The following is a 68,290-nucleotide window of genomic DNA, read 5'->3' on the forward strand; positions in this document are numbered from 1 at the left end:
ATGAGCTAATTCAGTGCTTAACTTGGTCGTTTAGAGCTCACAAAAATCAACATTGTACTGTTTTTGGAACTTAGGAATTTTTCTGAGTCAAAGTGAGTTTACAGTTTCGATGTGCCTGACTTTGTGACGATGCAAATTGCTCACCTTTGTGAATTATACCTAGATCACTTAAGAAAAGTTGGAGCTGATATGTAGATCTACAACTTTTACTAATAGAGTTTTTGCTAACTCATCGTGGTTTAGGAGCTACGGATGGATGAACTTTGGGTTTCAGGCGTATTTTTTAGGTAGTATTGCGGCTCCTTCAGGCTTTTGAATCAGGTTCAGTGGCTGACCGTCGCTGAATGCTCGCGCCGCGTGGGAGCCATACACCGGCGCTGCCCCCACACGCCATAGTGCGTCGAAGTTATGAGCCGAGCCAGCATCGTCTCGCCCTCCATCTCCCTCAGTTCCTCACTCAGCCTCCCTCGTCCACCCCATTCCTAGTTCAAGCACAGGCGACCGCTGGGAGCACCACACCGAGAGCCGCCGCATCGCTGCTGCCGCTCCTCGCTCCAATCCACCTCACCAACAGCACCACCACAGCCCTAGCCACGTCCTCGACCTAGCTGCGACGCTGTTCGAACGAAGGTGAGGCCCCTAGAGCCGAGGCTACGGCCATGGCCACCATTGCCGCTGCCTAGCATGTGCTTAGTGTGGCCGTGCCACCTCGGGTCGTCTCTCTTCTTCCTTGTGCTTGCTCTGAGTGCGCATTAGGATGTCGAAGCTCCACCGATGCCTCATTGCGCCGTCGTGGCCAACTCCGGTGGGCTTGTCGCTACAGCTCGTCGCCACCGGCGCAGCCATCGCGGCTACAGCATGCGTGCGTGGCCGGGCCGCCTCCCAACCATCTGAGACAACCAGCAGGTGCGTGCGGGCCCCCTTGTGCTCCGCTGCCCTTCTCCGCCGCCGACGAGCACCCCCACGGTCGGCCCCAACTTCCTCTGCTCCAAAATCCCGCTAGGGACCTTGGGTTAAAATTCGAAGGAAAGGAGGGGCCCAAATGCACAACCCATGACTCATATGAATAGTGCTGTAAAAATCGTAGTAAATTGTAGAAAAATCCAAAAATAGCAAATGAGGACTTTTTAGAATCCTTGTGAACTTCTCTATGGACTAGATCTATAATATGGCATGATTTAGTTTAAATTTTGTGCTGTAAAAATCAATTTATGCAGTTAGGTTTTTAATACTAGTTGTGTCTTGTCTTTTTCATAACTGTAGTTCTTTTGCTCAAATAAATGTGAAATTTTTATGGAGTGCTCATCAGGTGATTGTTGTTGTCTGGTAAAAAATTCAGGAATTTAGGATTTTTATTTTAAGAGTTATAAAAATAACAAATCCCTGTATTGCTTTGCTTCTACTCTGAATAGTTCTGCATGTTTGAATTAATTGGCTCAGTTAAGTTATGAATCATGACTTGATGAAAATACATGAGTTGTACCAAAACGCTAAATATCATGATTTTTTGTTAAGTAGATCTTGAGTTATACTTGCTTAAATCTCTGTGGTTGTTTCTGCCCAAACCCAGAGAGGGTTTCCTTGTTCCTACTGTGGGACCTTCTTAATTGTAGAATTAGCTTTAGGTGTTTACAACAAAGTTGTTTAGAATTTGCTAAGCTTTCTAAAAAGTCTAGAACCACATTTATTGGACATGTATAACTCCATTTGTAGCCGTTTGAAGTGGCATATCAGTTTCTGTCCATGTTTTAGACATAGATTCATTCATTGGATTAATTGACCTTGCTAACTATAGAATCATCTTAATAGGAGAATAATAAAGTTGTAGATAGCTTTATAAGCTTTTCAAAAAGTTATGATTCGTGTTTGTTGGAGGTCTAGAACTCCAGTTATGCTTCTTTGAAGTTGCTATCAGTTTTCTATACCACTGCTGTTGGGCTGCATGTGTAGTTTTGCTTGTGCAATTATTTTCGTGGTGGAAATGATGGTTGCTGTGGTTGTAGTGAATACCAAAGTTGTAGCTAATTTCATAATATTGCTTGTGTTCAAATTTTATGACCATAGGCCTGATAATTTAGGAGCTATAGAGTTTGTAAGTTCATTGTCAGATTTTGCATGCTCTCTATATAGATCTGAATGATTGCATTGTGTGACTTAGCTAAGCTTTGAATCATGTCTTGGAGATAATAGAATAAGTGTAGTGCTTTTCATGAGCTTTCTAGATTGTTAAATATCACTCCTTTTGGTAGTTTAAATCTCCAGTTATAAGCTTGTGAAGTTGCATGGCAGAATCTGTCTAAGTCTGGACAGAGATGCCCAATTGTGTTTGATTGACCTTGTTAGTTGAGGAATCATCTTGTGATGATAATAAACATATTTTAGAAAATTTAATAAGCTTTCTATAAAGTCTAGGATCACCTTATTTGGATGTCTGGATTTCCAATTATGAATAAAACAAGTTACTGTTGTGCCGCTATCCAGATTTCTATACATGTGCTAAGTGATTGCTTTAGCTTGCTCTTGTTTAGCTAAACATGTTGGTTAGTCTTGATCGATGCATGTGTGCAATATCTGAACTTAAGTTCAATTGTGTGCCATACCTAATATGCTTACTATCCCTCTATAATAGGTTATGTGATGTTTAGTTAAATAACTCTAGGTGCCTATGTCTTGCATGATCTTATGGTTGCCTTGAATGCTATTATATGATGCATCTTATATTACCATTCTTCATATTCATGCACTTGCATCTTGCATCTCATCTAGGTATGCTAGATGAACCACGTGAAGGATGTGAGGTTGGAACCAAACCCAAAGACGGTGTATGGTGGACTTTTCTCGAAGATGGAAGGATCCCTGGAGTACATGTCTGAACAGGAGATGCTCACCAAGCGAGTGTCATCTAACAAGCACTGACCTAGTGTTGGATTCCAGGCAAGCCCCGGAGCATTCTAAATCTCCTAGTGTTTTACAAAATACTACTTGAGTCCTTTATGATTGATGCATTAGGTTATAAGAGTTGTCTAGAAACACTTGATGCATGAAACTACATTGTCCAGATATATACATCTTAACCCTGTGTAGGTCCAGGATCGAATATATGCTTAGCCATGCTTAGACCGGTAGAAGTCGAGTGATTTCCTGTCACCTGTGAGATATGGGTGGATACCGAAGCACGGTTGGCTATATTTGCTATCGTGGAAAAGAACCATAGGGTAATGTAAATCAAGGTCGGACAAAGTCTATGGTAGGTTGACTCATGTGATTCCGTCTGTGCCGATTAAGGACCGTACCGTTGTTGGCACTTCTGACAAGATTGAACGCATGCCTATCACTTAGCTGGCCGGATAACTCGTTCCGACCATGAAGCCGAGTAGCTCAACTCAGGCCAGGCCCCGCTCTGTAAGAGTGCGCACTCTAGATGGTAGTAAGGATGTGCGGGGAGCCAGACTGAGCCCAAGGGCAGGCTGGGCCTGAACGTCCTGGCATTTGGTGTCCCTGATTATGCGGCGCTGGGCGAACCCACGAAATATGTACTTGAGTTGTACCAAAGGTGACCTAAGGCTACCGTGGCCGGTAGACCTAGGTTTGTGTTAGGAATAAATTCCCAACTGGTTGAAATCGATTCGAATCGCCGTCTCTCCCGGATAGTGAGAAACTTGGCTAGCCCCAACATCGTAGTAATTGTACTATAGAATATGATGGTTCGGATAAACATGGAATTACTATACCTACTATGGTTACTATTAGATGCTCTAAAAAGATATACCACATGTTTGGCACAGGATAGTTGCTAATCTAGAGATGGATAGTTATAATTAACTTGATGATAGAATTATAATTGTATAATTGAGTTAATCACTTTTTATGCAAAATGTTGTCAAGTTACCTCCACTTATAAAGCCTTGCATACTCCTTGGAGTCAATTTTATTTCTGGTTTATGACGGGTAAGTCTAGCTGAGTACATTCGAGTACTCAGAGTTTATCCCACCATGTTGTAGGTGAGGTTTTGGCCTACTAAAGATGGTGGCTAACCGCCGGTGGGCTCGGTGACTCTATGTTATCTCTCATCTATATGCTTTTATTTGAGGATGTCACTTATGCTAGCAATGTATTTGGAACGTATATTAATGTAATCATTTGAAAGCTATGTTGTTTTCACTAATCGATTTTGAAATCCAAACTTGTACTATTATTTATGAACCTATTTGTAATATTATTTCCGTTGCAACTCTACGTATGTGATTTGTATTTGCTTAATCATGCGATCTTAGTTGTGATGTTGATTTACCGAGGTCCTTCGTGACACTCGGCGGACTATCGGGTTTATATAAGTGAAAGTAGATGCGTGTCAACGTGTTAGCGGGGACAGCCGTACTTGATCTTGTATAAATTGGGTGGTTTCTATCACAAACTTATCCTTGAGAATGTACAACTTAGCACTCTTCACCGCTGGTGTGCCCTCATATGTTTCCTTCAATCTTCTCCACACCTCATTTGCTCTTTCACAATCCTTGATTTGCTCAAATACCTTGGAATCAATGGCATTGTATATGGTGTTTAGAGCCATTGTATTGCATTGCTTGTTGGTCTTGTCTTGGTTGGTGGGATCATCGGGATCAATGATAGCATAGTCATTCTCGGTCACTTCCCATACTTGATCATTGATTGAACCAAGATACATCCTCATCTTTCTCTTCCAATAATCATAGCATGTGCCATCAAAGAATGGTGGTTTGCCCCTCATATGGTTGAACATAACTTGAGCTATAATTTGACACCAAGGTTGTTAAGCCTTCAATCAAACGGTGACCACGGCTCCGATACCACTTGAAAGGTCCTAATATGGCTAGAGGGGGGTGAATAGCCTATTTAAAAATCTATAAATCAACTAGAGCAATTTGATTAGTATGACAAATAGCAAAATGTAAACTTGCTCTAGCTCTACAAGGGTTGCAAGCCACCTATCCAACAATTCTAGTTACAATGATTACTAGACACACAACTTGCAATGTTACTACTCACTAAGAGCTCTCAATCTTGCTACTCTAAAGAGCTCCACTAGATGAACTTAAAATAACAAAGCAAGCTCTCAATTCTAATTACACTAAAGAGCTTGCCACAACTAGTTTGCAAGAATATAAAAGAGTGAGTAGGGTGATTATACCGCCATGTAGAGGAGTGAACCAATCACAAGATGAATACTAAATCAATCATCGGGAGAATACCAAAGGGCAAGAGACAACCAATTTTTCTCCCGAGGTTCACGTGCTTGCCGGCATGCTAGTCTCTGTTGTGTCGACCAACACTTGGTGGTTCAGTGGCTAAGAGGTGTTGCACGAACCTCGTCCACACAATTGGACACCGCAAGAACCTACCCACAAGTGAGGTAACTCAATGACACGAGCAATCCACTAGAGTTACCTTTTGGCTCTCCGCTGGGAAAGGCACAAGACCCCTCACAATCACCACGATCGGAGCCGGAGACAATCACCAACCTCCGCTCAACGATCCTCACTGCTCCAAGCCGTCTAGGTGGCGGCAACCACCAAGAGTAACAAGTGAATCCCATAGCGAAACATGAATGCCAAGTGCCACTAGATGCAATCACTCAAGCAATGCACTTGGATTATCTCCCAATCTTACAATGATGATGAAACAATGATGGAGATGAGTGGGAGGGCTTTGGCTACAAGGTTGCTATGTCAATGCAAATGGCCAAGAGAGTGAGCCTGAGTCGATCATGGGGCTTAAATAGAAGCCCCCACGAAATAGAGCCGTTGTACCCCTTCACTAGGCACGACTCGGGGTGACCGAACGCTCCGGTCAGTTCGACCGGACGTAGGACCCTAGCGTCCGGTCACCCGATGCTTGCCACGTGTCATCGGCTTCAAACGTCGATCGCCCGATCTCAACGGTCAAGTGATGATCGGACGCGTCAGTTAGAAAGTGACCGGACGTAGGGCCCCAGCGTCCGATCATTTCCAGTACGGTTCCAAACGCGAAATTTCACGACCGGACGCGTCCGGTCATGCTCGACCGGACACACCCAGCATCCAGTCACTCAACGTTTCCTCTGTGCGCCTCACGTCAGCGTACGTCAGCACTAACCGGACACCCTGCCAGCATCCGGTCACTCTTCACGCCAGCGTTCGGTCATAAGACCGAGACGCGTGCCACTGCTGCTACTGACCGGACTCAGGACCCCAGCATCCGGTCACTGCGCCACCAGCGTCCGGTCACTCTGTGAACCCCTGTCTTTTCTGTATAGGGCGCCGGTGGCACCGTCGGACTGTCCGCACTCTACGGACAGACACTACACCGGTGAAGTTTCTAACCCTTGCTCAAATGTGCCAACGACCAAGTGTATCACCTTGTGCACATGTGTTGGCATATTTTCATAAACATTTTCAAGGGTGTTAGCACTCTACTAGATCCTAAATGCATATGCAATGAGTTAGTGCATCTAGTGGCACTTTGATAACCACATTTCAATACGAGTTTCACCCCTCTTAATAGTATGGCTATCTAACCTAAATGTGATCACACTCGCTAAGTGTCTTGATCACCGAAACAAAATGGCTCCTACTATTTATACATTTGCCTTGAGCCTTTTGTTTTTCTCTTTCTTCTTTTCCAAGTTCAAGCATTTGATCATCACCATGCCATCACCATTGTCATGATCTTCACCATTACTTCATCACTTGGAGTAGTGCTACCTATCTCATAATCACTTTAATAAACTAGGTTAGCACTTAGGGTTTCATCAATTAACCAAAACCAAACTAGAGCTTTCAATAAGTAGCTCCCTTGTGTAACTAGTTTACTTTTGTAGTAAATTAGTTGCCTTGCTTAGTTTGTGTAGCTAAGTAAATTGAGCTCTCTAATTTGGCTTGTGTAGCCTTATTATTAAGCATTGCTAGTGAGCTTAAGAGATTTGTGCCTTTACTACTAGCATGTGTAGGAGCTCTCCGTTGCTTAAAGTACTAGTTGTATATGTTTGTGTGACCTTACTTCTAGAATTGGTTAGGTGAGCTCTAGCTAACCCGACATCTTAGTTGTTTAATTAGGATATTTTATAAGGTGCTTGAGGACTTAGATAGAGGGGTGTAGTCTTGTCTAGACCGTTAGTTTTAATTTCGTATTTATCTCGATTAGTCGACGCGATTAATTTTAGAAAGGGTAATTCACCTTCCTTTTAGTCCGTCATCTCGACCCTACAGGGATTGAGCCAAGACCCTTGCTGTGGGTAATGCAATCTTGTCTAATGCGGCATTGCATTTTTACTACAAAATTGAACAAATTTGAGTCTTTACCTTGCAGATGGCTTATCTATATGAAGTCGGGAGTGATTACTTTGGACTAAAGACAAAGTATCAAATATTAGGGATGGAAATCCTCGGGTCATGGGAAACGTCGAACTGTATAACATAATGAAAATTCTTTGTTTACAGTATAAGAATGTATAACATAATGAAAATTCTTGGTTTACGGTATGAGAAGGAGTATGATAGCACAGAAGGGTTCACATATGGACAAGGTTAAGATACGAACAACTTATGATATTGGCGGATCAAGTTCGTGAGAAATTCTAACGATGTTCCGCATTATTCATATTTTTTCTAATGTTATTCATTTATTTATTTGTTCATATTTCAGGGTGACAACGATGCTCACATTAAAGGTTTGCTGATAAATTGTATTCATTCCCCCGCATTATTCATATTTTTTTTGTAATATTATTCATTTATTTATTTGTTCATATTTCAGGGTGACGACGGTGATCATATTAAAGGGTGCTCATATTAAAGGTTTGCTGATAAATTGTATTCATTCTTATTGGCCATCACTTCTTAAGCTTCCTTTCTTGTTAGATTTTATCACTACAATTATAAAGGTAGGGTAGGAGATGCATCTTTTTTGGTATTATTAATGTTTATTCGTGATTTTATTCCTATTTTCAGTTTGAAGGAGTTATTATAATTTTCATATCCGTATTGTGTGAACTTGCTGGTTAGCCATACTGATAACGGAATTTACTGTCTAGGCAACGAATATTGAGGACAGAAGTGTGCTACCGTTTTACACCAAGGCAACATACGATGAATGGAAAGCAAGTATTGGAGAAGATTTAAGTGATTTGTGGTCTATAAAGGCAGCATACGATGAATGGAAATCAAGTATTGGAGAAGATTCAAGTGATTTGTGGTCTATAAAATACTATAAGGTTTTATTCTGATTTTTTCAGATCTTGCCTCAATTTCTATCTTTATGTAGTCATTAGCTGAGACGTCCATGGTTAGTTTTTTGGTTAATAGAATCGTGATCGGTAATAGGGGCTTGGAACAAGCATAGTCGAAGAAGGGAGCCAATATTTTAAATATATCAGCAAAAATAGGAGAAATTTTATATGGGTTGATGAGGAGTGTTACTAATCTTGGGGTCTAAGAAGATAAGCACCTCACTCCATTAGTGGAGAGAGATATATAGACATTCATATGGGCCATATGAACCAATAATAGATGGGCCTTTACTTAACCCCCTCTTCAAACTCAAGGCGGAAGTGGAGGGGTGGCCAGGTTGGCCGTTGCACGAGACGAAACAAACGAGCGCGGGCCAGGCATGGTACTGGGCTTCCGACCGACTCAGAGGCCCTATCTACGGGGTGGCCAGTGGCCTGCCAAGCCAATGCAATGCAGCAGCCCAGGAGTGGAGAAGGAGGGCGTGGCACTGGCACCTGATTCCGGGTAGGAAGGTACGGCGAGGTAAGCGAAGAAGCATCCAGACTCTCGATCGAGGGGCAGGGCAGGGCGGGCGGGTGGCAATCCGAATCCAATCGCCGGAGGGAGGAGAGAGGGCGGCGGCGGTAGAGGCGGAGGGATGACGCGCGGGAAGCAGAAGATCGACGCGCAGCGGCGTAACGCGGAGCGGAACCAGAAATCCAAGGGGTCCCAGCTCGAGGCCCGCGCCGTCGGCCTCAAGGTCGTCTGCCCCATCTGCAAGGTAAGCCGGAGCCCCTCTCCGATCGCTAGCCATCGCCTGGACCTACCGGGTTTGCCTTGGCAGCAGATCCGGCCAATGTGTCCAGCTTTGCCGTATCCCTGCTTGCCTTGCCCCTATTCAGGCGAAGGAAGGACTGCTCTGCAGAGTATCCATCCATCTAGCGCCTCACTTTATCTGGAAAATTTTGTGCCAGCAAATTGAAACGTTCCTTCTGCATACCATCAGTATTGCTCTAACCTCCTTTAATCAGCCAGTTTGTATGTAGGCCAATCGTTGACACATGTTGTTCCAGCATAATCATATTGTTGCCTGATTGGGACCGGTTAGTAGTGATACTAAGCATCGTGACTAGAATGAGAGATTGAGAGTACTCGAAGTGGTGTGTCTGACACTTTACCACACAACATAAAGCTAGTGCTACAAAGAAGTGGCCACATAACCTTCTCCTAGCATGATTTGATCTCACGAGTAAAAGACTTCCATCACCTTTTTTTTCCCCCAAAAGCGGAGTCAATACTTCAGAAAGAAATCCCTGTTGTGGAACCTTTTGTGGGTTCGTCTAAACATGTGTTTAGCTGTACTCTTTCATTACCCAGTACTTTCTTCATATGATAACTCAGAGGTTACTGTGGCATATTGGCTCTCGTCTTCTATATTTTCTGGATTCCTTTTAACTCGGGAGTAAAGCTGTTTACCTGGCTAGTTGCATTTGAGGAACATACCTGCTCACCCGGGCGGTTGCTATTTCGGTAGGTACAATTGGCAAATGAAAAACAGCTGACCGATCACTACGGGTCAAAGCATCCAAAGGAGAAACCTCCAAGCACATCGAACACGGAATAACCATTACTGGTTATGATGCAGATTGGCTGGTTTGAGGATCTTTTAAGTCTGATCCATGCCTGGACCTTAACGTCAGTTATACTCTATAGTGTGTTTTATTTCCTCTTGTTTCAGGCAACACCCTTGATACGAGTGTGCATTTCTGCTAGTATGTTGTGTTATTCGTACCGCCGATGTATCTCCAAACTGTATGTGATCGCCATGGAACTGGGATGATGCGAAAAATTTATGATCGTAACTATGTTCCAATGTTTGTGGCTTTTTACAACATGGTTTGTGCCAGTGCGTTCCCTACTCCGCCGGGTCCTAATGGCCGTGCCCCTGCTGCTTGATCGGCGCCGTGCGTCAGTTGGTATCTCCAAATGAATGAAATGGGGAAAATGAGCTCGTCGACCCCAAACAAGGAAGGCTTCTCTGACTCCGACGGAGCAGATGGATCATTCTTAAACGGCCAATGCCATTAGCAGCAGAATCAGTGAACTGGCATCGTGGCAAAGTCGCTATCACTATCGACAGGACAAGTGTATTTGCACGTCACCAACGCCACGATTAACTCATGCTGTAATATTTTGTGGAAATAAAACGTGCTTATATATTCTTCTTCTCGTGCTGTAACATTTTGAGGAAATAAAACTCATGTAACATTTTGAGGAAATAAAACGTGCTTATATATTCTTCCTCTTCTCATTTTTACAAAGTTCCTTTGTTTTGTACTTGACGAGTATAAAAAGGGTTAGGAGCATTAGGAGCAGCTGGGGACTCTGTTGAGGACAACATATAATTTCACTTGCAAGGACTATAGTTGGTAAATTCCCAGTTTACCACATGGCACGGTATCATTCTCCGATATAATTATTTGGTGATCGGTGAAGTACTACGAATGCTGCTTGTCTCCTTAATGACGGACGTTTTCTTTTGGAGAGGCCGCAGTCTTTTATCGGTAGTTGTTTGGTTACCGTTGGCATGCTAGCATTGATCTTGGTGTACCTCCCTAATAACGAAGAGAGGAGAGAGAAAGGTGCTCTCAAGCAGCAGCTGACTGCTCTTGGGCTTATTAACACAATCGAACACGCGTTGCAGCAAGCTACGACACTCGACGCCGGTGCACAAACTGATGAGCAGAAAACATGCAAACCAAAGGTACCACTGTTGACAGCTACACGACGCTGATGGAGAAGTGGAACGAGACGAGGTACAGGAAGATGTAAATCAAGATGCACTCCCGGTCCTGGATGTTCACCAGAAAGCAGGCGTCTCTGGTGGCTGGTGCAGCAGGATTGCCGACGTGAGCCTTCAAGTTCTGGCAGGCTGTGCAAAGAGCCGCTGAATTAGGGATTCAGAAAATTGTTCTGGCAACTGATGCGACTTCAGTAGTTCAAGCAGTGACCTCTACAATCGCTGATCGTAGCTCGGCTTGTGGTTTGATCTGGGAACTCAAGGATGCATTAACTTCTAATTTTGTGTCAAAAATTGTAGCACATAACTCTCTGTCATGTAATTCAGCAGCGCATGCTTTAGCGAGTTTAGGTGCTAGTCTTGATTCAGACATGAACTCGGTCAGGGATTCTATCCCGGCTTGTATCCAGGTGTTGGTTGCCAATGATTTGGCACCGGTTGATGAGTAATGGAGTCTGCTTCCATGTTAAAAAAAAAGTTCTGAATTGGCCTGCCCAACTCTCGAGGAATTTGATCAGAATATCAGATATTCCATTTGGAATTTATGTTTTTTTAAAAAAAATGGAATTTCAGACATCAATATTAGTCAGCTACCAATGGCCAAAAAAGAGCAATCGAGACGAACACAAAAGAGCCTCTCTCTCTTTTTTTCCCTTCTTGTTTACCAAGCGTTTGCTTGGGGCGTGGTCTCAACAGTATTTCACAATAACAAAAAAGGGGAGGCAACAAATGCAGATCAACAAGGCTGCTGAACTACATCGCAGTAAGGTTGGTCAAAATAAGAATCGGTGGCAGGTATTTACTCCGTGTTCACCTCGGAGTCCCTGACCTTACTTATCACAGTGGCTGTACCATTATAGAATGTGAAGGTCAACGTATGCAGTTAGGGTACCGGATTTTCGGATGCCCTGACCTTATCACCGTGGCTATACCATGATAGAATGAGATGTCCAAGGTCTGCAGTCAGGTACCAGAGGTTCGGATGTTTTTGGAGAACTTGGTACAGTCAAATGGTCCAACATCTTGTGCTTTCCGTTTAACCTGCAGTGATTTGCAATGAAAAGCTGTTACATTATACACTGAATGAATGGTTCGTAAGGAAGTCATTCATCGGTTGAGCTAATTTGGTTCTTGGTAAGGTGACCTTTGCATCTATCAATCTATTCAAATAGTTTCAGATTACTGTGAATACAAATTGTCGACTTTAACATTAGAATTTTTTGTTGGTATAAATGTACTGCACATGAAACATCATGGCTTACTGAACAATGAAGTTCCACTCCTGTGTTTTGAGAAACTATATTTCAAATTTGAAATTTTGCAAGAGCATTACCGGCGACCAAGGACTGGGTTCTGGAGCTGTTTTGTCAGGAGGAGAATTTTGCACAGCACCAGTCTTTTGTTCCAAAACTTCCTGACAAGAATGTATCACACTCAGCTCAGTGACAAAAAAAGGAATTTGCAAGCTGCTAAATGCTACCACTAGTATTCTATGCTCAGAAGGGCGGGCCTGGTGCAAGCGGTAGAGTCTTACCGCCTGTGACCGGAAGGTCCCGGGTTCGAGTCGCGGTCTCCTCGCATTGCACAGGCGAGGGTAAGGCTTGCCACTAACACTCTTCCCCAGACCCCGCACAGAGCGGGAGCTCTCTACACTGGGTACGTCATTTTTTAGTATTCTATGCTCAGCTAGTCAGTTGCTGGGAAAAATATAAGACTGAATGATCGGTACAGTTAGATTTATTGATTCAGTTACTTGTTCCTAAATATTATGGCTCATTGCCATGGACTTATAGTAACCATATAATGCAGCAAAACCCAGGAAATATGGAAAGCCTTTCCCTAGTACCAGGAGAATGGATTAGTGGCACGCAGCCAAATATAAAAAGCAAAGGCCAAAAACTGGAAAGCTGACTTGTGCTGCCTGTACTAAAGGATTGTAAAGAAATTAGCATGGTAGCAAGTTATGAAAATAAAGGGGAAAAAGAACCCATAGACTACACTTGTTAACAAGTAACAATAGCATGTACTTTACTACTTTTATTAGGTAGCTAGGTATGCAGACCTGCCCACGAGCCTCCATTACAGCAAGCCATTCTTCTGTAAATGGTACCAAGTTCTTCAGATGATCTTTAAGGATTGTATTTGCTGGTGATCTGTCTGGTGCCTTGTTCTTTCTGTAAAAGATGAGAATGAAACATTATAAATGCAGTTGCAAGTCAACTGAATGTATGCAGTCAAATATTAAACAGACATACTCTATATGTGGTGCATCCTGTATAGCTGACAATCTGTCTGTGTCAAGCACCATTTTTTCTTCAATATTTGGTTCTACTAATAAAGCATGCCGTCTTTCCACACAAGGTGTAGAAGCTTCCAATTTCATAGGAGAACAATCTGTGGTCCTATAATTGTGAATAAGCCCACACCCCACATCTAACAAAGGAGTTGCCTTTACATCTAATGTACTGTTTGTTTCAAGCTTCATTTCACCTTCAGTATTTGGTTCTTCTGACAAAGCTGGTTTAGCTTCATCACACAAAGAATCATTCAAATCTGAATGACTGTCAGCTAGGGTTGGCGTTTCATCTCTTAAACTGCCACAATGTGGCAACTGATCTGCACATATTGTAGATAATGATTCCATTAGCATAGGACATTCAATATTCTGGTGATCAAAGGAATAAAATCCTTGCAACAAATCAAGAGTTGGAGTGCAACTGCTACCTTTCAACAAAAAAGCTCCAAGTGCAGTCTCTCCAACATTAGAGTTTTCCAAGTCAATTGCTGCACTGGAATCACTGTCTGACTTGCCTTGACAACTAAGCTCACTAGAGGAGCATACTTCAGAAGAAATGCAAGAGGGTGACAATTTACTCCCTACAATAGGTTTGGTTGAGGAATAACTAGCTTGAAGAGGGAACGAATCCTCAACAGGTTCAATGGTTGAGGAACAAATAGCTTCAAGAGAGTAGGAATTATCAAGAGGTTCAATCTCTCTGATACTGCCCCTTCCTTCTATATGCGATGTCCCATTGTACACAACTGGCAGTGGCACACTATTTCCGGCATCATCATTCTTTTCTAAATTCATTGGCTGTGGAGTAGTAGTAGCTCCAGTTCCTGCCAATGAGAAATCAGCCTTTGGCCTTGCTTGATTATTTACATTTCCAGGTTTTTCTATGTATGTAGTAATAACTTTTGACAACGATTCCTTTTCTGGAATCACCAAAGATTTGAGATTGCTCTCTCTAGTCACAGATGGCACAAGATTGGAAGCAGCAGTGCAATTGGTTGACAGCTGCTTTGTTAGGTGGTCTGCTTTCCTCAGACTGCCTGTATCTGGGTGGTTTATCAAGCGCTGAAGTATTTGAAGAGAAGCACCTCCCCATGTTTCTTTTAGCTGCATCACCGTGTGACACAAGCACTTTTTCCTGAACAGATCAGTCAATCAATCATATTTGACAAATGAGCCCTCACAGGAAAATATAAAACAAAACACAAGTGCAAAACCAACAGACTCAAAGTTACAGAATAAGATATTACAAATAAAAAATACACCAAGAATAGTGCAAGAGTGAGCATGATAGGCCGTAGGGCGCATGGATTTACATATATTGATCCCCTAGGGACTCTGTTTCCTATAGTGATACAAGATTACAACAAATGAACAGATTGATATGAACTAATGAAAGAGTCCCAACAACTATATCTGGAAAGGGTAGAAAGGAAAGCAATCTTAGGTACCTAATAGGCTAATATACAATATGTTGACAAATACAAAACAGTTTTTCAGGTAACTTTCATATCATACTATGTGTTTGCACAATTAATCAACTATGCATAACTATGTAACATTCAATAATTAAATCTTCCAGATGTACCAGGCCTCATATTTTCCCATACATTTGATAAGAACTTAGCCCAGAATCACACATTTGTTTATTTCTCAAATTTGCTATCAAGCCAGCTTATCATTATATTGTTGAGAAAATAGGAAATGCACCAATGCATTACACCACAACAAATAAGGCAATGTTCTAAAAATGGAAGGACATAATAGACTACCTGATTGAAAAAACCAACTGAAGACGAAGGCATTCGAAGTGCTGATGGCTTAGCAAATTTTGACGCAGCGCTATCAAAGGGGCTGGATGGACTAATTTGTGGGTGTGCTGGAATTTTTTTGCATTTCACAGAAGCACTGGCTTCTTCACGTACTCCAGTAACAGCAGGCACCTGCAAAAGAAAACAGTTTGTTTAGGAACACTATTAAATATTGATTGACAAAAGATGCAGGCAGATTGGACAAGTGGGGTTGCAGACCATATCAGTTATGATGAATTGAATATATAACTCACCGCATCCTTCTCTATGCTAGGTCCAGAAGATACAGAATTGATCTTCAATCTAGTAGGCAATCCAGTTACTCTGTGAACTAGCTCAGCTTTAACTGAAAAAATAGCAGTATATTGCATCAGACAGCTAGTAACAACACATGAGTGCCAAGAGCTAAGTCAAATAAACATACTTTATCACTGGGAAATCCTGCATGGTCTGGTAAAATAGAATTCCAGAGTTCGCCAGAAACCCAGTTTCTTTAGGGCATATACAAAGATTACCTGGAGCTATTTTTTTGTGTGATTCCAAACTGTTTGTCGCAGATGAAGTACTTTTTGGGACCTTAGGAAGAGAAGGTCGTGATTGCTTTGGTATTCTTGACATCTGAGCTGTAGAAGCAGATGAGTTTGGTACTTTATTCTGTGTATATCTAAGTTAAGACTAACAACATTTGTAGTGATGAATGAATACTTAAACTTGTGGCAACATATGGACAAATAAGTCAACCCTACTGTTATCAAGGGAAAAACACTAAGGCCTGCTCAATCCTGCCTAAAACTTCGTTAGGATATATAGATCCTGCTGGTACTCTTGGTGAGCATATTTGGATGCTTCTTGCAGAGTTTCTGTTTTGTGTTCCCTGCAATTGGTTGGGCAGAAAACAGCAATGTTATTGGATGATTGTAAGTGCTACAACCATAACAAGTAAACAGTGTCTTTAAAAGAAACAAGTAAAGAATGTGTTGAGTGATGAACTGACAGCAGGTTCTTTCTGTTTGTCCCTCTGAGGAGTTTTTGCTGAAGAAAACAATTTCCTTCCCTGGCTTTCTGCCCTGTGATATCTTGCAGGCAATTTTCCATGTGAATTCTCTGCGGCTTCCTTCAGCACATATGTGTTACCATATCTCCCTGACTGACACGATGGGGACATTATACTACTGACCCCTGAGCCAAGGCTCCTATTTGCCATCGGTTGGGAGCCAGTAAGCACAGAAAGCTCCGAATTATCCAAAACACCTACAAAGTTCATTGATGTTACTATTAAACCAGATCCAGGACAAACCAAAGCGCAGAGTTGACGAAGAAGAACCATACCTTCTTCAGTGAAAAAAGCAGGGTTCCAGGCAATGCTTTTCCTCAAGTTGAAACCTGCAGGCTTCTTCTTCCACCTTGTAGAGGCAGACCCTTCTTTAGGCAAGGTTGCAAAATCCAAGGGAGCATCTCCATCTTGAGAAATATTCTCTTTGTTGCCTGTGTTTATGTGTGGCAATAATGAATATATATTTAAGATTAGGATGGTATCCCTGTGTTCATGGTATAAAGTGGGCACAACCTATTGAACTGAACTTTGTAAGTTAGCAAGCATGGGCCTGTGGGAGCAGGAGAGCACTGCATCTAAAAGTATGCGAAACCGTGTTTTTCGCACTATAACAGTGGCAGGGAAGCACACTGGCACAGACCTAAACAAGATCAAGCGCATTGGACTGGATTAGCCACTGACGCAGAACCCAAGCGCCAGGCATCTTGTGAATCCCAGCGAGTAAACCAGAGACCACGAGTCACTAGACCCGAAGAAATTAAGCGCCATCCATGCAAAGAAATGTAACATCCACTGGGGCTGGAGCAAGAAAACCCTAGCAAAATTGGGGAGCAGAAGCGAAGAAGGAGAGATTGGTGGAGAAAGAGCGCCTCACCGGATCCGGCAGGCACGGAGGGAATGCGGCGCGGCGACGCCATGCGCGTATCTCAGGCGAGACCCCGTTTGAGATTTTGGGATCCGGAGGACGGAGGGAGACGGTGCGATGGGCCCCAAGAGGCCAAGACGGTTTGGTTTGAATCGTTTGAAACGGAAACGCGAGGCAGCGGGAGCTGCGATTTTTTTTTCTTTCCTCCCTCATCACGTGACGTTTGGACCATTGGATTTGATGCCATGCCATACAGATTTGGGAATTTGAAAAACTACGCGTTGTTGTGGGACATTTTGCTTCCTGTCGTAGATCACAGTTAAAGATGCCAACGGCCCCCGATATCCGATACCCGACGGGTATTTGATCCATTAGGGGACGGGATGAGATCATATCTTTACCCGCGGGCATCTAAATGGACAAGAATCCATCCTCGACGGGTATAGCGGGTACGGGAACGTTCCCTGTTTACCCGTCCTCGTTACCCGTTGGGGAACCCGACTATTTGGGTTGTCATGCGAGTATTAGGCCCAAAGAAGCTCAACATAGGTATTTTGGTCCAAATCTGAACAATCATATATATAGTTTGTGTGTTCTAGGAACCCTAGTTTAATTTTTCCACACAATCTCCGCCAGCAGCACAAGCACGTCTGCCTCACGAGTGCTCGTGCCCTCGCGTCATCAGTTCGGTCTCTCTGCCACCTTTGCTCGTCGTCCTCGCAACCTCGCTCCTTCTCCTCGGCATCTCCGAGACTCCGACACTTATACCCGAGTGAAGAAGAAACGTCTCCGATTGCAAAGCTGCGCCCCCAAGTGTCCTTGTTTATCGGGCATGCAATACCCGTCGGGTATCTGTTACCCGATCGATACCCGACGGGTACGGGGATAGGCAAGAATCTATACCCGAGACAGTTAACGGGGACGGCGACGGGATGAATTCTCCGTAGCGGGGAAGAGAACGTTCCGGTGATACCCGACGGGTACATCCCCGTTGCCATCCCCGGATCACAGTGCGGGCCATTTCTTCATTGCATGGATCACGGGTATAAAGGAACGTGAAAAAATGAAATAACAAAAAGCCATTGATAGTAAGGCCTTGTTTAGATGCCATCCAAATTTTAAGTTTTTTCACTCTCTCTCCATCACATCAATTTTTAGCCGCTTGTATGGAGTATTAAATGTAGGTAAAAAAATAACTAATTACACAGTTTAGTTAAAAATCACGAGATGAATCTTTTGAGCCTAGTTGGTCCACGATTGGACAATATTTGCCAAATAAGACGAAAGTGGTACTATTCATCGGGTTCACTTTTTTTGCAGAGTGAACGAGGCCTAAGATGGAATTATAAGTACTCCCTCTATCATAAATTATAAATTATTCTAAAAATCTTGAAGAGTCGAAGCATCTCAAGTTTGACCAAAGTTTAAGAAAGAATTATAAAAGTTTTATGACATCAAATAGATATATTATGAAAATATAATTAATGAAGAAGCTAATGATATTTAGTTGGTATCATAAATGTTAATATCTTATTATATAAGTTTAGCCAAACTTAAAATATTTTGACTCTCTATGATTCTTGAAATGACTTATAATTTGAGAGGAACGGAGTATATATAGAAATATTTAATGCTATGTTGTACATATGATGGATGGTGGCATCATTGTGAGGACCCTTCCCTCATCTCTCTCTGGTCACATGTGCCCTGTTTGCTTGGCTGATAAGCCATACATGTAAGTTCTGTTGGCTGATTTGTTGTGAGAGAAAAATACTATTCGTTGGCTGAAAAAGTATGGCTTATAAGCCAAGCGAACAAGACATGTTCTTTATCATGAATCGTGTGTCGTAGATTTGCAGGAGTATTGTTCTAAGCAGGTTATTAACAAAGGCAAATTAGCAGTTTTTGTTCAGCGTGAATGAAGGGGCTCGTACCATACTTATTAGGACCGAACCGGACATTGAATCGGTGAGGGCATTGGTTCACTGGTCCAACCGTTAAGAACCAATTGAACTGCCCACAAATACTTCAAATCGGTGTAATATAATAATATACAACAAATAATTAGCAATATAGTTGATCACATATACAAATAAGATGATAAAACATAATTATATGACCAGCTTTAGAGTTGTTTTACAAGATATGTAAAAAATAAAGCATGAAAAGATAAATATAGAGAACTTACAAATTGGTGCAAAAAAAAGAGACTTGAATAGTAATTTAAATATTTACTGCTAAAAACAATATCAGATGGTGAAATAGAGTGCACTATTGTGAGAAGCTCGTTGTTGGTTGAGATGATCAAAATGGATATATTACTTGTCTAATAAATTGGACGGTTTTTATTAGCCGATGACGTGGACCACTATGAGATTAGATAATTTTTGTACTGAGGTTTTGTTTTATAAGAGTAATATGGTGGGATGCTCTTATGTCGGTCATAAAATGCTTACAACCTCTGTTTTCGGGACACTACGGAAGGGGAGGATCGATAGTCCGGCTTCCGCCTCTCCTCCACCGGCGGCCGCATCAACGATGCCTCCTTTCCTCCGCTCTTCCCAGTCCTCACCGGCACGACACCACCCGTTGCTTCACTAGCCAAAGGTTAGTGGATCTGTTATTTGCGTCCCCTTATCAGTTTAATTCCAACTGGTAGCACCTACCTGAAAAACACTCAGTTTTGTTCTCCTAGTATGCAGATCTGCACGCAAAATTTCTTATCTAATCATCCTCCTGTGCGTACTGTAACTGTCAGGATGCTACCTTGCGTGTTCTAGATGTTCAATTTCAGTTATTTTGGAATTGTTCAGAGACAAACAAGCTAATGTAACCAGAAAACAGCATTAGCGTCATCTTCATAACTGAATAACTGATGCATTGCTGACGCTAATGTTGTATTCATTTAAATGGATAGACCTGATTGTAGTTTGCATGCACTACCAATACGATACCTGAAGACATAGATGTATTTTACGTTTCTTTTTGCCCCATGAATATTCAGGATTGCTATGGCACAGTGTGGTATATCCAGAGAAGTTCATTACTTTGTGTACATTACACACAGTTGGAACCAGATTTCTATTAACAACGAACTTAAAAAAAATACTTCCATGTTTGCCTCTACTTGTATTCGGTAAACAAATGAGTTATCATTAACCTCAAGGGCATACGGGTCATTTTATACTCGGAACAAACAAGCTACTAGAAAAAAAATCAGGTTTGTCAAAAACCCAACTTCTGCAGGGAGCAGCTTCTTAGAAAAACCTGCTTCTCAGAAAAGCAAGTCTCAGACAAGTAGTTGCAAACACTGCCAATTGCGTTCTGTCTTGAAGCTATTGCTAGCCTCCTTGTTTCAGATAGCTTTTGTCACTCTGCCCACTTTAACATAACGCGATGATGTGGGCTCTCATCCACTCCAGATTTAGAAGATGCCAAGAGAGGATCAAGGCTGTGGAAGCATAGGAGGAGGAAGGGAAAAAGCAAGCATGCATAAGAGGCAGAAGACTTCATCTCTGCTTAACTTCAAGCTAGAAGGTTAACATAGCGCAATCACTTTCCAAGGCTCTGCAGAGTGTTTTACAATATTATGCTGATACTAGTCATTCACATTTTGATCATTCATTGTCATGGCACATTTGTCATCATTATACCTGCATCTGACATCTATACAAATCATTTAACAGTTCCTGTTTTCACCCTATTGCACCAGATTTCACGAGTAGATTACGCAGGCTTTACCTGCTCCGTGGCTATCCTATGCCATCTGAATCTCAACGTAGTCAAGTTTCTATCTTCCATTTTCTGACCTGATAAATACTCCCTCCCTCTTTATTTTGACACATGCTAAGATCACTTATTCTATCACATTGGTATGTCATACTGTTATCCTCTTCTTTCGAGCAGCGGGCATGCACTTGGTGAATACATTCGAAGAGCGTTTTGATGACTTGGATGGCTACAGTGAAGAACATGCTCGGGTTAAATTACTTGCTTCAAGCACGTCTAATTCAGTTGTCTCCCTTGCTTCTTTTGAGGGTAATGAACTAATAATACAATATCTCTAACGGAATTCCATACTTTTGTGAATTGACCACTAATCAAATTTTAAAGCCTTGTGTTATGTAGGGAATGTGAGGCGTTTCACATGCACGGGTACTATTTTCAGACACACGCCTTACGAAATGACTATTCTAACTTCGGCTAGCTTGGTTAGATGCCTTGGAAATGAAGCTAAGTTTGTTAATAAGTTGAAGGTTAGTTCTGCTTGTCATTTGTATTATTCCGTTGCTTCTCAAGGAGATTTTCTTGATGAGGTGATATAATTGTCACTTTGTTGCAGATTAAGGTGTGCCTGCCCAATGGCAAGTTAGCTGTAGGGAAGTTATGGAAATATGATTGTAACTATAATATTGCTGTTGTTAAGACCAAGTCTTTCCCGGAATTTCATGGAGTCCAATTTAATTCTGAATTGTTTCAAACTAATCTGGTAGCTATTGGACGTTGCTATGAATCTGGACAATTAATGTCTTCAAGTGGAATGCTGCTACATAAAAATAGCATACTTGATTGCCAAGAACTTATGGTCTCTACGTGTAAGATCACGAAGGTACTTTCCTTGTCTCAACAACTTTCAACCCTTAGGTGGAACATTAATAAAGTACAATTGGCAATATGACTAGACTAGGTTAGTTTGAATTAAAACAATGGATCTCATATTCATGTAAAACTTTATTCATATTATGCATTGTTTATAACAATACTTTTCACTAACACTTCATTTTTGCGCTAGGCCGGGATTGGTGGTCCCCTAATTGATTCTAGTGGAAACTTTGTTGGCATGAACATTTATTCTGAGGATGAAACACCATTCTTACCAGTCAGTATACTTTTGAAATGTTTCAAGCACTTTGAGATATCTGGGTACGTGTTCATGTTCTTCTTTATACATTTGTGGTATATGTCACTTGCAGTTGCATGTTGTCTGCGTAATGTTGTTGGAATGTGTCTTGTATGCTCCATTATTTTAACAGGAGACTTATAGATTAGGTCAGGACTATTAATTGAAAGGATGATGCGTTGATGAAATTTTTAGTGGGTTATTAAATTGTTAACTCTTTTTCAAATGATTGGAAGAAGCTAAAACTAGCATGCTTAGGTGGTTTGTCATGATCTAAGTAAAGAAACATGTAGTACCTTTTCCTTTTTGTTCTTAACAACTCTTAAAATTGGAAGAACCCTAACTGTAGAGTTCCTGTGAGGCTGAGTGCTCATATTTTGTAGATAAATCAGAATTCCCAATCGGTTTTCTTGGCACGTTTATGTAGTTTGTGATGCTGATATTTTAAGGACCAGTTTTGCTCTTACTAACCAGACTGGTAGAATGATGGTCCAGTTCAGTTCCTATCTGAGGGACGACACATTCTGTCAAGAATTAGGATGCTCTGGACTAGCTAAACGGTGTTATGATGGTTGGCTGGCTTGATGCCATCGAAAAAACTGAGGGCTCTTCCTTTTCGAGTGGCCAGGTCAATGTGGTATGCAGACTACAAAGCCTCCACTTGGTGCCATGGTGGATGATGACCCATCTGACTGTTCCACTGAGGTTTCTTATGTGAATAATCTACTAATGCTATTTCTGCAAGGATGTTAACATGTGTCACACTAAACTATTATCTTCTTAGAATCAAACACTTGTTTTTTTTTGACGAAAACTGTGGAGCTTTGCTCATCAAACACTTGTATTGAGGAGCACCAATTGGACCATTAAACTTGTGAATGAACTAGATGATTTAGCAGGGTTCATGACCTGTCCAATTTCAGTATAGTTCTGCCTATTTCTCCGTTAGGATCATGAATTGTTGTGCAATATCTTTTTTCCTTGCCAGTTATGTTTTCACGATGTGAGTTCCTTAGTTTCCTTTTGACTGTCCAGAATCTACTGGGCTGCAGTTTCCCTCTGTTTTTGTGCATCTGATTGGTTACAAAACCAACAGGCTCATCTTGGGGGTTGGGGGGGGGGGGGGGGGGGGGGGGGGGGGGGTCTATTCAAATCGGTGAACTAGATCCAGTTCCCCTGCGGTTTTGGTGCCCTGGTCGGTATCCAAATAGGGCACATGAATTTGTGGTCTACTTGGAAGATATGTATAATTTCCTCCTCTGTATGGAGATCCATTTGAGGCCTGTGATTCTTCGGAACAAAAAATTCTGTGTATAGACTAACCTTTGTACAATCTACAATGAGGCAATGAGGTGATTGGATAGGGATGCAACCGAGATGAATGTGATATGATAGGTATTAGGTACACATGACATTGTGGTGCACCACTTAAGTAGCGTATATACTGAACATGATTTCAGTAGTCTACAAATTCAGCTAAATTGTATATACTGAACATGAACATACACAAGTAAGCTGTTCGTTGTGGGAAAAAAATCAGAAATGGATTGAGCTGTTTGAAATTTCAAGAGTTGCATATAACTTTGAAGTCTGAAAACAAATGCGTCAGTCACACACCACCGAGTCCTGTCATAGAGCAGAAACTTCTCTTGATTCATTGCATCCTTGAAAAAATTGGATGAGGATTTCACCTGAAGCATCATCCTTTGCACGTAACACTTCTAAGCATTTTGCTATTGAATATTCTCTTCCTTGATTTTTACTGTGTTGTTTGGAGCTGCCATATTCTCCTTTTAAACTCAGATATGGATATAGTTTTTTGGCCAAATGCCTCTTGTTTTGTACCATTTCTTTTCTTGGGTCTTCCTCTGTTCCTCAATTTGATCCAGCAGCCCCAGATCTTGGAGATATCGCTGTGCTTATCCATGACCACATAATTATTTGAAATATCAATAGGTTCACCAAAACCTGTAGCAGTTCACCCTCCAAACCCTGCTTTCTAATGTCATACATTTTTTTTTTTGCAAAAAGGTTTTATGTTCATCCTTGTATAGCTGCTCAAAACCCAACCAAAATCTTGCAGTACAACATCATAGGGAGACCTTTTTCCTGTCTGGATACTGAACAAGCTCACTCTCAAAAACTTTCCTTCCCAAGTCATCCATTCATGATGAGGAATTCCAGAAATCAAGCCTCTACTAAAATGTATAACATGCTGTGCTGCTACCTGATACTCCAATTCATGTGTCTTGTGGAAGTTTCTACTGATATCTGATAGTGCGCTGTGGGGGTATAGCCCCCGATATCCAAAAGACAAGACATGGGCCGCACCATCAGAGGTGGCCCAACCCACAAGATCAAGACGTGCACCACAAGATATTGTATAGTACAAAATAGGCTACTTTCTTTGTAATCCTACCCCTCCAGAGTATATAAGAAGAGGCAGGGGTCCCCTAGTGGACACGATCCATACATCTCAATGCAATATACCAGAACACATGATGTAGGTATTATGTCATACTGATGGCCGAATCTATCTAAATCTTGTGTCTTGGTGCTTGTATTACCATCTCGCTCCTGATCTCGCTCACCTCTACGACAAATCTACCATCGTGGGATACCTCTCGGTGGACTGCCGAGCATCTTTTGTCGATAGTTGGCGCGCCAGGTAGGGGTGTGCACTTGATCCATGGCGAGCCAGATGGACCTCAAATCAACAACGCGTTCTCGTCATCAATCTCGTGGAGATCCATGCCGGTTCATGACGACGATTCATCGCTGGCTACACCAGCCCCCGCGACAGCAGATCCGATCTCGGAACCACCTCTGAGGTCGTCTTCACCAACAACTCACCACCCGCCAGGTGCTCGCTGTCAACGCCGACCAGATAACGCCATACGTCGTCAACCAGACTTTCTGTCTAAAGCTAAGTCACGCTTTAATATTTTTCTAAAGGAAAAAGTCTACTTAACCCCCCCACCTATCAACCATGGTCTACTTCACCCCCCAAACTATAAAACCGTATATTTTACCCTCTGAAATTTTCAAAACCGTCTATTTTACCCCCGGGCGGTTTTCGACGGTGGTTTTGCTACAGTAACTGTGGTTTGCTACGCTACCTGTGGTTTCACCTTTTTCTTTTTTTATTTATTTTCGCTGAATCTTTGAAAAATCATAGTAAATCATAAAAAAATCATAAAATGGAAAATCCAATTTTGTTGGACTCCACATGAGTAGATCTACATAGTTAACATATAATGTGGTATGCTTTAATACAAAGGTTTTGCTGTACCTTTAGATTAATTGGAAAATCTAATTTTGTCTGTAATTAATTGGAATTTATCTATAACTAAGTTATACATGGTCCAATGAGTACGAAATTTTTATTATAGTTCAAGCATATAATAATTAGCCTACCATAAAAATTTCACCATAATTGGACCACAGAAGCTGCAGCTATGAATTGTTCCAATTAATTACGGACAAAATTAGATTTTCCAATTAATCTAAAACTACAGCAAAAATTTTGTACTAAAGCATATCATATTATATGTTCATTGTGTAGATCTACTCATGTGGAGTCCAACAAAATTAGATTTTCCATTTTATAATTTTTCTGTGATTTACTATGATTTTTTAAAGATTCATCAGAAATAAATAAAAAAGAAAAAGACAAAACCACCATCACTATAGCAAAACCACCGTTATTGTAGCAAAACCACCATCGAAAACCGCCAGGGGGGTAAAATAGACGGTTTTAAAAAGTTCAGGGGGTAAAATAGATGGTTTTATAGTTTGGGGTGTGAAGTAGACCATGGTTAATAGGTGGGGAGGTTAAGTAGACTTTTTCCTTTTTCTAAATATTCTTCAATCTCCGTATATTGCCATAATATTTCTCCAAACTGTTTTCTCTATGTTTGCTCTCCAAACGATTTTCTGAACCCCCGAACAGCCGCGTTGATGCTCGGACGCCTCCAGAGACGGCCCTGTCTCCAGCTCCTCCCTACACGTGCTACGAGCTCCGCGCTCTGCGTTATGGGTGGTCAGCAGCGGCTCTTTGGTCACGCCTGTTCCTCCTACACGTGCACGGGCTTCGCGCTTCGCGTTATGGTTAATAGGCTAGCTAGGGCTAGAGACAAGCTAGGGCTAGAGACTCAGCTACATACTAACTATTCGGACGGTTTATATTAAATACATCTTCGCTCCAACTGATCGCCAAACTACATATGCTATTTTTCTTCGGAGTTCATATATTTTTACATCATGTACTACCCGTTCTACATATTTGTATTGCAGGGTCATCATCCAGGTGATCGGACCACCTATTGCTCGGACTTTTCCACCGATCAACTGGTCGGATCGCTTGGTTCATCGACTTCGTCGCCAACCAGTTGATCGGACTGTTCGCCGGTCGTTTCTAGTCAATGCTCACTTCGCCGCTGACCAATTGACCAGACTATTCGTCGCTCGTACATCATCGCCAGCTACGCCGAGGACTCCTCGGTGCTCGGTTTCTTCGTGCTCGAGGACTAAGTGGGCACACTTCACCGCACGGACGTCGCCAGCTACGCCGGTGCTCGGACCTCGCCAGCTTCGCCGGGAACTCCTCGGTGCTCGGTCATCGCCAGCGACGCCGGGGACTCCTCGGTGCTCGGTCATCGCCAGCGACGCCGGGGACTCCTCGCTCCTCGGTGCTCAGTAATCGCCAGCGATGCCGGGGACTCCTCGCTCCAAGGTGCTCGGTCATCGCCAGCGACGCCGAGGACTCCTCACTCCTCAGTGCTCGATCATCGCCAGGGACGTCGGGGACTCCTCGCTCCTCGGTGCTCGGTCATCGCCAGCGACGCCGGGGACTCCTTGCTCCTCGATACTCGGACATCGCTAGCGACGCCGGGGACTCCTCGCTTCTCGGTGCTCAGTCATCGCCAGCGATGTCGGGGACTCCTCGGTGCTCGGACATCGCAAGCTACGCCGAGGACTCCTCAGTGCTCGGACATCACCAGCGACGCTGGGGACTTCTCGCTCCTTGGTTCTCGGACATCGCCAGCTACGCCGGGGACTCCTCGGTGCTCAGACATCACTAGCGACGCCGGGGACTCCTCGCTCCTTGGTGCTTGGTCATCGTCAGCGACGCTGGGGACTCCTCGCTCCTTAGTGCTCGGTCATCGCCAGCGACGCCGGGGACTCCTCGCTCCTCGGTGCTCGGACATCGCCAGCGACGCTAGGGACTCCTCGCTTCTCGGTGCTCGGTCATCGCCAGCGACGTCGGGGACTCCTCGCTCCTCGGTGCTCGGACATCGCCAGTGACGTCGGGGACTCCTCGCTCCTCGATGCTCGGTCATCGCCAGCGATGGCGGGGACTCCTCGCTCCTCGGTGCTCAGACATCGCCAGCGACGTGTGGCAGAACCGCCTAATTTAATGCCCCACAGGAGTGCTTGTCTTCCATTAGACACTAAGCACTCGAGGGAGAACACTAAATTACTCGGTTCCGTCGGGCACACCCCAGGGGAGAACCCGAAAATCCACATTTTTGCCATCAGGATCACAAATGAGAGAATAAAGCTTACATCATTCGTAATCATTTCTTACATCACTTTTAATACAACATCAAAGTATAATATTTATTAATATAACAGCGGAATGAAATCATGTTATCAGAGTTATAAACAATTTAATTGAACAGCGGAATAGAAACATGTGAATAGAGTTACAGTGGAAATAAACATCTATTAATGACATGATGAAGTGTTGATATATAGACTACGACAATAGATTATGAAACTTTCGTTTATAAAAGTATTTGGTGAGAGTTATAAATAACAACTACGATCGCAGCGTAAAGGAAATCCTCTTTGAGCCCACCAGGAGAAATCCACACACAAGGTCAGCTCAAGCCTCCACCTGTTACCTACAACAGGGGGAATAAAATCCTGAGTACTCAATTATACTCAGCAAGACTTACCCGATAGGAGAAAAGAAAAGACTCCAAGGATATGCAAGGCTATCTGGCTTGTGGGTTTATTGCATTTACAGGAAGCATTACTAAGCGTGCGTCCTTATATTCGATTTTTATTAAAAGCCACATTGGTTCATTAACTAACCATTCTATGTAAGCACCTGTGCTACTTTTAAGCAGATGGTAAGCAATTAGATTTCCTTTTCCATCTTTCATCTTTCATCTTTAGTTCTTACTACGATGCTAAACCGTAGACAAGCCGTACCGGATCGCCCGACGATTCGTGAATCAATGCCTCCAGCTGGGTACCCCGAAAACACACGTCCCGCTTGTACCCTAGGTACAAGCAGGACCAACCCATCACTCTCCTATCCTGGATGTCCAGGTCCCCGTCCAAACTTGGACTCCAAGCCCCTGCCCCTGAGTCCCAGACTCAGAGCGGTGCAAGGACCTCCACCATCCCCGCCTCCAATCAGTCGGTCCGGAAAGAGACGGATCCGCGACAAGAGAGCAACAAGTCTTCCAAGCGCCCATACACAAGTATATGCTCGGGATAATAAGTCTGTGACCTGCCTAGAGTCTTATGCAACAATCAGTCCTTAACCAACCAGACAGGGAAAAATAGTGTAACCAAGTTATGCTCCGTGTCCACGGCGACACAACTCCTTACACTCACCAATACCCAAATCATATCCCTACCCAGTCACCATTTTTCCTTTCCACCATTTATATGGTTCAAGTGATAGTAATATATTTCCTATCTCTCGTGAGTGACAGCAATCGCTCGACTTCTACCGAAGTCCTGTAGCATAACATTCTACACGATCCTGTCATACTAGTAAGACTCATAGGATAAAGATATATATGCAAGTGGGTTTCATTCAACTCCTTGAAACTTAATGCACAAATATAATTTAAACTGCAGAAAGTAGGGGTTATGCACCGGGGCTTGCCTGGGTAAGATATATTAAAAGTTAGTATCTGTATCTTCAGATCATCCACCAATAACTGAATAGCAAGCTCATTGCATCATCTCCTGGAGAGAATACCATCACACCATCTTTGGATTCCCAATCATCCGTCGATCGATCCGTTGATCCATCATCATACCTATATGATATGCATGCGATGCAATGCAAAGATGTAATTAATCAGCTGCAATCGTGACTCGTATAAATACGCTTTACGCCTCTCAAGTTAACGAGCTAGTTCTAACGACGACCGTACTTAGGCTACATATACACGTTGTCGGATAAGACGTTATTTCCCAATAATTATTTTAGTTATATAAACCCAAGTTGTTTCTTTATTTTATTCTATCGATTTAAACCTTATTCGAAATAGAGCATCATTAGCTACCTAGTAAACTGATTATTCGGGAGCTACAAAACTTATCACGAGTACCTAATATTGTTAAACGCCTACTGTAAAAATTTCAGATTCAACCCTATCACCGATTTATCCCAATAATTCATATAAGTTTATGTTTTTACAATGTTAAGTATCCCATTTTAATTATGTAGCTCCTAAGAATATTATCGCACTATATGCACGAAATATACTAACCTGTAGATCATGATTTTAGGAGACTAACAAAACTGGTTTGACATTTTTATGATTTTTCTATGATTTTCTACGAATTTTACAAGTTTACTTTATAAGCTAAATTATCAAATACTCTAGAAACTAAAGAAGGCCGTCAGTCATTAAAACGGCCCATCTCGGCCTGGCCCAGCGAGCAAGCAGCCCAGGCGGCACCAGCCGGCCCAGCAGTGCGGCCCGCGGGCGGACCAGGAGTGGCACGGGGCAGCAGCCCAGGAGGCACCAGGCCGGCCTAGGCACAGGCAGTGGCCTAGACGTCCCAGGTGCACAGTGGCGTGGCCCAGCAAGCTCAGTAGCCAGCAACAGGCCGGCCCAGCGCCGGGTTTTGCCTAAACCGGCCAGCGATTATGCAAAAACATCCCTACGTTTACCTATATTCCACTCAAGGTCCACGGGCACTATTAAGTCGAGTCATGTATTTAGCAAAAAGGACCACGTATAATTCTTTTGCTTGGATATATGCCCTCCTCACCTTGCTTCTTCAATCTCAGAACAGATTCTGGTTTGCCCTCTTGCAGCGCTTCGGACTCTCTTCACTCACGCCTCAACCCGAGGATTCAGCTTGGGAGGATTGGTGGGAGAAGGCAGAGGCGGCCACCACTGGAGATGTGAGAAAAGGATTAAACTCCATTATCATCCTTGGAGCCTGGAGCATCTGGAAGCACCGGAATGACTGTGTCTTCAATGGGGTGGCACCTAACATTAACACAGCCCTTAGTATAGCTAGGGATGATGCCCATTGGTGGTGTTTGGCAGGAGCCAAGGGTCTGTCCTTGCTCACTGCTAGGGGTGCTTAGTTAGTTAGCATGCTTGGTCGCTGTACTCTCAGACTCAGGTGATGTAGCTTTAGAAATCAGGGAAGGTGTGGGGGTGAGTGTTTTTTGGGTCTATGTATGACTCCTTATTCTTCTACTAATACAAATGATACGCAGCTCTCCTACGTGTTCGAGAAAAAAAAAATCTCAGAACAGAGCGCATGGAGCAGACCCAGGGCAGGAACCGTGGAGCAGACGACGGTGGGGCCGTGGGGGCGGCTCTTCGGCGAGGCTGGCCGCGTGGTGGTGCGGCACGACGACGACGACGAAGGCGTCAGGGAGGAGCAGCACACACGGCGCGGGCGGGGCGAGGCGCTGCGGCTGCGGAGCTCGGCCGACGGCGAGTGTGAGCTGGAGGTGGAGCGGTCTAGCGCGGGGAGGGTCGGCACCAGGCGGTTGGCGGTGCAGCAGACAGCGGACGGGTCACGTCCGGTCGAGCGCCGCGGCACGGGCGCGGCGCCGCGCGTGGCCACAGCGGGAAACGGCGGGGTGCCGTGGGGCAAAGCAGCCTAGGCACGTGCTGTAGACATGGGGTAGCAGTTCCGAGCGACCGAGGGCGCTCGCGCGCGGTGGTCTGGCAGTGGCGCTGCAGCGGCCATAGCGAGGCGATGTTGAGGGGCAACGCGGCTGCGGTGGTGGTGCACTACGACTGCTGCGGCTACGGTCCAGTGCGGCCAGGGCCGAGGGACGCGCGCCATGCGGGGAAGACCTGCTTCGACACGGACGAGGCTCAGGCGGCTCGGACGCTGTGGAGCTGCGGGGACGGAAGAGGAAGGGCGTGCGCGGCAGAGGCGGTGGCCGAGCAGGCGCAATAGGAGCGGTGGCGAAAGGGATGGGAGGAGTAGCGCTGCGGGCACAGAGAAGCAACAACTTGGTGTCCTCCGAAGCAAAGGAAAAAAGGGGAAGGAGACGACGCGACATAGGCAACGTCGTACGTGACCAGAGCACGGACGCGGGGACAGTGGCATCAATGCGAGAGGACAGTAGAGGCAGAGAGCACGCCAAGAGGATAGACGGAGACAAGGAAGGACGAGGCCAAGGCTTGGTGAGCCTCGACACGGCCAACAGAGAAAAACAAAGAAGGGGACCGCAGTGGCAGGGAGACGTCCCGCCGATCAATTTGCTTGCTATTCCAAGGTCAACCACGACAGCCAACAGCGTGGACGATGCCGGTGCACGTCCAGGCAGGGAGTACTGGCGTAAAAGACAAGCAGAGTCCGAGGGAGCGAGCAAGCGGGGAGGCAGGACTGACTCGGCCTAACTCTGCCATGGCGCGACGTTAATAATTCGGATGACGGATTTATCCCAGGACAGGGAAAAAACGGACCACCGTATTTAAGCGTCAAGCGGTCAGGACGGCTGCTGTCGCGGGCACGTTACTAATTTATCCTAGGGACTAAAACGAGTTTATACGTGAACGTAAATATGTCACTAGGCCAAAGCTGTTCAACCATGCGTACTTATCCTAATAAACACGGGGAGTGTATATATATATATATAAATATATATATATATATATATATCTTTTTATTTATTAATGGATTTTATTTTATATATAAAAGTTGCTTCTTATGCTTAGTCTAATATAACAAACTGTTTACTAGAATCGTCATCGGACATTCATAAATATTCCTACGTACGGCGTAGTTTAACTTGAGCGCTTGATTCGAGTCCGCGAAACTAAGTCACACAAGATTCGCTTATCGCTTCACATATGTTTTAAATCAAAATTCGAGAAACCCGTTTCGAAAGTTTTGATTAGGCCTAAATCGCGGCGCTAAATAAGATCGTAACACTGAGGTGTTACAACCAACCCCCTTAAAAAGAATCTCGTCCCGAGATTCGAAACTGGAACCAGAAAAGGGGAAACGCGATTACATTTCGTAGATCAGGGATTACACGAAAGATTACACGACTTCGAATACTAAACCACACGGGGATCTAGGGATACATGGTTAAGAGCAACTTGGTACAACCGAGACCTACTCCAGAAGTCGAGATAGACGAGGACAATGGAGAAACAACAAGAAGATAATTATCCAAAACATGGCATAGCACCATATGGTCCAGAAATAGGACTCCCAGAACTCAAACACCGTGAACCCTAAGACCAACTAACCAAAGGGAACTCGAACTTCTTCAAAGAACAAAATCCTTTCTCCTCCTCAGATTACACCATCACCTCCGACTGACGAACCTAGCTTCACAATGGTGACTGGATCTCATAGCTATGCTCCGAATACGGGGGAATGGGGATGAAGAAGAAGAGCAAGGACCAAGGGGATTTTATAGAGACGAACGGAGGTGGGGAGCAACACACCGGAAGTGGAGGCGGAGTGGATGGGATACACCGGCGCTTCATGCCATGGAGATAAGGTCGGACATGGTGCGCTTCCTCGATGTATATTGTGTAATATACCTTCATACTAGAGGTCCATTGACTCAATCAATGGAGAGCTCTCATATTTGCACCTCAACTTTGAATCTTGTTACAAATTTAGTGAATGCTGAAAATTACTTGTGTAAAACATCTAAACTAAAAGGGTCAGGAAGTTTACTTCTATAATCTCATTCTAGACATCAGCTGTTGTGTTTAATTATATATGCATTCTGATTCCACAAGATGGATCACTAAATGTTAAATTTACTTGAGGATGAATTATTAGATTCAAAATATAAAAGGTATACCTAGTGCTGAAAGTTCCCACACAAGTTAGGGTCTGGGGAGGGGATTTTCTACCCTTGAAAAATTCTGCAAGGAGGCTTGTTCGAACCTGGAACATCCAGGCCACAGGTGGAGACTACCGCCAGGCCCACCACCCCTCTATTGGATTGGGTATATACGAACAAAAAATTTCGAACTACCAAACTTCTTAGTTGTTATCATGTAACTGAACACTACAGTAATTAGTCAAAACAAGGCAAAAGAAGCGAAAACACATAGTAAGTTCTTAAATTAACTGATCACTTTCAATCTAGATTGGGATGGATTCATGATGCCCAACCTGAGCTGATGTGCATATATAAAAAAATACCTGCTATAGTTTGTTCTCCCTGCAAATCTATGGTCATATATATGTCTGTAATAAGAAGCAATGTGGCAAGTTTCCACCTCCCAAGCTGTTCAGCAAAACAGCAACAACCACAATGGTGGCACAATTGGGTTCATCAAGCTTCCAACTATCAGCAATAGGGCTGGCAGTAGGCACAATGACTTTAGTTCATCCTATTTTTATGATCCCGGCCCCTTGAACTAAGCTGCCAGCAAGCATAGCTTCAGTCCACCATTTTGTCCTAAGCTGGTTCGCTGCTCTTTGGGAGGTACTTTCTGAGGCTCGGTTAGCCTTTTTTTCTGGGTTCATTTCCATCAAGTAGCAAGCTGGCCCAAGTACAATTTTGCATTGTTTTATTTGGCTAAGTAGTTTTGTTATTACTTATTAATAAATAATAAATGTAGCTCACATTTTAATCGTCTGTCAAATTTGTGTGTTATATGCAGGAGAGTTGTAAAACCATCCCTAGGCCTGAGGGTTGGCTCACTTGGTGCTAAAAAATTAAGTATCTGTGAAGAAATACATAGGAGCTTTCCACATATTTTTTTTTTAATTTTAACACTTTTTGTAAACTAATTTTAAATCTAACATTGTTTTTTTCTTCAAAACTAACACTTTTGGCCGTGCCTATTGCCATGGCGCGGCGAAAAGCCTGTGCCGCGTTATGCATGGTGGCGCGGCGGATGGCTGATGTGGCGACGGCCGCAAAGACTGACCGCTGACATGGCAGGGCCTGCCGCACCACCGATCTTGGCGCGGCAGTGTCGCGTCCTGATCCGTGGTGCAGCAGAGCCGAATAAAAGCCCCGTGGCCAGTCCCGCCTGCCCGCGTCTGGCCACCGCGCCCGCCGCCCGCCTGACCCTCTGTTACCGCCTCCCTTCCCTTCCATTCCCCGGCCGCCTCCCTCCCTCCTCGTCCTCGTTCAAGGTAATGACGCACTTTTTATTTTCGTTTGAATGGTGGATAGGAATGTTATGAATGAGAGTTAAGGTTAGGAGGAAAATTATGTTTGGGAACTATGGGCTACGGTTTGGAGGAAGATATTAGTTTGATTTTATCAATGTTAAGGTTAATTATTTAGTTAGAAATATGTTTATCATGTATATTTTTGTTGCTTTAAGTGTTGGTTATATTATTTTAGTTGCAATGCAAATGATTATATTTTACATTAATTTGTGTTGTTTTAATTGATGTTTAATTTGAACCGTTTTATTAGATGGAAGACATGTTTCGGGAGCAGTTGTGGCGAAAACGGGGTCGTCCTAGAGAATTCTACCCCGACGAGTCTAGGAAAGATGTCCCCGTCCCTCTTGAACTCCCTGTTCCTAACTGTGATTGTGGTCGTCCGGCCGACGTGTTTCAATCGAGATATCCAGACACAGCGGTTCATTGCTTCTACACATGCAGTCGTTTTAATGTAGGTAATTATTTTCGTATGTTTTTTCTTCATTTGTATTACTAGGTTACTAATATTTTGTTGGAATTTTGTTGTGTAGGCCCATGAGAAGTGCTTTTTCTTTTAGTGGATCGACGGTGCAGACAAGTTTGACCCCAGGTACCTCCTTTTCGACGATTGGTGGAGAGAGCGACATCCAAGAGAGCACTTCGAGCGGTGGGTTCCACCTCCCCCTAACCCGTCTCCAATGATGACTAAGGAGAAGCACTTAGCTGTAGTTAGACGACTTGAGGAACCTCCTCTATGCGATTGTGGAGATCGAGCTGTAATAAACCATGAGAATACGTTGAAGTTTGTGTGTCCAAACAAGCATGAAGTAAGTGCAAAGTGTATGTGTTGAAATATTGAGTTATATGTGTTCATATACTAATGCCACCTTATTTAGGTGTATTCAATGGTGAAGTGTCGTTTCAAGGAGTGGTTGTATGATCCTAAGAACCAATGGTCAGAAGAACCTCCAAAGACAAAGCAAAAGAAGAAAGAAAGGTTAATTTACAAAGCACCTCCAGTCAAGTGCGAATGTGGTGTTAAATCCAACTACGGTCTAGTCCCTTCGGAGCTTGGAATAGGCCATTATTGCGTCGATATAGTTGAATATGATGAGGTTGATTATTTTTTTGGTAACCATGAAATCGTATTTTGTTTCTTTTGCTAAGACAGTGCATGATATAATTTTTCGTTTGAACAGAGCACTAGGAAATATAGGTGGAAATGTTATGATGGTCAAGCTAAGTTCTTGGATGAACTGAAGGGGAAGCAAGTAATTGCACGAAAGAGGAGATATGGACCTGACTACGTCAACCTTTTTGTTAAACATCACAAAGACAAGATGCGTGAGTTTGCTAGACAGCGTGGTATTTATAACCCGATCGATGTTGGGCTTGACAAATGGGGATTAGAGAGACGGATGACGTTAGAGAAGGAGAGGGCAAGGAAGGAGGCAAGGGAGGTGACAAGAGTACAGATGTAGGTCTTGAACGAGCATGTTGTTGCATTATGTGCCAGTGAGTGCTTGAAAGCCTTTTTTCGTTGCCTGATTTTAAATGTAATATAATCGCGTTGCTAACTGGTTGCATTTTATACATGAAGGGATTGGATGCAGCGAGGAACATGCTATAGAGGTGGCTCGTGCAAGGCACGAGGAAAAGAAGTTAGATGAGCATAGAAAGCGAGCTGGTCACACCGTTGAATCACCGATTATGTTGTCTGTTGAGGGGGATGAGGATGAGGACGACACTGCTAGACTCAGCGAGCTCATCGCTCTAGCAGAGGCGGGCTTGTAGGAGGAGGAGGCTGAGGACAACACTGGCAGACTGAGTGAGCTCATCGCTCTAGCAGAGGCGGGCTTGCAGGCGGAGGAGGATGATGACGCGTTCTTCACTTAGGCCGTAGAGGCCGCAGATGAAGTGGAGGCCACTTAGGACAGGCGACACGGAGGTCAGAACAATCCAAGTGAGCCTAGCCACAAGAACGAGGAGAAAGAGAACGCGTTCTTGTCTCAGGTCATAGATGAAGCGGAGGCCGCTTACTACAGGTGAAAGGTAGATCAGGGCAATGCAGGTGAGCCTAGCCACGACAACAGGGTTGTGGTTGAGGATTGGTACTCGGACGACGAGTTGCTTACTCAGTATGTTTCTGACTAAGGGTTTTTGATTGCGTCGTCTGTTAGTTTCATGCTTTATTAATGATCAATGTAGCTATGTACTAGAAATTCCATTGTGTTGTCTTATATTCCATTTGAACTATTGATTTATTGTACCCATGTATCATGTACTCGGATTACCCATGGTCGATCTTAAGTGATCCCATCTATTTGTATCATGCGTTGAGAATTTCTAAAACGAACATAATCGAGTGAAATTATCTCAAATACAGCGCCATAGCCCACTGGTTCTACCGTTCCATAGCCCAGGTTCTGTCACGCCATAGTCCACGACGCGGCAATGACGCACCATATCCCACGGCGTGGCAGAGACACGGATAGAAACTGACTAGCCTCAATTGAGCTGTTGTCGGTGCTGTAAACAACTACAAGTGGTGCCACGACCGTGCGCAAGTTGAAACGAATATGAAGCAAATAAATGGACGACAAGTTGCCACATAACATTTTCATTGGTTCATGAGTCTGTAAGTTTCGGATGACAATATTCGTTCGACATAAGTTCGACGTAACAAACTAAGTCCCAGGAATGTAAGGATCCCTCGAACGCCTCTTGGAAACCTCGTCGTCCGGTGGAAGAAGGGGGTTGTCGTACTCCACCTCAAGAAAGGGGTACATCTGGTGCAGCGTGGGAGGGGCCATCCTATTACAAATTGATAAACAAAGGGTTAGAGTATTCAAATTAACAATATTCAAATTAACATTATGTAGCACTGCAAAATTTGAACTACTTGTTATGCAATATGAACACAATATGAAAGCACCTGCTGCCCTCGTCTTCTATGCCTGCTAGCCTTGTGACCAAATTCTTTGCAAACGGAGCAAAGATTCCTGCTATGGGTCTTGTTGAAGTCTCCCCCGCCGTGCATGTCTTCGCGGTACCCTCTTATAGCGTCCATGTCCCCTTGAGTCGCTTCTTCTTCCTCCTACCCTTCCCTACCTTCATTAGATCCAGACGCGACACGTAGTCATAACCATTATAAGGTGGCCACTGTGTCGGGTCAAGGTATGGCTCAAAGCTCATCTCCCAAATACTAACGGTGTTCGAACAGAGATACAAAGGTGATATATATGGCAGATCTTCATAGTTGTACCCACGAACCCTGCAGGTCATGATCATATGAGAGCAAGGGGCATGCATGCTCTAAGGGACGTTGCAACTGCACTCTACCTTTTCAAGATCAACTCGGTAGTTTCGTCCACCATAACGTTCGTCGCCCAAGCTTGTGTCACCCTTGGTTCCCGTACACTAAAGATATGGTGGCGGGGTCCATACGGCTCGGCGGTGTGCTGCTTGGCCAATTCCTCGGCCTCCTTTAAATGTTCAGCTCCGGCCTTTCCAAAACGCCCCTGCTCAGCTATATTCCTCTGCGCAAGTTTCCCACCTCTTCACAAAATATTCGTTGCACTTATGAAAGGAGAACTCAACAATTCTAGACATAGACAACGATCGAACTCTGATGAATACACGGTTGAAGGACTCCGAGGAGTTAGTGGTCATGATGTCATACCTAAACCCCCCTCGTCATATGCTAACGCCCACTGAGCATTCTGTTCCATCTGCACCTCTAACCTATGCCTTTCCCGCTTCATTTACCATCTTGTCTAGTTCTCTGTTTGTCTCCTTGAACTAGTGCTCTATACGTACACAACATAGAGCCTCTACCTTGTCACATACCTCTTGCTTCCGCTGACGCCGCCAGAAATTAGCAGTAAAGTGTCTCATGCACCATCTATACACTAGAGGCGGGAACCCATCTATATGCTCAGCTGTAGCATTAAGAAGCCCTGGGTGACGGTCTGAGATCAAACATATAGTGCGAGATGGGCCAAGCACTTGTATACGTAGAAGCCACATGAACCATGACCATGATTCATTGTTCTCTCCCTCTGCCAAAGCAAAAGCCATGGGTACTATCTGGTCCTCAGGATCAACAGCAGCAGCCATCATCAAGGTGCCCCTATACTTTCCTATTAGGAAAGTGCCATCAACAAGTACAACTGGTCGATAAAACTGGAATGCATGTTTCATTTGCGTGAACGACCAGAACACACGATAGAGGACATGCCTCAACGGGTCCTGAAAACACATCCCTCCGGTGTCCACAAACCATTTCAAGCTAGGGTTGTAGTAATGCATTGCACATAAGATGCGAGGCACCCTGTTGTACGCTTCCTCCTAACTACCCCATCGAATCGCCAGGACAATTTGCTTAGCACGCCAAGCTTTTCCGTACTTTACATCGTACTTAACGAATCTAGATATGGACTGCTGTAAAGAAGACACTGAAATGTCGTTATTGTGATCAACGAGCCCCAATATTCGATGGGCAAGGTAACGTGTAGTGAGCTGCTGATGATTTTCCTTCCCCCTATTTGATAGGCAAGTGTGGGGTTCGACAACTTTATTTATCCTCCACTTGCCATCACTGTGTCTCTTTCATGCATTTAACCTCCACATATAACCATTTTTTGCATATCATGTGGTACCTCAACTCCTGGTCCGAATGAGTGATGGTGTACGGCCTATGATGGTACACAGCATAGTCCTGAAGGAAGAGCTTCATCTCTGACATTATATTAAATAACACCCCCTTCCTAAGTGTTTCTTTCTCATGGTCATACAATGATTTCCTAAACATCTAGAGACCGGTGTCACAAACTACCATATCCTTCATGCTGACATCCCTATAGTTCGGAACGCCCTTGAAATGTACGTTCATCGACCTTAGTTGCTCAAGCTCAGTCGCTGTGTAAGGTGGTGGTGGAACATACTACTGTGCTTTGCTAATTCTGGCCCATGAATCATAGGGGGTATCATCTGCTGTCAAATCTATGACTAGTCTACTCTGAGCCTGGATACCATGCAAAACCTCAGTTGGTACTGGTAATGGCATAGTACGAACCGGTACTGGCATGGCATCAATCGGTGTTGGCATAACATCTGTACCTCCTTGGTCATCATCAGAATCGTCTGAATCACTGCTAACTACATCACCGATTCTGTCCTCCTCCCCCTATTCCTTCTCTTCCTGTTCGAACTCATTCACATCGAAGTCATTGCTTATACAGCCTACTGTAGTTGAATGAAACTGCTCCTGCGACAACTGACCGTCCAAATCCATGTTATCCTGAGTTGCTTCCTCTTCGACCCCTAATTCTTGTTCATTGCCTCCAAAACCATCAATGGACGGGCCGTCCCGAATACCCTGCATCCTGTACCCATTCTCCACCACCACCTCAGCCATGGGCACATTAGAACCTTGGAGCACCCTAGTGTAGCGGGACCAGTGAGCAGGGTCGCGCAAGGGCATGAGGACATAGTGTGCCCTAATCTTCCCAGTATCAAACCTCCCCTTCAGTGTGAAATCATCGCCAAACTTTGCATTCAAACGGACACAAAGGTCATTAAAGCTAGGAGGTTCATCAAACCATTCCAATTCTTTTTCCATATCCTCAAACATACCATCTTCTCTTCTAACACTTCCTTTGTATAAAACTCTAACACAACAATCCATCTATAAAAGCATTTCAAGAAACTTCATCAAATCGTCGAAATCGTCGTACGTAATGTCCATAGTAATATTAATACATATTCTAACTATAATTATACTAAATAATCTAATATTAACTTACTACAACAACTAATTAGACTAAATCCAATGTATAACTAGACTCACTAACTGTACTAACTAAACTGTCTAACTTTACTATATATACTAACTTATTATATTACCTATACTAACTAAACTAACTAACTTTACTAACTATACTTTACTAATTATACTAATTTTATTTATTTTACTAACTTACTATACTAACAATGTCGATTCAATCAACAAATATACTAGGGGAGTACCTCGCGGCGGTGACGCGCTAGACCGGGCCGGGAGGCGCGGGCGCTGGCCTCGGCAGGCGCGGCGGGCAGCCGCCGTGCGTGGCCGGAGGGGGTGGCGTGAAAGCGTGCGGGCGCAGCGGCCAGCGGCCGTGGCGTGCCGGCGTTCGTGGTGCGGCGGCCGGCGTGCTCGGCGGCGGGCCAGAGCGGGCGGGCGCGGGCGCGGCGGCCAGGCGGCCTTGCTGCTCGGGCAGGCGGGACTGGACGCGGGGCTTTTATTCGACTCTGTCGCGCCACGGATCAGGGCGCGGCACTGCCGCGCCAAGATCGGTGGCGCGACAGGCCCAGCCACGTCACCGGTCAGCCTTTGCGGTCGTCGCCATGTCAGCCACCCGCCGCGCCACCATGCATGGTGCGGCACAGACTTTTCGCCGCGCCATGACAATAGGCGCGGCCAATAGTGTTAGTTTTGAAAAAAAAAGTGTTAGATTTAAAATTAGTTTATAAAAAGTGTTAAAATTAAAAAAAATCTCCACGTACACATGGCATTTATGTGGAAATGGTGAATTTTGTTGCAAAACATTTGATTTTTCCCTGCAGTGTTCTCTGTATTTCTGTTGCTATTCTTATTCTATTTAGATGTGATTGTTTTGTGAATATATGATGATTGTTGAGCAAATTCTGAGGCAGGAACGGTTACAGGTTACCCTAGTTGTGCTCAAACAAATTGGTTGGGTACTGTTTTGATTTTTTATAGTTCTTAAATCTAAACTCATCTCGCTAGGAAAAACATTATGGGTGAAACTAGAACTGCTAAATTACCATCAGAAATTTGGAACAATAGGTTTATCTAAACATAACATGTCTAAGTTACTGCATTTCACAAGGCGTGCAACATTGTTTCTTCTTCCATTATCCAAATCTTGATAACCATGACTTTGGGAAGCAGAGTAGGCACACCTGCATTCCGGCCTGAGGAAGGCTGATTTGCGCCCTTATTTCTTTTAGATCACTGATTTTCAATTTCTGTTGCAATTTATTTTGTGCTGGTGCTAGAGATAAAGGAAGATGTAGTTCTGGCCATGGTTGCTAAGTATCTCTCAACTGAAATAAATAAATAAATAGGGGAGAAGTAATTAAGAAACTATATTCTCAGAGCAGCTGTTCGTGGCTTTCTTATTCTGGTGTTAACCGCCATCAGGTAATGTATGTGTAGCATTAGATAAACCTGTCTTGTAGAATATAGAAGGTTTGTAATTGGTCTGATATGGATTTATATGGTTTCTCCCAGTGGGAAGTATCATGTACATTGATTAGGTACCACTTTTTTTTTCCTGAGTTGGCAGTAAACTAATGAGAGGAAAGCTGCATCTTCATGGATATATAGCTTGGCCATGACATCTGACCAGTGGAAAATACACAATAGCATTGGGATGGTATTATTCCACATGATACTTGTTTTGGGTCAACCACAACATCATACAATAGTTAACTGCTTTGGGAATATTAAGAAACAAACACCAATACACTATGCATTGGGAGGGTAGGATCATACTTATGTTTCTATTACATGGCAGCTTTAGAGGAAGTGACGAGACAATGCGTTGGGAGTAACCAGGCAATCACCATGAATTTGGCAATAAACTTGGTAGAGACTGAATTGTTATGATTATCAAATTGAAAATTTCATTTTATTTCAGACAAATAGTCTTGGTATTTTGACACTTGCCAGATTGTCTGGTAAAGTGGTTACCAGGCACTAATTTTGCTGTTCTCCAGCAGGATTAATCTGAATCTGATGATGGAAGCGCTGGCTGTCACTGTTTATCAGCTTATTTTATGGTTTTAGTTTCCTTCTTTTGTTAGGGTTGCTTTTATTTGATTTCATAGCTTTCATGACTGTGTGTGTTGGGGAGGAGGAGAGCATACTACTCCCATTTGTTGAAAAATAATTTGTGTAAAATGCACTGTACTCTAGGAATCATTTGTTACATCTGAGTATGACAGTGGAGAAGCATTTGACCTTTTGGTCTCCATGTAAAGCATGGCGGTTTTTTTCCCAAATCCTTTGTATTTTAATCGCCCAATTATATTTAATGAATCGTTTAAAGTTTATATAAGTTCATATAAATTCATGTTAGGTTTGATACTTAGCCAGAAAATATGTTATTAATTCATTTGCTAGTGGGTTGTGTATTCGCTTGACAAGTTTGGTCCCTAGTTCTACAACAGTTAGGACTGCTGCAGTTGGCTCCACAGCTTACTGTGACCCGTTTCTCGGGGTGGTGGAAGAGGTCAACTGCAGCTGTCCCCAAGGAAGCGTGTAGAGGCCTCAACTCCTTGATAATTTTGGTGAGTTACGAGATTTGGAGGCATCGCAACTCTTGTGTCTTTGATAATAAGAGGCCAAGCGTTCAGTAGGTCCTTAGGGCTATTAACACAGAGGGAGGGCTCTGGTGCTCGGTTGGGGCCTCCAAACTCTATGAACTTGTATTTAGGTCGTTGCCTGCTGGAGCTTAAAGTACGGAGTTTTTTGGTCATTTCTGTTATTTGTGTGGCGAGTCTGTAACTTAGTGTCCTAGGTGTGGGGTGTGTGAGTTGGGTCTCTTAGACCCTTGTAACATTTTTTCTACCTTAATGAAATGACGTGCAGTTCTCCTGCGCTGTTCGAGAAAAAAAATATTATTAATTGCTTGAGTGCAAACACAAAAAACGATAGTTACAACTATTTGTGAAAAATGAGTGACCCTTTTGAGATTAAACACTAAGTAACTATTGTTTGTGTTCGCGCTTATCCCGATAATGTTTTGATAGGTTTTTGATGGATCCCCAGCAGCATTTTCTGGAATCAAAGGTGGTGATCTTATTTCAACGCTTGATGGAGTTGCTTTGTCCAATGCACAAGAGGTTCTATATATTTTGTGAAGTTTGTTTTCAAAGAAATTTAGTTTTCTCATGGTTATCCTGCAAAATCAAGCACTCATTTCGATTCGAGCTCTACCATGACATTTCAATATTTCATTCAGGCAAAGGATCTAAGGCTGACCTCTGTTATTTTCAAAGTTGTCGTGTTTGCACATGCTTTCACGTTTAGGAACACCTGCCTTTTCGTGTTATAGAAATAATGACTCGTAAGGGCAGCTGGATTTTGAATGGGGGCATATATCTATTCGTTCTGATGGTGGGATTGGAGCTTATCACTGAATAATTAACTTGCAAAACAATGAACAATAATTACAGGTTGAAATATTATTTTTTTACTGTGTATGTCCCACAATTTTGAGTTCTGAGTTTCTGATGCTAAGTCAGGACTAATTCTGAAGATGTCTCCTTATTCGTTAGGAAAAGAGTATATGCTTGTATGACCGTACAAGGTTCAAAGAAAAAAAAAGGTTCTCTACACTTGAGAGTTAAGATGAGCCATCATTTTTTTTTGAGAAAGTATAAAACAAGAGTAAACTTCATAAACCCAGGCTTTTGTGTGGTGTCAAGAACCCTAGGTTATATGGCACGTGCCACTTACACCCAGGTTTTACTATACTAGAGTTTTACAAAACTCCACCCTTTTACATCTTATCTCAAATCTGATGTGGATATAAGGTATGGAATGATATGGTTGTTTGGATTTATCATTTGAACCATGACATTCTGTATTTGCGACCCACATTATTCTAGGAAAAAAGGTGGCTGGTTTTGTGGAACACTAGGGCCATAAACTTGAGGTTAAATGATACATACCATGGTACCTAGGGTTTTGTCACATTAGGGATATATAACCTGGGAATTATCTACTTTTTAGCGAGGAATCTGATTTATTTATGCAAAGCTTTGCAAAAGCTAACTTGCATGTGCGAATAGTTTGCAGTATCTTGTGCAAATATGGTTGTGTGTGTTTGTTTGTTTGTTTGTTGCGCACGCGTGCGTGCGCGCACCTAGGAAGGAGCCTAGGACCCAAATTGTTATTCCTGGGTACCATAATTTGAATGTCACTATTAAATTATCACGGTCAGCTAGCTACCGGTTGATCCATTTTATTACTTGTCCTACATGGGGAAAAATAAAGGAAGAGAGAATACTGCTAGCTACTAATATGTAGCAAGTACTTAGTCTAATATCCTATTTAACTGTGGATCCATTTATTAAATTAGAAGAACATGCTATCTAGTCTTTTTTAGGGGTCATCTATTGTGTTTTTTATGTATGACATGGACAATTTTTGTAGCTAGTAGTCGACAATATTGCTGGGGATGTCATTATGTGCGTGAATATTAAATCTCAAAATAATTATTTACTGTACAAGCATTGAACTGGTATCCTTTTCATTTTATTTTCCATTTGAAATGTAATCACAACATTAAATCTTAGGTTTTCAGACATTTTTTAATGAGTGATTTGCAAAATGTCTGCATATACCATAGGCTTGTGTCTTCGTTTATTTTGGTTAGCGCAATCCAGTTTAAAAACTTTTCCTCATGAAGTTAAATGCTAGAGCCCCCCGCCCCAGTGTTATCACACATCCTTCTTCTTGAATTGGTTCAACAGGTACGATCAATATTAGCATCATGTACATGCTAATTTGCATCATTTTTTTGAAAACACAGAACTGTTTTTATTGTATAAAGAAGAAAAAAGGGTGAGACCCTTACACAACACACACACCATCACACAAACACACGCGCAACAAGGCATTGTTTCTTCTAGCTATAGCAAGAGAGGTAAGGAAACATGAAATTCAACTATAAGATTTCGTACATTTCAACAACAACAACAACAACAAAGCATTTAAGTCCCAAACAAGTTGGGGTAGCCTAGAGTTGAAACCCAGCAGAAGCAATCAATGTTTAGGCACGTGAATAGCTGTCTTCCAAGCACTCCTATCTAAGGCTAAGTCTTTGGGTATATTCCATCCTTTCAAGTCTCATTTTATTGCCTCTACCCAAGTCAACTTCGGTCTTCATCTTCCTCTCTTCACGTTACTATCCCACCATAACTCCAGTTTCTGATTCACTCCTGTTCGCCTTTCATCAACTAGCACTACATCGTCCGCGAAAAGCATACACCAAGGGATGTCCCCTTGTATGTTCCTTGTGACCTCATCCATCACTAAGGCAAACAGATAAGGGCTCAAAGTTGACCCTTGATGTAGTCCTATCCTAATCGGAAAGTCATCCGTGTCTCCATCACTTGTTCGAACACTAGTCATAACATTGTTGTACATGTCCTTAATGAGCCCGACGTACTTCGTTGGGACTTTATGTTTGTCCAAAGCCCATCACATAACATTCCTTGGTATTTTATCATAAGCCTTCTCCAAGTCAATAAAAAACATGTGTAGGTCCTTCTTCTTCTCCCTATACTGCTCTATAACTTGTCTTATTAAGAAAATGGCTTCCATGGTTGATCTTCTGGGCATAAAACCAAATTGGTTCACAGAGACCCGCGTTATTGCTCTCAATCGATGCTCGATAACTCTCTCCCATAGCATCATAGTATGGCTCATCAACTTAATTCTACGGTAATTAGTACAACTTTGAATATCCCCTTTATTCTTGTAGATCGGTACCAATATACTTCTCCTCCACTCGTCAGGCATCTTGTTCGATCGAAAAATATGGTTGAACAGCTTGGTTAGCCATACTATAGCTATGTCCCCAAGACATCTCCACACCTCGATTGGGATACCATCTGGTCCCATAGCCTTACCTCCTTTCATCATTTTCAACGCCTCTCTGACCTCAGATTCTTGGATTCTCCGCACAAAGCGCCTATTGGTGTCATCAAAAGAGTCATCCAACTGAAAGATTGTGTCCGTATTCTCAACATTGAACAATTTGTCAAAATACTCTTGCCATCGATGTCGGATCTCATCCTCCTTCACCAAGAGATACTCCCTTTCATCCTTAATGCACTTAACTTGGTTGAAGTCCCATTTCGTACATTTCAAGAATTCTAAAATTCACACTTACTCTCCTTGGCATAAAAGCATGCCCTTTCAGTGAAATGTATGCATGCTCATCATGTAAACACATGTCCACCTGCAAAATTGTCCATATGTGCACGGTGCTACAAAAGGAAAACAGATCTATCTGTACAGAAAGGCTTAGTGTGTTTTTGTGTCAATTGTTTATTCCTTTTTGTACAACGTGAAACAACATAGTTTTGCACGTGTAACATGTTTTATATATTTTTAATAAAATGTAAAAATTACATAAAGTACATCATATGTTCATATGAATTTAGGAAAAATACAATTTTTTTCTCTTGAAATATTCTTTCAATATGTAGGAGAGTTGACATCATTGCATTAAGATTTAAGAGAACAAACACATGCTATACGAGCAATTGACAATGAATTAAAACCTACTCCAGACGATTCAAATATCTGAAGCACAAATAGCAACTGTAGAATTTGCTCTTTTTTCTAAGAAGAATCTTAATGGGCTATATCTGCATAGTTCAATTTAACATTAATTTGTTTTGTTTCCCATATCATTATGACGTCGTGTCAAAAGCTATATAGCCATATTTATGTTACTTGTTTGTACCATTAAATATTTTGAAAGCAATTGCTTCAGTAGGCAAGTGGCAATTTTTCCGGAAGACAGTTCAGACTTCGGGAGGCCAATAACTTTAATATTTTCTATTTTCTATAAATTTAATAAATACCATAAATTTGGACAGCTTTGTTTGGTTATTTCAGGGTTGCAAGAATCACTATGCCAACATAGTGCACTTTTAATACAAAGATATGCATCTCTGTTGCATGTTTGAAAAAAACATAGGGTGCCTGATGGTTTTATTTTGATCCTGCCAGTTCCATGAATTGATTTTGGACAAGGCGGAGTGTGCTGTAGAACACCCTGGAGGAATGGTTTTTGAGGTATGCTGCACTAGTTGTGTTATGCAGTTGGGATGATTCAACATCCTTACATCCATAGTACAGGTGTCCATTTATATAACACTGTTGCATTTGGGAATAGGTGTTTGTGCTCAGGCCGAGTGATGGTTCTGGATTCATTGCAACTGTCAATGCTAACGTCGATACGATCAAGCAAAACAGGTTCTTTCTGACACAGCATAACTACTTCATTGGATTTTTTGTGTGGATGTTTTCACCAAGTTTCTTCAATTACATATGGCCTGTACTTGAGGCTGAATGGAGGCATCCAAGCACAAATGATGATAGCGACACAGATTCTATGTGGCCACGTCCTGTGACTAGAACTACACCTCTCTCTGAATTTCATATAAAAACCCCTAGCGGATATGACCTCGACTACAAATGAGTAGTCTTTTGTAGGCTGTGTTCTTGAAGGTTAAACTTTAAAGGTCGCTGTTCCTAAATATGATGTATAGAATTTGTCCTCGGATTCATGTCTCAGCCTTTGCCACAACCTTCTAAACTAGATATTTCTAGGAAGATATTTTGCTAGGATTCACCGTTTTTATGTAGCTTATGAAACTTGTTAGCATGGGGTTGGTCCATGTATGCTGTGTGCCTGTCAGCCTGTGCAACAATCTGCTGCGGAAGATAGCAGATCGGTAACTATATTGGGCAAGATCAGTGCACGATAGATGTCTCACATGTATTTTGAAGGACCGGAAACGGCGACCAGAGGGGGGTGAATGGGAGCCTCAAATTTCTTCCGAAATTTTCAACCACTGTCCCAACATCAATCCCCAAAAAAGCATTCACGAAAGACTTGATGACCACGACCCTAGAGAAGGGTGGATACTCCCTCAGAACACAACGGGTCACCACAGAGCAAACGGAACAAGGATCGAAGCCCAAACGAGCAAACTCCCAAAATAAAACAGCACTGCTCCTGCAAATATCGGACACGTCCGGTATTTTTGGACACGTCCGGTATGATCTCGGACACGTCCGGGATTTTCAGCAGCAAGCTGACCAAAAGAGAAAAATCCGAAACCCCATCAAACGGTGTCCAAAAATCATGAAATTTTAACCATAGCTCTTTAGACACCAAGGGAAGATCTCCACAAAATTTCAGCTCAAAACTCCAAAGTGAGAAATATCGGACACGTCCGGTATGATATCGGACACGTCCGGTATTTTCAGCAGCAAGCTGACCAAAAGAGAAAAATCCGAAACCCCATCAAACGGTGTCCAAAAATCATGAAATTTTAACCATAGCTCTTTACACACCAAGGGAAGATCTCCACAAAATTTCAGCTCAAAACTCCAAAGTGAGAAATATCGGACACGTCCGGTATGATATCGGACACGTCCGGTATGAACGAGCAGAGTCTCGGGAAAAATTAAATCAAGCCATAACTTGATCAAATCAACTCCAAATGACTTGAAACTTTGCACAAGAGTTCACAAGCGGGTAGAAAGGCAACCTCTAAAAGATCATAGCCCGAGACAAACTCTAACTCCGTGAATCGAAGGAATTAAAGAAAACCCCAAAAAATAGGTCAAGAACTAAAATTGCCCGGATCTGCGATCTCGTGAGGAATTAGTGGATTTCCTTCAGTGGAAAGCTTCTACTCATGTCACTGATCGATCCAAGGCAACAAGAACGAACCGAAACCATCCCAAGTCAAAGAAATGAGAGGGGAAACAAGAAGGGACAAAAGGAGCTCGTGAAGAACACCAAAATCACATCAAGAACACAACTAAATCATGAATCCCGGAGGACATACGGTGGTTACGGCCACCGATTCCTTCAAAACCAAGTCACAATTTGAGTTGTGGACCTCTCTCATACATGGAAGCAAACTAGAGGAAGAAATCCTAAAGGAGAAAATGAAAAACTGAAGGAGGTAAGGAAGATGGGGGCTCCCTCATCCTATTTAACAGGGCTATTACACATTCCCAGTTTTGCCCCTGGATACAAATGAGTTGAACCGCTAAGCCCAAGGGCGTTGTTGTCCAACCCGGTGTAATCTTGATCCGACGGCCACCGCGCCTTCTCACCGGTAGCTTCGCCTCGACGCGAACTCCCCGGTGCCGCCACGTGCCGTCCGTCCCTCCTCGGAACCTCCGCCCGGGTTTTGAGGCCCAAACCCGTAAACCGTCCATCCGATGGTTTTGAGGTCCAAACCATCAAACCGTCCGCGAGTAGCGTACTCCATACGCGTCCCCCGCCATCCGACGCGTGTCACCGCCGTCCTCGACCGGCCGGCCCGCCAAGTCCTCCTAAGCCTCGCTCGACTCACGCGTCCGCCGTCTTGACCCAGTCAACACCGTCACCCCATGTCTTCTTGCACTTGTTGATGTCCCAAGTGTCAGCCACCGCGGCTAGTCACCCGGCCTCTGGGTCCCTCGGTCCAAGCCTCACGTCCGTCCTTCACCGCTCCCGGTCCGTCGGCACGGCACGTCCTCCTTGACCTTCACCTCGCCGTCGACCACCGCATCCGAGCTCCACACCTGCACAACACAAGCCAAAAGACATGTCGCACACATAGCTTTCGCCATGGTAGGGTTAGTCACCACTCAACCTACTTCGTGGATCACATTGACAATCACTCATCACAAAACGAACACACAAGGGTACTTGTCAACCTTGTGTTCGCAATCTCCCCCTTGATGAGTGCATTGTCAACACCAATACACGAACAGCTTGAGCAAAAGAAAAAGAAGAAGAAGAGAAAAGAAAGAACTCACCCAAATGACCAAAAGCCAAAGAAAAGCCAAGAACCGGGTCATTTGAAAATGAGCAAAACTTGGTCCCCAAAGATATGGGCAACGGCTCGACGCAACCAAGTAAAACAAAGCTAGCCCTCAAGAAGAGGCAACGGGCTCAACACCACTCGCAAAGCTCGAAAAACTGAAAAACTGCTAGACCCTCCAGAAGAGGCAAAGGCTCAACACATCTAGCACAACACCTCAAATGCAACTCCCCCTGAACAAGTGCAATCTCTCTCAAATGAATGTATATCGCTCAACTTTAGGTGACATTGTGAGTGTGGAAACTTCTCCCCCTTGTTGACACATGCACTTATCAAGCTAGAGCCCAAAGACTGCATCTCCCCCTCAAATCATGCTATGAATGGAGAAATGCACGAATGCAGAAGCTTCAAGATTATAGTAAGTAGATTGAAAAGAGGCTCTAGTTGATGCTGTCATGTATATAGAGCAACACATACAAGTGCTAGCAAATGCTCAAAGTGACCAAATGAGACGAAATATGGCATTTAAGCAATTTTGATCAAGTTTGAGCAATTTTAAAAGAGGGTTCACCACCAAAGGAGCACATAGCAAAAATAGACAGGAGATCGACCTTGTGCTACACATGTATGCAAAGTGAACTACCCCAAACAAAGTTCACACATCATGTCATGAGACAAACTTGTGGTTTGATCAAAATTTAGACACCAATTGAAATTTATCAGAGTTATGCAGCTTATTACCAAAGTTTGTCAGACAAGTGTGTGCGGGAGGTTATCTGTGCCACCAAAACCTGACTTAGCGACCATGTCAAGCCTATGCCAAAAGCAATCAGAAGCTTAAGACAATGATCTCGGTATCCATTACAGAGCTCAAGTTCACCAATAAGTGCAATTTGGAGCTGTCTCGATACTCTGATATAGGATAGTACAGACCCATCCCGATCTTTTCAAATCACTTAGTTTGATTTTCAAGTTTTAGCACAAATTCAAGTTTCTCAAGCAAGTGTGTAACTCAAAGTATGAGCCGTAGCAACTAAGCATATACATGAAGCAAGAAAAAGATCTCAACACATTCTACACATGCTAGTGCCACAAGTAGTGGTGAACACATTTCATGTTTCAACAAGTTTTAATCAAGTTCACAGTTTGGAAAACAAGCTTAGCTCATAACATGCATCAATTGATCAAGAGGAGCCTAAGCCAAAAGCACATCATGTATATCCATAACATCCCCAACAAGAGCATAGTGTCAATCTAGCTACTATAAGGATGAAGCTCATGATGCAATATGATACATGATGATATGATATGCAAGTATGATATAAAAACAAAAACAAAGGCTAAACTACAAAGAAAAGCAAAACTAGAATACAAAAACCAAAATTCTCCTCCTCTAAAAAGGGAAACAAACTCCAAGCTCCCCTCGCAAGCGAGCAAACTGGGCTTGGTCAAGTGGTTTGGTGAAGATATCTGCGAGCTGGTTTTGGGTATCAATGTGGTGCAGATCGATATCACCTTTCTCATAGTGGTCACGCAAGAAGTGAAAGCGAACTTCTATGTGCTTTGTCTTTGAGTGAAGGACTGGGTTTTTGGCTACACTTATGGCACTGGTGCTATCACAAAACAAAGGCACTCGCCTAAACTCTAACCCAAAGTCTCTCAGAGTAGCTATCATCCAAAGCAACTGGGAACAACAAGCAGCAGCAGCAACATACTCAGCTTCTGTGGTGGATTGGGCGACGCTAGACTGCTTGCGAGAAGACCAAGACACAAGAGAAGATCCAAGAAACTGACAAGTCCCCGAAGTGGACTTCCTCTCAACACGACAACCAGCATAATCTGCATCAGAATACTCGCAAAGAGAAAGAGAGGAGGAGGCTGAAAACCAAAGACCAAACTCGGGTGTGAAACGAAGGTACCTGAGGATCCGCTTGATGGCTTGACGATGAGACGTGCGCGGCGAAGACTGAAAGCGCGCGCACAAGCAGACTACGAACTGGATGTCTGGTCTCGTCGCCGTTAGGTACAGTAGGGACCCGATCATGCTTCGGTATTCCTTCTGGTCCACGGCTTCTCCCTCCTTGTCCTCATCCAGGGCCGTCGTGGTTGACATGGGCGTCGAAAGAGGCTTGGCCTCACCCATATCAAATTTCTTGAGCACATCCTTGGTGTACTTGCCTTGGTGCACGAACGTCCCCTCATGAGTTTGCTTGATTTGCAGCCCGAGGAAGAAAGTCAATTCACCCATCATGCTCATCTCAAATTCCCTGCTCATAGTATCTGAAAACTTGGCAACAAGAGCATGAGAAGAGCCACCAAAGATTATATCATCCACGTATATCTGAACCAAAAGGATATCTGTGCCTTGCTTGAGGAGGAACAAAGTCTTATCTACGGAACCCATCATAAAACCCTTATCAAGCAAGAAAGCTTTTAAACGCTCATACCAGGCTCTCGGGGCTTGTTTCAAACCATACAAGGCTTTGTGGAGTTTAAAAACATGGTTGGGGTACTTTGGATTTTCAAAGCCAGGGGGTTGCCTCACATAAACCTCTTCCTCTATGTACCCATTCAAGAAGGCACTCTTTACATCCATCTGATACAGCTTGAACCCTTTCGAAGCTGCAAATGCTAAAAGAATCCTAATGGCTTCTAGACGGGCAACAGGAGCAAAGGTTTCTTCATAGTCTATTCCCTCTTTTTGGCAAAAACCCTGAGCCACTAATCTCGCCTTGTTTCTCACCACCACCCCATCCTCACTCTGCTTGTTCTTGTAAACCCACTTTGTACCTATGGGGTGGCACTCTAGTGGAGGTGGAACTAAAACCCACACTTGGTTCCACTCAAAGTTCTCTAACTCCTCGTGCATAGCATTAACCCAATCGGCATTAGATAGTGCGTGTCCAATATCTCGAGGCTCAAAAGAAGCTACGAAAGCAGAATGAGCGAAATGGGAAATATGATAAGACTTGGAACGCGTTACCCTTTCGTCGATGTCGCCAATCATGGTCTGAGGAGGATGGCGTCGCTGGATGTGTCGAGGTGCACCCAAAGACGAAGTCGCCTCCCCCTCATCCATAGCTGGGGCCTCCTCAGTCGATTGAGGAAGCGGCTCGCACGGACCCCATGAAGTAGAGGTGGAGGGCTCGGGGCCATGAGCCGAGGTAGTTGAAGCTGGCTCAATCGGTGCAGCTGGTTGAGATGGCTTGGGATCATCCCAATCGGCGTCGTCGTCGTCCTCAACGAAAATGCTGTCACCCATCTCTTCATCACCTGCACGTTCAAGGACGGAAACAGAAGAGGGCATGGTTTCGTCGAAGGTGACTTCACAAGTCTCCACGACACGGTTAGTCTCAAGATTAAGCACACGGTACGCATGTGAATGAGAAGCGTAACCGAGAAATATACCGTCCGAAGATCTAGATTCAAACTTGTCAAGATTACCTTGCTTAAGAATGAAACACCTGCAACCAAAGACTCGAAAATGACTCACCTTGGGTGGACGCCCAAACCGCAACTCGTAGGATGTCTTCTTCAAGAAAGCACGAAGAAAAATGCGGTTTGAAACATGGCAGGCGGTGTTGATGGCTTCGGCCCAGTAATGCCTAGGAGTCCTATGCTCATCAAGCATCGTCCTGGCCATTTCAACCAAAGTCCGATTTTTGCGCTCAACAACACCATTTTGCTGAGGGACATAGGGCGAAGAAAACTGATGTTCAAGACCCAAGGAAGCACAGAAGGTGTCAAACTGTGAGTTTTTGAACTCAGTGCCATTGTCACTACGGATAGCTCGTATGGCATTCTTTGGTAACTCAGTTTGCAACCTCAAGATCAAGTCACGAGCATGAGAAAACGCTTCGTCCTTGCCCTCCATGAAAAACACCCAAGAATAACGAGAAAAATCATCCACGATCACTAGAACGTACCACTTCCCTCCCTCTGACCGAACCCGAGCCGGACCAACAGTGTCCATATGCAGTAGCTCACCGGGTCTCGTGGTCATGACCTGAGTCACTAGAGGATGGGAAGCAGCCACCATCTTTCCATGGCGACAGGGATGGCATACCAGATCCTTCTCAAACTTAAGTTTGGGCAATCCTTGGATCATGTCAAGAGAACTCAACCTCACTAGGAGATCGAAGCTCAAGTGACCAAGTCTCCTATGCCACTTCCACAAATCAGAAGAAGATCCGGCAACCAAACAGCGAGAAGAACCGAAAGACTGAGAGAAATCAGCTCTGAAAACTCGACCGAAAGGAACGATCTGACAAACTAGATGTCCCTGAGAATCGAGCACACGAGAAAGTCCAGTCTTAAAGCGCACCTCAAACCCATCTTGAAGGAGTTGTGAAACAGAGAGCAAATTGAAATGCAGGCTTGAAACCAAAGCAACGTCCTTCAAGATAAAAGACTCATTGACCCGAATGGTCCCACGAGACAACACCTTACCTTTGCTATTGTCCCCAAATGTGATGTACTCCTTGTATTGCATGGGGTCGAGGCTGGAGAACCATTTGGAACTTCCGGTCATGTGGTGCGAACAGCCGGAATCAACAAGCCACGTGTTCTCCAGGCCTCCGCTCTGCATCAATAGAAAGACAGGGGGTGAGCAAATGGCACAACACTGGGGTTAGTGAAATGAGGAGAATACCAGTGTTGAGTCATTTGCCCTGGAAAAGTGTTAGGAAAAACACCATACATGCCATGTCCCATTGGAGAGAAGCGATCACCACGTGGGGGAAAATGTGGTCCGCTAGGAGTGTGGGACTGAAAGCCACCGTCGCGAGGTCCAGAGTCATATAGGTCATGACTTGGGCCACGCCGGGCACGACCACCATGTGGTCTCGCCACCTGAGGCCTAGCACCTTGAGGCATTGCACCTCTAGGCCTAACATTGTGCCTCTGAACAGGCGGTACATGTACGCCATGGGGAGGACGGTACATATTCCGGTTGTTCAACTCGTACTCGCGCCGCTCATCTCTCTTCCTCCTAAAGCAAAACTCAGCCAAATGACCATCTCTATGGCAATAGTCACAGTGGTACCTCACCTCTCTCTTGGATGATGGTTGACTCACTCTCTTGTGGATGTGGTTCACTCTCTGAGGCTTTTTGGTTTTAGGAAGGGGTGCACTAGAGATGTTGGGTAGAGTATCGAGTGAGTTCCGAAAGTGGTTCGGTTTGGGAACCAAAACTTGCTTGGATGGTGGAGCTTTTGGTGGTTCTTCAAACACACCATCTTTGATCATAGGCTTGGTAGACTCTGGTGGAGGGATCTTGATCAATTTGGGAGTGTTGGTGGGTTTCTCACTTGGGTTCAAACCACTATGTTCACCAACCTTGCCATAGACATGCTCACCCTTCCCACCTATAGCAAAGCCTACTCCCGATGAGTCAGTTCCCCGCCTGAACTGGCTCACCATCATGCCCAACTGAGGCTCACTGCACGACACCCAGCTCAAGATGGACCGAAGTTGTGTGTTTTCTTCCTCGGTTCCCATCTTGTCGTGCCTACAGGACTCAAGCTCCAACACCAAAGCTTCACATCGAACACATGTAGTGGTGGTGCTATCTGAGTTGGCCTTCTCAAACTCAGCAAGTTTGGTAACCTTCTCTGCCAACTCAGATTGCAAGCCTGAGCAGGACTTGCATGCACCGAGCAACCCAGAACGAGACTTCAGCTCATCACATTCATCAAGCAAAACAGCATACTTGGATTGCAAGTCAGAGAGGTTAGACATGTGTATAGCACACTCATCGCACTCCTCCTCCTCTGACACCACTACACCACTCTTGGCAAGCTCCAACTCCTTCAAAGCAACCTCTAGCTGGTCCTTAAACTCTTTTCTCTCGCGGGCAGCATGCTTAAGCAACTTATCTTGACTCATCAATGTATCATTCATAGTATCAAGCTCAAGCATAAGTGAGTCAAGTGTGGGCGGTACCTCGTTTTCGTCGTCATCGACGTCGACGTCCTTTTTGAGCTTTGCTCCACCGTCAACCGCCATAGTGCAAAACCCACCACGGTTTGCACCGGCGACAAAGCAGAGGCCGTTGAGCTTGTCCTCGCGCTTCTTCTCGGACTCATCGTCGGTCGAGGGACAAGAAGAGTGATCATCGTTGGAGTCGTCGTCGAGGTCGCTGAGGGAGGCGAGGATGGCGCGTTCTTGAGCTTTGGCCTTCCTGCAGTACACCTTCTTGATCGCCTCCTTGTCGAAACCGCCCTTGGCCTTGTGCTTGCCAGAGGTGTAGTCGCGCTTATCCTTGCGCTTGCCGGAGTCGTACTTGTTGATGAAGGGCTTCTTCTTGGGGCAGTGCGCGACGAAGTGGTCCGGATCTCCACATCCATAGCATCCCTCCTTCGGGCCACCACTGCGTCGGCGATTCAAACGGTTGTTGTGAAACCGAGAGAACCGACTGATGACGAGTGCCAACTCATCATCCCCAAGAGACTCCAGCTGCTCCTCTGTGACTGACATCAAGCACGACAAAGAGAAAGAAGCTTGTGAAGGGTTAGTCAATGAACTTAAACCACTACCTGAGACCAAAGCCATGGTTGGTGCAGAGGGATTCTTGAGCTTGGCTTGGGTTTGGTAGTCGATCTCTGTGGACTTGAGCTTGCTGAAAAGCTCATCAACGGTGAGGGTGTCGTAGTTGGCGGACTCGATGATCGCCGACACCTTCACATCCCATACCTTTCGATCAAGGGCATAGAGAAGCTTGAGCGCCCTCTCATGATCACTATAAGGTAGGTTGGCCTTGTTCGCTTTCATTTTGTTGACGATAGTCTGAAAGCGGGAAAACATGGCATCGATGGACTCGCCATCAAGCTGAGAGAAGTTCTCGTACTCGCGCTTGTACGTCTCGTAGAGTCTGGTCTTGACCTGTGCGGTCCCCTCGTGATAGCTCTGAAGCCTCACCCAGATCTCTCGAGCTGTAGTACAATCGGAGACACGCTCGAACTCAGAGAGCGAAAGACTTGAGAAAAGCACACTGCGAGCTTTGCTATTTGCGTTGTGCCGATCCTTGTGATCCTGGGTGGTACGAGCCGCGACAGGGAGCACAACGTAAGTAGCATCCTCGCAAATTTCCCAGACGAGCCAATCAATCCTCTGGAGATGCGCAGACATGCGGATCTTCCAATAAGGATAGTTGGACCCATCAAAGTGCGGTGGTTTGCCGGAACCACGCTCCATGTCGCCTTCGTGGATCACTGACCGATTAAGGTGGAATGATCCTTAACCGGCTCTGATACCAATTGAAGGACCGGAAACGGCGACCAGAGGGGGAGTGAATGGGAGCCTCAAATTTCTTCCGAAATTTTCAACCACTGTCCCAACATCAATCCCCAAAAAAGCATTCATGAAAGACTTGATGACCACGACCCTAGAGAAGGGTGGATACTCCCTCAGAACACAACGGGTCACCACAGAGCAAACGGAACAAGGATCGAAGCCCAAACGAGCAAACTCCCAAAATAAAACAGCACTGCTCCTGCAAATATCAGACACGTCCGGTATTATATCGGACACGTCCGGTATTTTCGGACACGTCCGGTATGATCTCGGACACGTCCGGGATTTTCAGCAGCAAGCTGACCAAAAGAGAAAAATCCGAAACCCCATCAAACGGTGTCCAAAAATCATAAAATTTTAACCATACCTCTTTAGACACCAAGGGAAGATCTCCACAAAATTTCAGCTCAAAACTCCAAAGTGAGAAATATCGGACACGTCCGGTATGATATCGGACACGTCCGGTATTTTCAGCAGCAAGCTGACCAAAAGAGAAAAATCCGAAACCCCATCAAACGGTGTCCAAAAATCATGAAATTTTAACCATAGCTCTTTAGACACCAAGGGAAGATCTCCACAAAATTTCAGCTCAAAACTCCAAAGTGAGAAATATCGGACACGTCCGGTATGATATCGGACACGTCCGGTATGAACGAGCAGAGTCTCGGGAAAAATTAAATCAAGCCATAACTTGATCAAATCAACTCCAAATGACTTGAAACTTTGCACAAGAGTTCACAAGCGGGTAGAAAGGCAACCTCTAAAAGATCATAGCCCGAGACAAACTCTAACTCCGTGAATCGAAGGAATTAAAGAAAACCCCAAAAAATAGGTCAAGAACTAAAATTGCCCGGATCTGCGATCTCGTGAGGAATTAGTGGATTTCCTTCGGTGGAAAGCTTCTACTCATGTCACTGATCGATCCAAGGCAACAAGAACGAACCGAAACCATCCCAAGTCGAAGAAATGAGAGGGGAAACAAGAAGGGACAAAAGGAGCTCGTGAAGAACACCAAAATCACATCAAGAACACAACTAAATCATGAATCCCGGAGGACATACGGTGGTTACGGCCACCGATTCCTTCAAAACCAAGTCACAATTTGAGTTGTGGACCTCTCTCATACATGGAAGCAAACTAGAGGAAGAAATCCTAAAGGAGAAAATGAAAAACTGGAGGAGGTAAGGAAGATGGGGGCTCCCTCATCCTATTTAACAGGGCTATTACACATTCCCAGTTTTGCCCCTGGATACAAATGAGTTGAACCGCTAAGCCCAAGGGCGTTGTTGTCCAACCCGGTGTAATCTTGATCCGACGGCCACCGCGCCTTCTCACCGGTAGCTTCGCCTCGACGCGAACTCCCCGGTGCCGCCACGTGCCGTCCGTCCCTCCTCGGAACCTCCGCCCGGGTTTTGAGGCCCAAACCCGTAAACCGTCCATCCGATGGTTTTGAGGTCCAAACCATCAAACCGTCCGCGAGTAGCGTACTCCATACGCGTCCCCCGCCATCCGACGCGTGTCACCGCCGTCCTCGACCGGCCGGCCCGCCAAGTCCTCCTGAGCCTCGCTCGACTCACGCGTCCGCCGTCTTGACCCAGTCAACACCGTCACCCCATGTCTTCTTGCACTTGTTGATGTCCCAAGTGTCAGCCACCGCGGCTAGTCACCCGGCCTCTGGGTCCCTCGGTCCAAGCCTCACGTCCGTCCTTCACCGCTCCCGGTCCGTCGGCACGGCACGTCCTCCTTGACCTTCACCTCGCCGTCGACCACCGCATCCGAGCTCCACACCTGCACAACACAAGCCAAAAGACATGTCGCACACATAGCTTTCGCCATGGTAGGGTTAGTCACCACTCAACCTACTTCGTGGATCACATTGACAATCACTCATCACAAAACGAACACACAAGAATACTTGTCAACCTTGTGTTCGCATATTTACTATTTTCTATACGCCTGGGTAAGTGGGTATCGCTAAGATGAATCCTTGACAAGCACATCGAGTGGTAAATTATCCTAAAATCTACTTAGAGAGTCCTCTCTAAATAAGTTTATATATAGAAGAGCACTTTTTTTTTTTGGAATTAACCGTTCCGTGCAAGTATTTCTTGTTCTGTTCCGTACGGCTGGAGCAGCTAATTAAGCACATGAGGCACGGATCGACTGGCCGCCTGGTCATGAAGGGCGTGCAAGGACCAAACGTGATCTGTTTAGTCTCAATTTGCAGCAGGTGCTGTAATCAGTTAGCAAGATAGGGAGTTGATGATTCAGACTTATTTTTAGACCAGACCATGCACCGAACTTTGTAATTCACCTGGTTTCGCCTGGAACCAACGTACTTCGATGGGAGTTTCAGAGAGGAGAATGGAAACGGTGGAACAGGCGTGGTTATTAGAGATCCAAATGGATCCTGATCATACACATACTTGAGCACACAGTGGATGCCCCAACAGCAGAGGTGATGGCACTCAGGGATGGATTGCTGCTAGCTCAACATATTGGCCGCGCCCCACCTCATGGAACAGGTCATCGACTCCGAAGCCAGCCACCCGCAGATGGACCGCGCCAAAGTCACAAGCGACGAGCGTCGCGAGGACATCCTCTCCTGTGAGTGCGACTTCAAGATCTGAGGAGCTCCCAGAAGGCCATTACCAGAAGCCATATCAGTTATCTGCAGGAACTATACTGAAATTTCTCTTGTTGCTCTCTGCATTTACATCTATATAGGTACGTGACTACTGGTCTGAACTCAATGAACCCTTTCATGGTACTGTCAGGAGCTAATTTGATCTATGCAGCTGGCCAGCTACTTTGATCTATGTAGTTTATGTCTGAACTGAATGCAACCTTTCTTGCTACTGCAGGTGTCTTTTTTCTTCCTTCTGAAATCTTATGGTCACTACTAGGAACTATCTTACAGTTTAGTTTGTAATCTGTAATATGAAAACAGGAGTATTCTGTAATCTATGCCTCCTTCTGAGATATTTGCAGACTTCATAAGGAGTTCGTTGCAACAAGATAGATGCAAGTGTGCAGGTGCAGGTCTAGATAGAGAAGTGGCAGCTTATAAGTGCGTACAGTAGTCGTAGATTCGCAGGTATGCAGATCATAGCTGTAGCAAGGCCAAGTTTGACATTCAGCAAAAGAAGGCCTGATTTTTCATGACGAACAAGGAATGATATGCAGCCAATTCCAAGAGTCAATAGACATGAGCCTGACGAAGTTCATTACTGCATGTCCTGGCATATGTAAAATATATATACTGCACCAGATAGTTGTCTTAATGTCAAGTTTTATACACTGAAGCAAATCTTCACCAATCTATTTAGTCCATGTCAAAATTCGTTATCTCTATTTCCCTCTGTATGGAACCTACTGCTTAAGAGGGCAGAAAAAACTCAAAACCTCTTCATAATTTCTAGTGTGAAACCAACTTAGTCATTGTGAGCGATTTCATTGCCAAGGATGACACCATGCTTTAGTAGCCAGCAACATAATTGATATGGCACATTTGAGCCTTGTGCAAAGATTAAATTCTATGTTGTGTATTTTTTTTTTTGAACAGCGCCCTTCAGGAGGCCAGGTGTGGGACGGCGGCTCGAAACCCCGCCAGCCGGCTCCCCACCTTGGAGCCTTACCACCGGGCCCGCCAGCCAGCTCTTCGCCTTGAGGACTTACCACCGGGCAACCACCTTGAGCCTTACACCGGGCTCCTTGCCCGTCCGCAATACTGTGTAATATAGAGAAGTATTGATTCATCGTCAACTAACATATGTAAAACGATAATGCTTTGACGAGGACATCCGTCCAGGCGTGTCCGTTCGGACGCCCCCGTTCCTGGGCCTATGCATCGATTGCGTCCGACAGGAAACACGTCGTTCTCCCACTCCTAAATATTTTCCCCACTCGCGACACTCGCTTTCACCGCGTCGTCCGCCCGTAGCAGCCGCGGCCCCTGCGCCATCCGCGCCGCAGCGGTCGCATGCGCCGTCTGCCTGCGTACTTTGCCTCGCTGCTGCGCCCTATCCCGCACCACGCAGGGCGTCCACCGCCGCAACCCATCCACCTCGCTCATCGCAGCCATGGAGTGCAAAGCGCCACCACCACCTCGACCGACTCGGTGTTGCGGCTGCCGCACGCCCATGGACCGACTCGGCGTTGCGGCTGCTGCGCGCCCATGGACCGACTCAGCGTGTGTGCTGCCGGGGAAGGCGAGGAGGACGTCGTGGTCGCGTGGGCTCAGACGACGGCTCCAACGCAGCGTAGAACGGCGACGCTCGCTGGGTTGTGTCCATGAGATGGCTCGGCGTCGTTGTAGTGGTCATCGGGCACTTCTAGGTGCAGTGAAGATTCCACTCGGGGTCAGGGACATGGTGGCTCCTTTCGGCGTGCAACGTCTTCGATGCCATGGCCTAGGGTGTTGGCCCGCACCGCCCGCCTACGTCACGTGCCCCCGCCCCCCGCTCGTGCCACGTGCCCTGTCCGCATGGATTCACCGCCTCCACCGCGTCTCCATCCGCCTGCCGATGCCACTTCCAAGGTCCGTGCCACCAATAAGCTCCGCAACCGGTGACCTCCGCGCCACTCCGTGGCATCAAGCTCTGCAACGGCGTGGACCTCCGTATGTTTTATACGTTTTAGATGTATGTTTCATCTGGATGTTGCATGTGTTCATCTGAATGTTGCAAAACTAGATCTGGTGTTGCATATGTTGCAATGGCTATACATGTATATTGCAAATATATGTTTCAAATGTTTCTGCTGTTTTAGACGTACGCTGCAATGTGTTTTATCTGGATGTTGTAAAAGTAGATCTGGTGTTGCATATGTTGCAATGACTATACATGTATGTTGCAAGTGCATGTTTTAAATGTTTCGGGCGTTTCAGATGTATGTTGCAAGCGTTTTATGTGGATGTTGCATATGTTGCAAAGGCTATACACATATGTTGCAAACGTATTTTCCAAATGTTTCACCTATTCCCAGACGTTTGTTGCAGTAAATGCTTCATGTTGTAAGTGTTGTCATTAGCAGGCGTGAAAAAGCGAGCGAAGGCGGAGGTGGTCCTCGTGTGCGTGCGGGAAGCGAAGCGAGCGTAGGCGGTTTCCATGAGCATGCACAGCAGCAGGCGTGATGCGTGTAGCAGCAGGCGGCATGACGCATGCAGGTGTAGCAGCATGCCTAGCAGCAGCATGCATAGTGGCAGCATGCGTAGCATGTAGCAGGCACACAGCAAGCGAATCAATCAGTTGCACGTGCGTATGTGTAGCAGCAGCATGCATAGTGGCAGCATGCGTAGCATGCAGCGAGCGGGTAGGCACGAGCGGGTGCAACGTGCAGTTGGTGGAGCAGGCACGGGCATTCGAACGGGGGTGTTAGACATAATTTGCTGCTCCCCATTTCTTCTTGATTGGAGACTGGTCGGCTCGGCCAACCACTCCTTGTTGGGAGTTGGGGACTGATTGGCTCTGTTGAACAGTTCCTATAGCTGTAGCAGTAGTACATTAGTTGATAGCTATTACATCCGTTGAGGTAAGCTTTGTACTGTTAGGAGTAGTTGGTGTACTCTGTACCTTAGCAGTAGATAGTTGGTGTACCATGTACCTTAGGAGTAGATAGTTGGTGTACTCTTGTACTTAGTAGTAGGTAGTTAGCCAACAACTATGTACATGTTAGAGGTACAGCTAGAGCTGTATATATTCCATGCAAAGGGCAATGGAATGCTTAGTTCAGTTGCCACATTCAGACTATAGAGCTCTGGTTCAGAGCTACAGCGGAGAGCTCCGGTCAATGCTGGTGCTTGTGCAGAGTGTGTGTGTGAGCTGTTCTCAATATTTTCTTCTACCTCTAGCCATAGTGTGTGGTCGACAACGCTGGTGAGTGGTTGGCTCACTCGTTCCGAAGATCCAAGGGGCCAACAAGTGGTATCAGAGTCATACAAGCGCCGTCGTCGTACTAACCACTGGCTATGATGGATGGTTTGGAGATGGGCGACAGCAGCGGTGCTGCTATGATGGCCCAGCCACGACAGGAGGTTGTTGTGCGCACGGTGTAGGAGGTTAGCGGCACCAGTTGGCCGACGCTGACTTGCACCAACTATGGCGAGTGGGCGGTGACCATGAAGGTCAAGCTCAGAGCCCTATGGCTCTAGAATACTGTTGACAAGGGCACCGACAACAAAGAAGATGACATGTTAGCATTGGAGGCTATCCTCGCTGCTGTGCCACCAGAGTACAGGGAGCCGTTGGGGGCGAAGAGCTCTGCTAAGGAGGCTTGGAAGGCCATTGCGGCGATGCGCGTCGGTTCCGACTACGCAAAGAAGGCGACGGCTCAGCTGCTGAAGTAGAAGTACGCCAACGTCAAGTTTAAGGATGGTGAATCAGTTGAGGACTTCTCTCTCCACCTACAAATGCTCATCAGCAAGCTAAGGAGCCACGACATCACCATTGACGAAGAAGAGGCGGTCTCCAAGTACCTCCACTATGTGCCGACGAAGTACATCCAGATCGCTCTCCATAGAGATGATGCTGGATCTGTCCACCCTCATCATTGAGGATGTGACTGGTCAGTTGCGGGCGATGGACGAGCGCCTGGAGTAGGCGACATCAACGATGGACAACGGCAAGCTGCTGCTGACAGAGGAGTGGGCTACCCGAATGAAGGAGAGGAAGTCCGGGGAAGCCTCCTCCCGCCGCGGTGGCGATGGCAAGCGCCGCGGCAAGGCTTCTTCAGAGAAGAAGAAGCAGAAGGTCGACCCCAACGTCTGCCGGCGCTGCGGGAAGATGGACCATTAGGCAAAGGAGTACCCAAATCGCAAGCAGGAGAAGAAGGCTGAGTCTCATCTAGCACAAGCTGATGAGGATGACGACGCCACTCTCCTGATGGTGACGTTCTGTGCATTGCACGACGTTGAGGCAGAGAAGGGAGAGGTGGTGATGGTGGAAGGGCCTGGGAAGGCTCTAAAGGCTGTCAACCTCGACAAACCGCGTGCCCAAGTCCACCTTGGATGTGTGGGCGATGAGCAGGAGCAGCGGTGGTACCTAGACTCTGGCGCCAGCAACCACATGATGGGCTCCAAGGCAGTCTTCTCTGAGCTCAACGACGATGTGACCGGCACGGTGAAGTTCGATGACAGCTCAAGGGTGGTGATCCGATGGCGCGGCACCATCATCTTTAGGTGCCAGAACGGCGAGCACCGTGCGCTAACGGATGTATATTATATCCCACAGCTGCGTTCAAGCATCATCAGCATTGGTAAGCTAGATGAGCATGGCAGCGAGGTACTGATCAAGGACGACGTCTTTAGGATCCGTGCGGCTTCTTGCCAGGGTTAAGAGGTCCCAAAACCAACTGTGCCTGCTCGACCTTAAGGTGGAGCAGCCCATCTGCTTGGCTGCATGACACATGGAGGAGCCATGGCTGTGGCATGCCCGGTATGGACATCTTCGCTTTAACGCTCTTGGTCGGCTGGAGAAGATGGTGATTGGGCTGCCTCACATCGAGCATGCAGGTGAGCTGTGTGACAGCTGTCTGGCCGGGAAGCAAAGAAGGCTGCCATTCCCGAAGACGGTGAAGTATCGTGCGACAGAGGCCCTCGAGCTAGTCCATGGTGACCTCTATGGGCTTATCATGCTGGCAACACCCGGCGGGCGCAAGTACTTCATCTTGCTGGTGGATGACTACAGCCGGTACATGTGGCTGCAACTTCTGACCAGTAAGACCGAGGCGGTGGAAGCGGTCAATAAGTTCAAGGCGTGCGTAGAGGCGGAGAGCGACATAAAGCTACGCATGCTACGGACTGATCGCGGCGACAAATTCACTTCGGTGGAATTCACTGCGTACTACGTGGATCAGGGTGTGGTACGACACCACACCATGCCGTACTTGTCACAGCAGAATGGCATGGTGGAGCGGTGGAACTAGATGGTGGTCGGTATGGCTCGATCCATGATGAAGGCTATGGGCATGTCGGCAAGGTTCTAGGGTGAGACAGTGACCATGGCGGTGTTTATCCTCAACCACGTGCCCACCAAGGCCCTGAAGGGCAAGACGCCATTCGAGGTTTGGCATGGACGCAAGCCGAATGTGTCCTTCCTCAGGACATTTGGCTGCGGCGGCCATATGAAGAACACCAAGCCTCACCTCGGCAAGCTGGAAGACAGGAGCACGCCGATGGTGCTCTTGGGCTACGCGGAGGGCAACAAGGCCTATCGGCTTTATGATCCCAAGAGAGGCAAGGTGGTGATCTCTAGGGACATGGTGTTCGATGAGAAGGTGGCCTGGAACTAGGATAGTCTGAGCACAGGGGAAGCTGGCAGCTTCACCAGCACCTTTGTCATCGAGCACTTGGTCATCCACGGTGGTGGAGACACTGGAGAGGAGGTGCCGACCACTCCAGCAACAGAGCCGAGAACTCCTAGGGCTGTGCTGAGCACTCTGGGAGGGGTGCTGAGCACTGCAGAGGGGGTGCCAAGCATTCAGCAGCAGTGCTGAGCACTCCTGGCGCTATGCCGAGCACTCCGGGAGGGGTGTCGAGCACTGCAGAGGGGGTGCCAAGCACTTCAGCAGCAGTGCCGAGCACTCCGGGAGGGGTGCCGAGCACTGTAGAGGGGGTGCCGAGCACTTCAGCAGCAGTGCCGAGGGGACCACCGATCCAGTTCATCTCCCCTTCGAGCGACATCAGCGAGTTCATGGATGCTTTCCACGACAGCGAGGAGGTCCGATTCCGCAGGCTGGACAACATCATCGGCAATGCAGGGGCCATAGGCCTGGCGAGTCAGTTGCTCGACGATCCAGAGCTGCTCCTTGTTAGTGCCGAGGAGCCACCGACGTTCACAGTGGCTGAACGCGACGCCAATTGGTGACGGGCGATGTTGGAAGAGATGAAGGCCATTGAGGACAATGGCACATGGGAGTTGGTAGATCCACCGGTGGGCTATAGGCCGATCGGCTTGAAGTAGGTCTACAAGATGAAGCGGGATGAGCGCGGCACCATTGTCAAGTACAAGGCTCGGCTCGTCACCCGTGGCTTCGTGCAGCGTGAGGGCATCGACTTCAAGGAAGTCTTTGCGCCGATAGCATGCATGGAGTCTGTCCGACTACTGTTGGATTTGACAGTAGCGAAGGACTAGCGCGTCCATCACATGGACATAAAATCGGCCTTCCTCAATGGTGAGCTGGCGGAGATGGTCTTCGTCAGGCAACCTCTGGGTTTCGCCGTCAAGGGAGCGGAGCACAGGGTGCTCCGACTACGCAAGGCGTTCTACGGGCTGCGGCAGGCCCCGTGAGCATGGAACGCCAAGATTGACGCCATAATGGGCGAGCTTGGGTTCACGCGGTGTGCAACCGAGCACGCGCTCTACATGTGGCAACAGGGAAGGAGGAGCTCTTTGTCGGCGTGTATGTGGATGACTTGAATGTCACCGGCGCACGTGCGGCGGACATCAACAGCTTCAAGCATGAGATGGCGGCTCATTTCAAGTTGAGCGATCTCGGCGCGCTCTCCTACTACCTCGACATTGAGGTGAGGCAGGGGAAGCGGAGCATCTCCTTGGGCCAGCGCGCCTATGCGGAGAAGCTGCTAGAGCGGAGCGGCATGGCAGAGTGCAAGTCGTGTGCAACTCTAATGGAAGAGCGGCTAAAGCTATCCAAACACAGCATGGCGGCGAAGGTAGACGCGATGCGCTATCAGAGCATCATCGGCGGGCTACGCTACCTCACGCATACTCGGCCGAACATCGCATTCATGGTCGGGTACGTCAGCCGGTTCATGGAAGACCTGCGCGAAGATCACTGGTCGGCAGTGAAAAGGTTGTTGCGCTACGTCAAGGGGATGCTCGATCAAGCGATCATCTTCCCCAAGAGTGGCGACAAGGGAGGGTTGCGACTCACGGTGTTCAATGAGGCACCCCTCAAGGCAAAGGAATGTGAGCCAGAGCTCACTATTTTCAGCGATGCGGATATGGCGGGCGACATTGATGGGCGACGGAGCACCTCCGGTGTGCTCGTCTTCTTTGGAGAAGCCCCCATTGCTTGGCAGTCGCTGAAGCAAAAGATCATGGCGCTGTCAACGTGTGAGGCGGAGCACGTCGCAGCGGCCACGATGGCGTGCCAGGCAGTATGGCTGCGCCGGCTGCTGGGCGAAGCTCACCCGCCAGCTCTGATGGTGGACAACTAGCCCGCCATCGCTGTCGTCAAGAACCCTGTCCTCCACGACCAGAGCAAGCACATCGACATCAAGTTCCACTTCCTCCGGGACTACATCGATGGAGGGCAGATCGTCATCGAGTTTATCGAGACTGGCAGACAGCTCGCTGACATCCTCACCAAGTCACTCGAACGCCTGCGGTTCATGGAGCTGTGGAAGATGATTGGCATAGATGAGGTCAAGGCATCGGGCTAGCAGCAGGATTTGGGGAAGAATTGTTATACATAATCTGCTGCTCCTCATTTTCCTTGGTTGGAGACTGGTCGGCTCGGCCGACCACTCCCTGTTGGGAGTTGGGGACTGATCGGCTCTGCCGAATAGTTCCTGTAGCTATAGCTGTAGTATATTAGTTGGTAGCTATTACATGAGCCATGTCTTGGTAGTGGGCTGAGGTAAGCTTTGTACTGCTAGGAGTAGTAAGTGTACTATGTACCTTAGGAGTTGGTAGTTGGCGTACCCTGTACCTTAGGAGTAGGTAGTTGGTGTACTCTTGTACTCAGGAGTAGGTAGTTGGCCAACAACTATGTACCTGGTAGAGGTACAGATAGAGTTGTATATATTCCATGCACAAGGCAATGGAATACTCAGTTCAGTTGCCACATTCAGACTACAGAGCTCTGGTTCAGAGCTATAGCGGAGAGCTTCGGCCAACGCTGGTGCTTGTGCAGAGTGTGTGTGAGCTATTCTCAATATCTTCTTCTACCTCTAGCCATAGTGTGTGGTCGGCTCACCCGTTCCGAAGATCCAAGGGGCCAACAGGGGGCTAGTATCCGAACGTCCGAGCGCTAGCCACGTCCTTTGTAAAACTGACGTGACACTCTTAAATCTTA

General features: G+C 45.3%; 2 protein-coding genes and 2 pseudogenes across 4 annotated transcripts; 3 read left to right on the top strand and 1 right to left on the bottom strand.

Annotated features, from left to right (window-relative positions):
• The first annotated feature begins 7,496 nt into the window (after nt 1–7,496).
• LOC136470275 (uncharacterized) lies at nt 7,497–10,508 on the top strand (annotated as a pseudogene).
• Nucleotides 10,509–11,717: 1,209 nt separating this feature from the next.
• Nucleotides 11,718–17,157, bottom strand: LOC136474199 (probable GPI-anchored adhesin-like protein PGA55; annotated as a pseudogene).
• A 2,358-nt stretch (nt 17,158–19,515) lies between these two features.
• On the top strand, nt 19,516–43,249 carry LOC136474201 (putative protease Do-like 14). Of its 3 annotated transcripts, XM_066471799.1 has the most exons (10): nt 19,516–19,653; nt 20,469–20,583; nt 20,759–20,827; nt 20,950–21,084; nt 21,175–21,302; nt 21,389–21,655; nt 21,839–21,969; nt 33,820–33,911; nt 40,861–40,886; nt 43,139–43,249. In XM_066471799.1, the coding sequence occupies exons 2-10, from the start codon at nt 20,478–20,480 to the stop codon at nt 43,247–43,249; spliced, it is 1,065 nt and encodes a 354-aa protein (XP_066327896.1). In that variant the 5' UTR covers nt 19,516–19,653; nt 20,469–20,477. The 3 variants fall into 3 exon arrangements, with proteins under 3 accessions (XP_066327896.1, XP_066327894.1, XP_066327895.1); XM_066471797.1 differs by lacking the exons at nt 20,759–20,827; nt 33,820–33,911; nt 40,861–40,886; nt 43,139–43,249 and adding exons at nt 34,590–34,790; nt 34,870–35,126 and having other exon boundaries at nt 20,953–21,084; XM_066471798.1 differs by lacking the exons at nt 20,469–20,583; nt 20,759–20,827; nt 33,820–33,911; nt 40,861–40,886; nt 43,139–43,249 and adding exons at nt 34,590–34,790; nt 34,870–35,126 and having other exon boundaries at nt 20,953–21,084.
• A 22,973-nt stretch (nt 43,250–66,222) lies between these two features.
• Nucleotides 66,223–67,430, top strand: LOC136470276 (uncharacterized mitochondrial protein AtMg00810-like). The gene is made up of 2 exons (XM_066468172.1): nt 66,223–66,292; nt 66,628–67,430. Exons 1-2 carry the CDS (start codon nt 66,223–66,225, stop codon nt 67,428–67,430), a joined length of 873 nt encoding a protein of 290 aa, XP_066324269.1.
• The last annotated feature ends 860 nt before the right edge of the window (nt 67,431–68,290 follow it).

Source organism: Miscanthus floridulus, chromosome 8 (genome assembly GCF_019320115.1).
Source record: "Miscanthus floridulus cultivar M001 chromosome 8, ASM1932011v1, whole genome shotgun sequence".
Lineage (NCBI taxonomy): Eukaryota > Viridiplantae > Streptophyta > Magnoliopsida > Poales > Poaceae > Miscanthus > Miscanthus floridulus.

Excerpts from the sequence above, each read along its gene's own strand:
- LOC136474201 (XM_066471797.1), top strand. The coding sequence starts at position 20,478 with ATGCCAAGAGAGGATCAAGGCTGTGGAAGCATAGGAGGAGGAAGGGAA. Across the intron at positions 20,584-20,952 it reads GCTTAACTTCAAGCTAGAAG|CGGGCATGCACTTGGTGAAT; the intron begins GTTAACATAGCG and ends TCTTTCGAGCAG. Across the intron at positions 21,303-21,388 it reads AGTTTGTTAATAAGTTGAAG|ATTAAGGTGTGCCTGCCCAA; the intron begins GTTAGTTCTGCT and ends ACTTTGTTGCAG.
- LOC136470276 (XM_066468172.1), top strand. The coding sequence starts at position 66,223 with ATGAAGCGGGATGAGCGCGGCACCATTGTCAAGTACAAGGCTCGGCTC. Across the intron at positions 66,293-66,627 it reads CACCCGTGGCTTCGTGCAGC|GGAAGGAGGAGCTCTTTGTC; the intron begins GTGAGGGCATCG and ends ATGTGGCAACAG.